Genomic DNA, 72089 nt, shown 5'->3' on the forward strand with positions numbered 1-72089 from the left:
GAAAAGCCTGTATGATAACAAATGTACTAGGTTTTATAATGAAGAGTATATCATATTTATCGTAAGAATTGGAATCAAGACCAATGGTTATTTCTGTCTTCTGCTATTTACTCATGGGTGAAAACTTTATGAGAAAGATAATTGTGGTCAGATAAAGTAGTTAAGGATAGAAAGCTCTTCCCCAAACCAGTTGATAATTACCATAAGACTAGACCCAAAGGTGCTTTTCCAAAAGGCAACTGGACTTTATTGGTTTCTTTCAGTTTTGAAGAAAAGAACTGAAGAAGCTTCTTGAACAAGAAACGAAAGGTTTTCAAGATGAAAAAAACACCAAGAAAGTTCAGTTGCCTTTGGAAAAGCACCTTTGGGACAACCACCACCTGGGTGACTGAGAATCTCTATAGATATTTGCCATAATGCTACAGTACAGTTAGTCTCAAAAGGCTGAAAGCACTGAAATTTCCTTTCTGACCCAGGAAAGAAGTCCAAACTTCAAGGAAATGTCTATGTCGGGGCGGTTGGAAGGGGGAAAGAAACTGGCAAGACTGCTTCTCTATTCTTTTGGTGCAGTTCAAGATCCACAGATCCGCCTCACCACGCGGGGCTACACGTGAGAACAGCTTGTTCTTTCTAACTTGCCCCTCCCCTCGGTCTCCCGAGAAAGAAGGAACTGTGTCACTAGGTGAGATACGCCCAAGGGACAACGCAGAGCGAATGAGGCGCAGGTAGGGGACGGAAAGGAAGGATGGCAGTGCAGCCACGTGGGTCAGCGCCGTACTCCCGCTGACTCTTCTTGCCCTGTTGTCAGGGGGAGGAGGAAACAGCCGCAGCAGCCCTGACAAGGAGCAAACTCAGCAAGAAACTTCCTCAGGAAGGCTCGGCGGCGGCTTCTGCGCCCCTCTTTCATCTCCTCCCGCCCAACAACGCACGAGGCAGTTCCACGCATTGGGCAGGCGGGTGCACCTCCCATGAGCACAGCTGCCGCAGTGGTTCCTTTTGCATCCGCACACAGGTGGGAGGCAGAGGAAAGGGACCCAGAAAGAGGCGCCCTCCTGCACCGTGCGACCCGGCAGCCCTTCGAAGCTGTCACCAGAGACACACCGGGGTGGGCTTCTTAAGTCGGTAGGTCAGGAGGCTCTTCCTCAAGGGCCAGCCGCAGTCCGTCCTGCTTCCTTTTCTTTTGAAAAAATCACAGCCCTCGGCAGCAAGTTCTTGGTAGAGAAGAAAAGGCAGGCATGGAGTTGAGTGTCGGTAAGTGGATTCTTAATTGGGATAGAACTCCGCAACCATAAGTGCCCAGAAAAGGGGGGGGGGCATAGCGTTTGGCCAAGGGGATAATTAGAGCAAGAAAGTTTGGACAGATGGAGTTTTATACTTTAAGCAGCTGCTTTTACTAAGGATGGTAGTTTCGGCCACTGTTCTGATCCTAAATGATTCGAAGGTCGCCTTATTAGTTTATTCTCGCGTTTCTGTTCCAAAAGCAAAGGGACACAGAGTAAGACCTGTGGCTTCTACACCTCTGGAGCGGAGATGGCTGAATGAGATTTGAAAGCGGCTGGTGTTTGTGCTGACTGAGAGGGAAGACTCCGGCTTTGGAATGAGAGGTTACAAACTAGTGGAGTTGGGAAAGAAGGAGTGGGAGAAAAAACGGCTATCAGTCCATTCATTTACCAAAAAACGCGCTATGGGAAAGTGGGCTGGCGAGGAAAAAAAAACCTTTCTTAGAGCTTGATCCGAATCCAACTCTTTCCTTGGGATCGCAAGGCTATGATACTTTAAAGAGATCAATCTGGCCATTTGGTTTTGCAGACAGGTTTGGGCTTGCCGCCGGTCCCTCTTCCCCACAGTTGCTGCCACTATTTCCTATCGGTTGTTTCCTTTCCACCGTCTCACATGGACTGGCCGGCTGAGCCATGTGCGCCCTTTTGTTTATGTTCGGTGCCAGGCGCGCCCTCATTGGCTCTGGTTTGCTGAGATGCCCAGATTGCATAATTGCGCTGGGCGGTCTTGGTGGGAGACCGTGTGGATTGACACGTGTAAGCAGCTGGAGGCCGTTGTTTTGGTGACCTACATCTAGAAGCGGCAAGCAAGGGACACGTGGAGGCAGAGGCAGTGAACAGGATTCATTCAGACACGCCCGTTGTCTCTTCTCACTACGCCGCAAAGTGATGATTCGTACTTGGTGAATAGAAGGAGTCGCCCTGCAGACAAAGGATCCGAAGACGGCCGTTTCCGCTTGAAATTAGGAGGGATCGTGCCTGGAACCGCGGAATGCTTGACCGGACATCCTCAATTGCTGGGCAAAGTTTGACCACTTGGTCTTGAAGTGATGGAGGATTAAGTAGCTTTAGCTTGATTAACCGCACATTCCCTAAGTAGATTTCATCAGGCGCTTGATCATCTAGTAAAACATTACCAGGGATATGGTTGGAGGTAAATACATGATCAGCACTGATGATGTTACCAAGTGCGGTAAAGAAAGATCTGTGAGCAAACAACCAAGGTCAGGGAGCACCAAGGAGTCCAGTGGTGTATTTTGGCATTATTTTCTGTTTTCTTTCTTCTAAAGGAGCCTGTGGTATCCTATGTACTTGTTTATATGTAGAATTTGACAGTATATTAATTAGATAGGTTTGTGGCCACATTGGTCTACAACTCCTGTAATCTGTAGACAACAATGACAGAAGTTTAAAAAGAGGTTTAAAGATCGCCTGAATCTGTAACTTCTTGATTGTATATTGAATTGCTACAACTTTAAATACAGTGGTATATAAAGCAGTAGCAATTCTATGTATAACCAAAAAGCTACAGAATAGCAAAATTTGAAGGGACTTTGGAGATCTTTTTGTCCAATCCCCTACTTAAGCAAGTGACCATATACCATTCCAGATAAATGACTGAGCAGTCTCTTAAAAACTTTCAGTGTTAGAGCATTCACAACTTCTGGAGGCAAGCTGTTCCACTGATTAATTGTTCTGAACTGTCAGGAAATTTCTCCTTATTTCTAGGTTGCTTCTTTCTTTGTTGATCTTCCATTCCTTGTCTTGTTCTTAGGTCATTTGGAGAATAGATCGACCACTCCCTCTTCTCAGTGAGCGACCCTCATATGTAAAAGATTGTTATGTTAAGTTCAGTGGCCTGTTTTCAGAGAAAAAAATGTAGATAAATACTACTAAATATCTTCCTGTTTCTTAAAAATAAGGTGGGAGATGAAGTGAACTGTTTTATTTGAAAAACAAGAAGAGTTATCAGAAATTTAAAGGAGAAGGAACATATGGGAAGCTTGATGTTACTGTCACTAACTATATGATGTTGCTGTATTTTCCTGAAAAACTAATGCAGTTATTTCCCAGCTTGCTTTCTTTCCTTCCTTCCTTCCTTCCTTCCTTCCTTCCTTCCTTCCTTCCTTCCTTCCTTCCTTCCTTCCTTCCTTCCTTCCTTCCTTCCTTCACTAACTTACAGGACTTATATGGGCCTCCTGTCTTATAATGACTCCAGAAAGCTCACAACTATCTATGAGACATGGTTGAAAACAAAAGTACCCAATCCCCTGAGATGCCAGACCAAACATCTTCCCAGCTCAACCCCCTACCTTAGTCTAATCCTTGTGGGAAGAACCAGGTCCTCATAGCCCTTCAGAAGGCCAAAAGGAAGCAATAAGTCATTTAGTTTACTCTTACTATAGATCTGTTTGAGCAGACATGTACAGTTACTTTTTATTGAAATGCAGTTGATACTAAAAATACTGTCTTGAAATTTACTTGGATGGTATTCATGGTTTCTACTCACATTTATTCTCATGTAAATGTGTTCACCATTTTTGTATATTTATAGCCATCCACTAGTATGAGATTTATGTGAAAGCATTTTCAGTAGTTTTGGAATATCATAATTTTGCTTATATATCCTGCTCGGAAGGAAAGCATTTTCCAGTTATTTGTAGTTTTTTTCCTATGTGTGTATGCCCATGTGATAGGAATCCAATAATCACTGAAATCTCACTCTCACATGGACTATGAACTGTGGCATTTGTAATGTAACAGGTTGGAGGAAGGCTGCGGAACAATTTTCTCTTATGACTGAGCTTACGCAATAGATGAAGTCAGGTGGTATAACATGTATAGACTCCAGAGGGTTGCATAACTGAATTGGGCAGTTTACCTAAGACTGTGAGAATTTGAATGCTTGCTTTATTTATTTATTTGTTTGTTTGTTTGTTTGTTTATTTATTTATTTATGAAAGACTGAATAGTGGAAGGAGTGGTTCTCTCCCTCCCAATTCAGTAACTGTAGAAAGTATTGGTGTGTAGAGGTTGTGTGTAATTGCCCCAAATGCCCCAAGTTGACAAAACCGCAAACATAATGGAATTTTAACAGAAAAAATTATATAACAGGATGTACATCTTGGAGAGATAAAATACTTTTGAACTGAAAGATGATATTTTGATGTTTGAAAAAAGGTCCATTGAAAAATAAAAAGATAAATAGAATGGCAATAACAATTGCTTTCTTTACGGTCTGTTTAATATGTAGTGACAAAAATGTAATAGAAAGGTATCAGAAAAATAACAAAAAAAATTGCTGGATCAGATGAATTCTGTTTGCTTCTCGTAAGGTAAATTTTGGTTAGGAAGGAATGTAGTGCTGAGAAGCTTACTCTCATTCTGGTAGTTTTAAAAGCAATTTATAACTCAGAATAATCCTGAATATAGCTGCTTTGTTTATTAGTTGGCGAGGTTTTTCTTTATAAATTTGACTACCCATCTTATTATTTATGTATTAGTCTGGGTGGCATATAACATGAAACAATTTAGAACACAATAATACAGAAACTACAGCTGGTGCTCAACTTATGACCAGAATTGGGACCATAATTTCCATTGCTAAACAAAGCAAGTGAGCTGCACCTGATTTTATTACCTTTATTTACTATGATTGTTAAGCAAATCACTACAATTGTTAAATGAATCATGTGGTTATTAAGCAAATCCAGCTTCCAAAGTATTGACTTTGCTTATGAGAAGCTGGCTGGGAATGGTTGCAAATGGCAATCATTTTGATAGATGCTACCACCATCATAAATACTTTTTGTTTCCAAGCACCCCAAATTTGATCATTGTGGGTGTGCTGCAAATGCTCATAAATATGATGACTGATTCTAAGTCACTATTTTCAGTGCCATTGTAACTTCAAATGGTCATCAAATGAATGAATGCAAGTTGAAGATTACTATATGGCAAACAAACATCTGGAGGAAAATCATCAACACCACAAAAACAAATGCCCCTTTGCTCAAGATGGGGGGGGACGGAACCAGGTTTAAATAATGGCATGGAGGGGGCATACAAGTTTCTGAGATTATATCATTTGAGTAGGCCAGCACTGTGAAAGAAAAGCCTGTTTCTTGAAAATCAGATAAAGTTGTTTAATTGATGGCATTCAAAGTATGCTGTTTCTGATTGATTATACAGGATGAGGAAGCTATGGAAGACAGAGAATCCCATCAAATAATCATGTGCTATGTCAAAAGGACCATATAAGCCACTAGCCTTTTTCACATTTTATGGCAAACAAATCTTTATGTCATTTACTGAACACATTGTTTAAAGTACTGTACTTCTAAAAGTTTTGGCCTGTCTTCATTTTACTACCATGTAAAATCTTGAATTACGTTCTATGAAAAAGATACATTTTATTTGTCTTGCCTTTTTCCTGCATTAATTATATGTTTCTCCTTGTAAGAAAAGGCTATTTAATCACTTTAGTTTTCTGAGCATCACTGTGATAATAGTTTAAAAAGAATTGCATCATATGGAGGAATGCAAAGACTCAGTGGTTAAAAGATACTGAGCTTGTCAGCTGGAAAGCTGACAGCCTGGGTTCTAGAGTAGAGCTGTGCAATGGCATGAGCACTTGTTACTTGCTCCATTCCTTTCCATCTAGCAGGTCAAAATTATGTAAACGCAAGTAGATAAATAGGTACCATTTCAGTGGGAAGGTACCAGGTTTCCGTGTACTATGAACACATAGAAATGTCTTCAGACAATGCTAGCTCCCTTGGCTAAGAAACAGTAATAGATGCAGCACTAATGTGCCCTATTACCATTGCCTGGTTTTGTAATTCCATTCTCAAAACCTGTTATTCAGATGTAATTTTTATTGTATTTATCTGATTCTCTTGCATTTACTGCAAATAATGGAATTACGTATGAAATCAACACACACCTGGGTAAGCACACATTAGAACTGTTCTGCAGATTTAGAAATCATTCTTTATTAATAACATTAATTATTATTTGAAATGATTCTTCCTCTATCTTTTGTGAAAGGTACTTGAAATATCAGAGTTTCAATGGGAAACTTACTGAGGCTTATTCATGGTTCTCTCTTACTAAGCCTTTCCAAGTGCTCTGAGATTTTTATTTTGTTTTTAACTTTTATACATAAATAACTGTGTAAGGCTAAAAATGGAAAAGCATTTATAGTGTCACTTATATGTAATTCTTGATTCTTCTAGTTAAACTATATTTAATGTTTTGTGGGAGAGATTTTTGGATTCTTATTGTTTTAAGATGGCACTACCTGACACATTGCATTATCCCATTATACAGTTCCATTTCTCTATTTTATTTGTAATGCAATAAAATTAGCCCATTTTATATACATGGTATTTATTTATTTTTCTTCCTAATGCTTCATATTAATGCCATTGTTTGGTGCTATTAAAGTCTGAGCTCAGTAATTTCATAAAGAGTATAAAAAACATCATAGATCACCAGAGACATCAAGTCAAGTTAACCTGTTACATGGAAGCTCAATTAGACCCAATCTGCACAATAAGTTACAGTTTAATGATAATCACTATGTGATGATTGTAGCATTATGGGTGCTTTTAAAAAAAACTATCCACAATTTTGTCTAAGATGCTTAAATGCATGTCTTCCTTATCTCCTATTTTATGCTGACTACCAGAAAGCACATAAATCATATCATTGAAAGTTATTTAATATGGGTCACATTTAAGAGAGAATACTAATCTGTATTTTTCCTTCAAATAATGTAAGTTCTTAGATTGCACTTTCCCACTTCTTCTCATTGTGGGCTATGATAACTGTTTCAATCAGAATTAGACCCACATACAGGGGATTCTAAAAGTAATTATCCTATAGTTTTTGTATGCCACACTAAATCCTTTTTTTAAAAAAATAGGGAACTAGTAATATCATACACCAATCATGTATAGATGCACTTAATGCTAAGGATAGGCTTCAAAAATATCAGCCCAGTTCTCTGCCTAGTTGCTGGACAGGCATGGCCATGGTGGGTGTGGCCTAGTTGGCTCCCTGCACCACAGCAGGGGGTGCTTTTCACCTCCCCAGGCTCCAGAGACTTTCCTCTAGCCTTTGGGAGGGTGAAAACCTTTCCCAGGGTCCAGAGGTCCTCCGGAGGTCGGAAATAGGCCCATTTCTAGCCTACCGGAACTTCCTGGTGGCCCATTTTTCACCCTTCCCAGGCTCCAGAGGCTTTCCTCGAGCCTCTGGAAGGGCAAAAACGACCTCCTCTGGGCTCTGGAGGCCCTCTGGAGGCTGGAAACAGACTCATTTCTTGCCTTCCAGAGGCTGTTTTTCACCCTCCCTGAGCCTCCGCGTGGGCCCTGAACTTACCTCACACCCAAACGGGCCATGTGGGGACTCCCGGCAGGGTAGATGGGGCCAGCCAGATGGGGCTAGCTAAGGGTTTGCCCAAACCGGGAAGAACCAGGAGCAGCCCACCCCTGCTTAATGCCCATGTTAATTAGGTTGCATTGGTGACTTACATTTCTTTTTTTTTTCTTGAACATAACAGCATTTGTTTCAATACCACACTTAGACATGTCACTGTCTTTTCCATATAAATATCTAAAATATTCCTTTTAGCATTCCTTAATTCAATTTTATCTCACATCATTTTAATCATTTTTGTTTTTAATTTCGTTCACTCTGCTGGAAGATCCTTGTTTTGCCTTTTTCCCCTCCTTCCAAAGTAATTTTTATTTTTACCAAGATCATGTGCAATATTTGGACTGTTGTAAATTTGTATCACTCAGCATATATAAAAAGTTTTAATACATTCTAAGAGTTACCCTTCCGGAGGTCCTTTAATCATTGTATGACTTGAAAATCTTGTAAACTGATTCTCCAAGCTCTAGGCTATTTTTTAAATGTTCATTGCTGCTGAAAGCTATACTGTTATTTTATACATTTATAAAGTTTATTGACTTTGTGTCTTATGTCTTGCCATACCTGCTATCTAATAGATATGAACATCAAATTGCCCTATTTTGGATTCACCACTTACTATTTTCTTGTATCTTCAAAAACAAAAGCAAAGTTTTTCATTTGTTTTTCTCTAAGTACATTCTCTTGGTTAGGGCGATGTAATTAAATTTGAACTTTAAGCTTCAGATGATGAAGTAAATGCTGTTTCCTAAAAATCAAAAGGCATATTGTTGAATAACGTTGTAAGAATAGGAGAGGGGAAGGGGAAGCTGACCTCTGACTACAGATAATGGTTTATTCTTATGTTCTTTTTCAGGAAGTGTAATTGCTTATATCAGCTCTTCAAGCTCTGCATCTAGCCCTGCTTCCTGTCACAGTGAAGGCTCAGACAACAGTTTTCAGTCCTCTTCTTCCCCTGTACCACCATCACCAAACAGTTCCTCCTCTGAGGGGAGCTACAGTAACAAGAGTAAGGAACACTCTGATGGAAGTCCAACCATTGACCAGTTTGAGAATCACACTAAGACAAATCAATTGAGTGATGCCTCAGCAGCAAAAAGTCATAAAGGGTTTGCAAGTAAGTGCTATTAGTCTTTTACAAAGCACTCATTTCTGACATCATGTTTCTCAGCACCTTTCATTTTTCATATTTTCTTTTTAATTCCTATGGTTAGCTGTTCTGATTAAAGTAGTACTCAGTTGTTGGATAATTGAAACTGTACAAATGCTATCTAGATCCTTGCTTCCAGGTGCTCTCTGGATGAACCCTTGTTAGAAATACCCATTGACCCATATAACATTGTAATAGTAAATGAGAGACTAACAAGACGAGGAACTTGCGACATCTGAATTGATCCTTATATTATACACTTTAGGTACAAGATACATTTATCTCAAGCTTGGCAGCAGTGGGATGTAGTATTAAATCTTCATCACTTAATCTCTGACTTCCATTCTTCTAGTTAAACTGGAGTTCTGATGCTCAAACTGCCATATTCTTGTGGAATACTGGCATATTCCTGTTTCATGGTCAAATTTGGGCCAACAGACTATGTTGCCTTGTAATCCACAATTAAATTTGAAAAAAAAATGAGAAATTGAGAAATGTTTACCAAGAAACCCCAGTCTGGAAATCTCCCTATTTAAAATGCATAAGGCACAGCATTTTAGAATTGAGATTTTGAAATCCTCCAGCTTTGATACTGAAAGAATATACAAGTTCAAATTGTGAAAAGGGGCATTTTCATTTCTGAATTAAAGTAAATTAAATACGTTTATCCATGTAACATGATCATGCATACTTTGAAGATAATTTAGAAGTGATTGTGATGTCATATAAGCACAAAAGGTTATACAGGTTTATATTACCATAAAAAGCATTTATTATGGTTAATGTTACCTTTAAAACTAATAGCATTGTACAGAAGCTTGAAAAAAAAAGGAACGGATTTAAAACATTGCAGAAACCACTGCGCTTGCACAAAATCCAAAGCATTTCTTCTGAATCATTTACTGAGTGTGCATAAAATATGAGACTTATTTTAGAGTAAAGTTTTGAAAATACATTTTAAATAACTCAAAGTTCTACTGATCACAACGGGGTGGGTATTTTTGCTGGTGTGACTTAACAAGTTAGGAACAAAAAATATGTTTTCTAATAGACCTGATTATATTTTGTTAATATCTTATTTGCTTGTCTGCAGTTTTTTAAACTTTGGTAACTGGTAACTCATACACTTAATTTCTGTACTTAATTTGGAGACATCAGCCTTTGAATCTGAAGCTTCTTAAGAATGCAGCACATTCGTTCTGAAATTGCACATTTGCTTCCACACTAATAAAGCTATTATTAGTCAGTTATTTCTCACTTACTGATTGCCTTGTATGGTGATCATTTGAAATTAAGAGTTGTAAAAAAGCTTTGCAACAAATCCTCAAATTTATGCCATCATATCTGTCTGTGGTCACATGATCACCATTCATACACTTTTCATCTGCCACACATTTATGCCCATTGTATTTCTTGCAGTCATGTGATTGCCATTTGCAAGCTTCACAATCAGTTTCCAATTAGCAGAATTAATGGAGAATTTTCTAGAGTGACACAACATCAAATTTAAAAACTATACTGCTTAATCTTTTGCTGACTCCTTTACTAAAACATTTTTAACATTCTTTGAGACATGTATGACAATGATCTGAGAAGGCAGGTATACAGAATTATATTCCTTTACATTACATTACATAACAAAGCAAATCTATCCGTGCTTTATTTCTCATGTTACTACTGAGCTTTCATACTGTTGCATTTTTAGAATTTAATGGCATGATCTTGCTGTGTAAAGTCTGTGGAGATGTTGCTTCAGGATTTCACTATGGGGTCCATGCCTGTGAAGGCTGCAAGGTAATTTTTCTAATATAAATGGCTTAAGGTAGCAATGAATAGATATAAATTTAGAAATGAGTATAATTATTGCTGACTGTCTGAAATATACTGTTACGTTTTATTTGCCAAATTGCCAAATTTAAAATATTTTCATTTTGTACTAAATAAGTACCATCAGCAAAACTGAGGGCAACATTCTTTAAAGTTTAAGAAGAATACTTTGCATGTGTTTTATTCCATCATTTTTAATCATAACAAAATTTCACAAGTCTTATTTTCAAGATTAAACATGCAAGATTTTATTTGTATGATTTAATTGAAAACTTGTTCACACACAAAAAAACACTAACCCCTAAAACTGTTGCTTATTTTTTCAGGGTTTCTTTAGAAGAAGCATTCAGCAAAATATCCAATATAAGAAGTGCCTGAAAAATAACAACTGCTCTATAATGAGAATGAATAGAAACAGGTGTCAGCAATGCCGATTCAAAAAATGCTTGTCTGTAGGAATGTCAAGAGATGGTATGTTTCTATATTGAGCAGTGACCTTCAGAAGGTGAATTGTTGTACGTTTTGTGTTTAATTCAAATGGAAGTTTTATAAAAATGGTGATAAAGTAGAGATTAACATTGTGCTCTGCTTCCAATCAGAGTCCATAAAGTCAGAATTATGTAACCATAAAGTCATAACTATGGAAATGATACTAGTACATGAAATATGTTCCTACAAGAGCTTGTAATCCCTGTGAGAATTTATGAATACAGATAGTCCTGTACTTGTAACTTTCAACAACACTAAAAAAGTGACTTATAACTATTTTTCCACACTTATGACCATTGTAATGTCCATATGGTCATATGATCAAAATTCAGATACTTGGCAACTGATTCAGATTTACGATGGTTACAGCATCCCAGGATCATATGATCACTTTTTGTGAACTTCTGACAAGCAAAATCCATGGGGAAACCAGATTCACTACAACCATGTGACTTAACTGCTATGATTCACTTAGCAAGTGTGGCAAGAAAAATTAGTAAAATGAGGCAAAAACTCAATTAACTGTCTTGCTTAGTAACAAAAATTTGGGAATCAGTTATGGTCATAAGTCAAGGACTACCTGTACAAGGGTGAGCTTCTATTCATGATATAAGCTATATCCACGATGGAGGGATTAAGCAGCAAGTCCCTACACAAAGTACTCTAAACCATGATTGTAAGGGGGATGTTTATATCTGCAACCATACAAGGATGGACTGTCAGGAACCTTTGTATGTTTATATGTTAGATATGCAGCCATCCACTTGTATGATTTTAATCTGTCCAACTCATAAATCTCAGCTTTTTAATATATTCTTTAATGTGGTGTGGTGTATAATAAAGCCACTTCCAATGCTATGTAAAAAGGCTAAGAAATTTCAATATGATACATTAATTAGAGAAAAAAGCAAATAAAAGTTACTAATATTTACAGTTTTTATATAGTTGATTTATCAGAAAACATATAAGGGATCTTAATCATTGAGGAAAAATATAGGAGATTCTTTTATACTTATCACAGGGTCATGATTTTATTATTTATCAATCACTGGAAACAATGCAAATTTCCAAACAGGGTTTTCTAAGAGGATAGTTTTCAAGGAAGAACATTCAAACTGACTAGTACTTTGGCTAACTTTATTAGATGTTATTCCTGAAACATATATACTTCCAATTTAGGCTGAGCCATAAGAAAATTAGGCAGGGATCCCATAAATTAGTTTAGCTATGCTAGATCTGTCTTTTTTTTTTAAGAGCATTGCTGCTCAAATATGATTACTTTAAGATATGTGAATTTCAACTCCCAAAATTCGCTAGCTACTAATTTGAGGACTTAAAGGCTATACATCATAAAGTTGCCAAGTTTGTGGAGTACTGATTTAGAGCAGTGGTTCTCAAACTTTTTCAGTCCACCGCCCCCTTGGTGCTACAAACTCATCCTCAGTGCCCTCCACCCAGGGGTGGGATTTAAATTTCTGTGGGCATGGCCTAATTTGAGGGTCTGGCTTGCTGGTCATGTGACTAGGTAGGTGTGGCTTGCTGGTCATGTGACTGGGTGGGCGTTGCTTGCTGGCTAGGCATGGCTTGCTGGTCACATGACCGGGTAGGTGTGGTTTGCTGGTCATGTGACTGGGTGGGCATGGCCAGGTGACTGGCAAACAAGTGGTCCTCACTTAATGGCCGGTTGTTTAGCAAGTGTTCTAATTTATGACTGGTCTCCTCAGAGATACTTGACCTGTTTTTGGAGTTTTGTCAGCCATGCACACACATACACACACACTCCCTTATAACTCTTATAACCCTTCTAACCCTGCTGGAGCAGGACATTGGACTAGAATCGGCAAAACATCTCTGATTAGATTCTAGTAGTGAATAAAATCTAATCAGAGATGCTTTGCCAATTCTTGTTGATTTGTTTTATTTGTATCTCTTTATTTTGTGTTGCTGAATTGCATTGACATGTGTGTTCCTTCTTGTGCACAACCCAGAAGCTTTTGTGATTCTTTGCAGCAAAAATTACTGACCTCTGGCTTTGCTCTACTTTTCAAACATGCCGCCACTGCTGTATTCTGGGTGTCAGCCCTGCAGGTCCACCCCACTGAGCCCACTGCACTGGTGGGACCTGCCCAAGCAAGTCAAGTCAATGGGGTGAGCCTGAGAGAGGGAAAGAGGGAGAGAGAAAGAGAGAAGGAAGAAAAGAAAGAGAAAAGGGAAAGAAAGAAAAAGGGACAAAGAAAGAGGGAGAATGGAAGGAAGGGACAGAAAGAAAAAGAAATAAAGAAGGAGGGAGGGAGGAGAAAGATAATGAGATATCTATTCTAGTCCAATCACCTGCTCCAACAGGGTTAGAAAGGGGTGTGTCTGTTCTCCTTGTAATTTACCAGTACATTTTGGATTTGCCTTCTTCAGAATTGGCACTGTAATACTTTGGGGAAAAGTAATTTTTAGGGTGGAGATCTGGTCCAGTGGATCCTGTTTAAAGCCTCAACAAAATGTGAGAGCTTCCTGATAGTCTTGACCATGTTTCGTCCACAATAACTTTAATAGAAGCCAAAGATGTTTCAATGGGCTGGCAAAGATGTTTCAATGTGGAAAAGGGCCTCAGTCTAAACTAGGCTTCATTTCAATCTGATGCATCAGGTCTCTCTCTTTCTTTCCCCCTCCCTCCCTTCTTCCCTCCCAGGCTTTGCTCTACTTTCCTGATTTTGCCTGCAGGGCTGGCGCTTCAAACATGGATGGAGGGGGGCGGGGTAGGCAGGCAGGCGGGCAGGCAGATAGATCTTTGGATGAATGTATGGATAGGTAGGTAGGTAGAAAGATTGGTAGATAAGTAGGTAGGTAGATGGATAGATAGATCTATATTGGTAGGTAGGTAGACAGAAAGACAGGCAGGCAGGAAGACAGACAGACCTTTTGGATGGATGGATGGATGGATGGATGGATAGACAGATAGATAGACAGACAGACAGACAGAGTGCGACAGTGGCGGCACTTTGAGAAAGTAGAGCAAAGCCAGAGTAGGAATTGAAGTCCACACAAGTTGCCAAGGTTGAGAAACACGGGCTGAACATATCAACCCAGCCATTCTGGTTAGAGTTTAGCATGCTATTTGATTCTGGCTTAGTCAATAAACCATGGCTAAGATCTTCCTGCTCCTTAATGCAGCTGCCCCTCTGCCCCTTCTCCAGCCCCCTGCCCCAGTTCTTTCTTCGGCATCCAATTTTGCAATGCTCCGCTGGGGATGAGGAGGGCGTGCGGAAACAGCCCAGACCAGTGGAGATGGAGGGAACGATCACTTGGAAAGCAAGCAAGCAAGCAAGCACAGGACTCAGTCGGAAGAACTAGGCTGCAGAGGGAGGCTAGGTTCTAGGTCTGGGCCAGCCATGTAGAGCTGAACCAAACTGAGCCACGTGCCTTGGAGAGCTGCAGCTGCATCTACCCGTATCCTGCGCGCAAGCCCGGCTGGCTGGAGAGGCGGAGGCCAGGCAGGCGCTGCATGCTCCCTTGTTCTCTGGGGAAGAGGGCCTTAATGCCGGACCACCCACCCCTTCCACTGCGCGCCTTGGGAGGATTTTGCTTTCGGGCCTTCTGGCATGCCTCTGCTGCTTCCACCTGAGAGGGCAGCCTGCAAGCTAAGGCGCCCCCTTTCCGCCACCTCCCACCTTTCTCTCTCCCCCCAGGCTTGGCAAGGCTCGCCGTGCACGGGTTCTGCATTCGAGGTGCCGGCTACGGAGCAATGAAACAGTCAATGGGCTGTGGGGCCGGCAGTCAATGAGCCTGTGGGGCCGGCACCTCGAATGCCCCCCTGCTGCCTCTTAGCACCCTCCTGAGGTATCCCACCACCACCCCAGGGGGCGGTACTGCCCACTTTGGGAACCACTGATTTAGAGGAATGATCTAGTAAATTGGAAGTTTCATACCATGATTAATTAATCTGATAACTTGATTAATTAAATTTGCAAAGAACATACCACTTTAAATAAGCCACAAATATATTGTGGAATTAAGGAAGTAAAAAATAAAAATAAAGGTCAAGTGTATTTACAATCTTATAGTTGGTCTGATGATGCTTCTAATCTGTCTGCCCATGTCTGCCTTTTTTGGATATCATCATTGCAGACAAACTGGTTTTCATTTTTCTCAAGCCAAAGTATCTCCAGTACAACCAGTCTGCCACTTTTGGATACATTTTGGTTATTCTTAGAACTTTAGTTAATATAACCACAATACTTTCCAAATTGTGGGTTGTCCTAGTTACTAAGTTTTCGCTATTTTCATTCCAAGTTGTGTATTCCAAGTTGTGTCTCTCCGCTCTTTTTTCCTTGGTCATAAAAATAATGCTTGCATTCCTGCCTGCATTGTTGAGAAGAAAAATTGTGTATTATATAAGTTATTTGAATGCTTTTTTTTAATAACACAGCTTTCTGGACAATTCTAAGCTATATTAAGAAAAGGAAATAACATGACAATAAAGTACAAAAAAATAATATAGGAAAAGGAAAGAGACAATACTTATAAAAGTCAGCATCCTTTCCAATAGCCTTTTCTGTCTAGAAGCAGCATACATGTGCAACTTGCTTTTTGAGGGAAAAAGAACTTTAAAAACTTACCTCATTCTCTTCATTACAATTGAAAATACTGCTTGGACTGTGTATGAATTCTCTTCTATTCCATGTGTATCTCACATTTGAGAAAAATGTATCTTTAGAATTTCAGGTCCCAGAACCAGTAGGGTAGTCTTTTGATCCTTGATCACAATTTTACTGTCAAATAGATTCTGTGTTTAATCAATAGTGTGATTTCTTAAGAAAAAAATGAAATTGCATTCTTATTAAAATTTGATATAATCTAAAACTAAAGACTTTCTCTGTCTTCCTTATAGCTGTTCGATTTGGCCGAATTCCTAAACGAGAGAAGCAGAGGATGATAATTGAAATGCAAAGTGCCATGAAAACTATGATGAATACGCAGTTCAGTGATCACTTGGCCAGTGAAGCATTAAAAGATAGCCAGGAAGCATTGCTCTTAGTGCCTCAGGAACAGCTGAACTCCAAACTAAAGCAAGAAGAAACTGCCAAAAAGCCCACTTCTCCTTCTCCTCTTCCTCCTCCATTATGTCCTGCTCTTTCTTTGCCCTCTGACATTGCCAAAGAAGAAGTGATTGGCATGGTGACCAGTGCCCACAAAGATACATTTATGTACAATCAGGAACAACCAGAAGATCGTACCACTTCAAATGGGGAGAAAAATCTTAAATACTTGGAGCAATACAATTCTGGTGGTGAAGCCGATGATGGTAGCATAAGCAATGTGCTTCAAAATGGGAATATTAAACATTTCAATGGACAGTTTAAAGGGCAAAACAATATGCGCTATCCAAGTGGGTATAATCTTTGCTTCCATTCTATGAACTTCACCAATGGCTTTACCACAAAAGGGTATAATAAAATGCTCGAAAATGGCTTTTCTTCCATTGAATCTCTGAATGTGTATTCCTGCAGCACTGAAGACAGAATGCACCTGGTATTACAACTATTAAATACTTCAGTTGTCATAAGCTTAAATTAGTCATATAATCCTGGGAACAATAATGCAGTAGAGTATACAGGTAATCTTATAGATACGACCAGTCACTTAGCAACTATTTGAAGTTACATCATCTCCCATAATAATTTGCTTTTAAGACCAGCCACAGGGACACTGCAGTGTCCACTCTTCCCATCAGGCCTTGTGCCTACTTCCCACCCACATCTGCCATTGATTGTTCAACTCCATTCCACTTGGTATCCTTAAACTAAACCTTACTTGGCTTCACAATAGAAACAGATACCATTTTACAAGCAGCTGTAATGAAACAGTCCCCTAATCATCTCTGCAAGTGGCTTCCCTTCCACTGGTGTCTTTCCCTACTGTGGCAGCAGTTGCCATAGACTTCACCTTTCCTCCCAAAATGCCTGCACCACTCAGGGTCCAGATCCTAATTATCTACAGTATACAGGAACTTCACCTCACTATCCAAGGGGCTACCAGTTCAAAAGAAAGATAACAATCTGCCAAGAGTCTACACACACACACACACACACACACACACACACACACACGTCAAATACTACTTGCAATCCCCAAAGGAAGACACATGTCTCTCTGTGTGTGTGTGTGTGTCCACTCACCCCCTCAAAGAAGTTTTCGTCATCTTCCATTGTTTAAAGAAGGGGACGAGAGTTTGGAAGTTTTCTTCCAAAGAAAGGAAAAGAAAGCTCTAAATTTAGCCTGGAAGACTCTAAGGATGTAAAGCAGCCACTTTCTTCACAAAGTCCTGAACAACTGGAAAATTTCAGCCTAGCACTCTTGACTTGCTTTGCCTTGCCCCATGTCAACCAACCTTTGCCATTTCCTTTTTCCTACAAGGTTATCCAGACTAGCCCTTTAAGAAGGAGAAGACAGAGAAAATAGCTAAAATCAGGTGTCAGCTCTAGCATCTTAAAATGCCTTTTCCCCATGCTCTTGGACAGGATTGAGGCATTGCTGCTGGCTTCACAGAGAATAAAAGAACTGCACTCACTTTTCTAAAATTCTTCTCTAAAGTTATAGTTATACGATATTTCAGCTTGACTTTCATGGGATAAAACCCTCAAACACAATTCACAATTCTTGGAGGACATTGGCTTCAATGGAAGAAGCCATTTCTATTGAAAAGGAAGCAACCATGCCAAGAGAAGTTTTGCAGAAAAGAAAAGAAAAAGTTAAACTTGTTTTTTTTAATCGGGACTTTGGGAGACTATTCTTTTTGCAGAACCTTAAAAAGGGAAGGCAGCTCTTTTTCTCTCTCCCTCTATGAAGTCAACTCCAGTGGTTATTATGTGAACCCCATAATTGTTAAGCAAATCCACTTCAGCCAATCCATTTTTTTGCTGGAAACGAAGTAAATACCCATTTCTGGCACACAAAAAAGTGACTGTGGGATGATGCAAATATCCATAAGTGCAGGCTAGTTGTCCAAAACATAATCATGTAAATGGAGGGGGACATGTCATTGGAATGTCACTCCTTTTTCTGGATTCCTTGTAAATCCAAACAGTTGCTAAGTGATCGGTTATAGTTTGAGGATTCCCTGTAGTTGGAATAATAACACAGTTGAAGAAAATTTCCACCTGTGAAGTTACTTTAGGGTGAACAAATTCCTTCCCTTGTATGTGTTTTTTTAAAACAAATACTTGTACGAATTCAATTGGAAGGTGGGATAAGTATGAACTAGTTACTAATTATAGTGTGACTTTCTGTATAAATGTGTGACAGTTAAACCAATTGAATAATGACCACTCCTATAACATTTTCATTTGAAGCTGAAAGTACATTCTCTGTGATTCTTTCACACTATTTATGCTATATTTTTCAAATGGCATAGCAATTAAGAGAAGAAATGTACATGTAAGCAATTCAAACATTTTAAGCCTTAGCAGTTTTTAAAGCCTTAAAGTGAAGTAAAAAAAAAAAATTACAGTAAAGAACTTACAGTCAAGGTCATATAATTTTTTCTGGATAGTCAGTGTAATTGCCTACCAATTGCACTAGATGGAAATAAAATTATCACAGCTATTCCAAAATTGTAACGCAAGGATGCTCTGCGAATGTAAGTTTGCAAGTATAAAATATTGTGGAAAATGGACTTTAAAGTAGATGCTCATACTCAGGTTTCTTTTCTAAGAAAGGTTTTATTATGTTGTTGACAAGAGGAAACTCTTAATTTTAATTAGATTCTAACATTTTTGGAACATTCTAGCATTTTTAATTATGAATGTTTTAATTATGAATAATTATGTTATATTTGAAGATATTGCTGGTTTTTGAAAAGAAGAAAGTGTTCAGAGTAGCATTTTGATTCCATGTGTATGTAAATATCCAGGTTTGCCCAATGAACAAGACTCCTTTTGTGGATCCAAATAAGTCTGGTCAGGAAGTCTGGGAAGAATTTTCCATGAGCTTTACCCCTGCAGTAAAGGAAGTAGTGGAATTTGCCAAGCGTGTTCCAGGTTTCCGAGATCTTTCCCAACATGACCAAGTAAACCTTCTGAAGGCTGGAACCTTTGAGGTGAATATTTCTTTTTTATTTCTTCTTCTTTCTATCAATTAAAATTGATAAAATGAGTGCAGTTATTTTGGTACATTTGGCATGTATCTGCTGTAGTTGTTGGGGAAATGTGGTAAAAATTGCCTCTTTATGTAATTATAGATTGTATAGTTTACTTGGAAATTTCATCCTGTCTTGTCACTCATTTTGAAAAGTAGGATCCTCAGTTTTGCACTCACCTTTTTTGCTGTATCCAAATTGGTATCTCAGTGTGGCATTTTCTTGTATCTATTGCCATGCTGGCTCAGGAATTCTGGAAGTTGTGGTCCACAAGTCATCAAGGGGAATAGTTCCCCACCTCTGGCCTAAAAGGGCCCCATACCTTTGTCCACAATTGAAATCCTGACTATATTCAGTCTTGCCTTTTGGAAAGAGCCACAGTGAACATGAGAAAATTTATATTTAAGAAATGCCAATTATTCTCTTGTCTTGCCTCATCTTTCCTTCTCTGAGGGAAGGTATTACTTTTGAGCTCTGTTGCTTAAAAAAGTTTTAAATATTGGTGCTAAGTTCTCCATCTCCTTCAAGGCTGTATGCTGTGGAGGTCAGTCTGCTTACATCAATGTTTTTGACTGCTCCCTGCAGAATACCTCTCACTTCAACAATAATAAAATACATTTTAGAAGATATTGCATTTTTATTTCAAACCATTTTATATCCTCAGTTTAAGAATCACTTTTTGTGAGATGGATAGCCATATAAGTTTAATAAATAAATAAATAAATTACCAACAAAATATCAAAGCCAAGTGAGGATGTCTCTTTAACTCCAAACTCTAATTTTTTTTTACATATAACCTGGCCTGTTTCTAAATTATATAAATAGTTGCTGAGATTCTTTTTAAAGCTGGGATTAATCATACCTTTAGTGAACTGTTAGAAAGCGTTTTTAAACAAACAAATGGAGGGTATAAATTATATAGGATAGTAATCATTTTGTATGTGGACTATTTTAGAATTCAGGATATATCTCACTTATGTCATTGCTTTTAGGCTCAAACAGAGAACACATTTTTAAGCAGGATAATAGTTGGATGGAAGACATTGAAAGTCTGGGAAATAAAATCCCATAAGGCAGTAGATTTGATCACTTCCCTTTAATTTCAAGACTAGTCACCAAGAATTGACCTTGGCTCATAGAAGACTTTTATCTTCAATTTTATGAGCTCTCAAAGTTTAAAGATTTTATATGAACTGAGTATAGATTTATATCGAGCTTTTCTCCCTAAATTTTCTTTTGACCAGGTACTAATGGTACGGTTTGCATCTCTATTTGATGCAAAAGATCGTACTGTCACTTTTCTTAGTGGAAAGAAGTACAGTTTGGATGATCTACGTACCATGGGAGCTGGTGATCTGCTGAACTCCATGTTTGAGTTTAGTGAGAAGCTAAATGCACTCAACCTTAGTGATGAAGAAATGAGTTTGTTTACAGCGGTGGTCCTTGTATCTGCTGGTAAGAAACCAAAATAAACCTTTATATATAGCAAAAACTAAAATATCCTTTATCTTTTCAGAATACATAAAATCTGGTTTGGAGGTTGGTCTCCCATTTTCCCTCTCCTCTAGGTTTCTTCATATTATTTAACAAATAAGAATATATTTTAAATTTATCTTACAGTATTTTATCTCTTCTGAAAGTGCTTCACTAAAGATTCTGTTTCTCTTCCTTTTATATGGTTGGTTTGCATAAAAAGGGATAAGAGTCCGATTCATTTTTCAGGAGTAACCACATTTGGGACTGTTTTGGAACTTCGCCAAAGGCACCCATACTGCCGTTTTTTCAGTAGTGATGCAATGTTTCCTACTTTATTAAGAATTATTGTTATTTTTTAGATATTTTTGCATAAATAAGATTTTGGGGGGATTATTTGCAGTTCACTTTTATTTCAATATTCTTTCTCTTGTGAGAAAGAGATATTTGTTTCAGAAATTGTGTAGGGTCTCCTGCTTAGGGAGGTGGGGTTTGGACTAGATGATCTACAAGGTCTTTTCCAATTCTGTTATCTGTTAACTTCTAGAGACAATATACTATTGAATTTTAAAATAAAATATACCCATAAATCCTCTGGGAGTGGGGAGATTACAATGTTGCATGTTCTGATCCATATTGGAATAGAAATATTGCAATAGGAAATGTAATTTTGAATTGTCATGCAGTCTGATCTGTGATAATTAATTTTAGTTACTGAAGTGAACAAGTAAAATGAATAATGTCGTTGGTAGGGGCAAAAAAGTATTTTCTCTCTCCACTTACTAGGAATTATGCAAACTTTATCATGCAAACTAACAGAATTTTTCATTGCGAATTAAATCATTAGATAATATAGGAGTGGAGGAGACAGCCAAGCATATGCTCTCTTACTCTTCTGGGAAGGGGAATGTATTCTGAAGTCACACTCACTCAAATAAACACTCTAGAAAATCTTAATTCGTTAAGATGTTCATCTTACATTCCTGATTATGTTAGGATCCTTGCCTCGTACCCCAAACATTCCTGTTAGCTGTACACTTTAGACACCCCAAAACTTTCTTTTCCACAATACAATGTTTTAATATTGTGTACTTGTTACTCTGCTCAAAAAGAGAAGTAAAGATTCCTCTATATATCCAAGCTATTGGATCACTATGCAGAATGTATTTGCCTACCTCAGTCAGGATGCGCCTCCATCCTACATTATAAATTAAGGATAGCTTGTCAAATTGATACTTAACATGAGCATGTTAATTTATATTGGCCTTGATCTGCAGTGGTTATGACTTACCTAGTTTGAATATCATTTACTCAGGGGTAGGACCTCCCACGGCCAGCTCCAGGGCTCCCCAGGCCTTGCCCAGCCCACCTACCTACATCCCCCCATCCCTGGGCTTGTCTGGCTCGCTTCTCCACTGGTGCAGCCCCCATCACGCCAGCGGTGCTGGCTGGGACCTACCTACCTGCCCCCCGTCCTTGGGCTCAGCTGGATGGCTAAGCCACCACGCAGCGCTCTTCCAGCTCTCCCTACCACATGGCAGCTGCACCACAGTGAACTGTGGGGCCTTGAGCAGCCCCCCCCCAGTTCTTCAAAGTGCCTCCACATGCAGAGGCGGTGGACCTGGCTGCCTCCCATAAGCAGGGCCATTGCCGCAGTGCCTCCACCACCTCTGCCCGCTTCTTCTAGGGGCAAAACAAAAGGAAGGGGGCAGAGGTGCTGCAGTGATGGTGCTGCTTACGGGAGGCAGCCAGGGTCCCCGTCGCTGCTGCACATGGAGATACTTTGGCTTAGGAAGCAAGCAAGCACGGGGAAGGGCTCTGGTGCCACGATCTCCCATCATTTCCCTCACAGGCCAGGATGGCTTGGAAAGCAAGTGGGAAATCTTGGCATTGACCAGAGCCATTCCCCCTGCTTGCTTGCTTCCCTCGCAGGCCAGGGCAGCTTACGGGAGACAGCCAGAGCGAGGTCCGCCACCTCTGCCACCTGTGGAGGTGTTTGGGGAGGGCTGCAGTCTGGGAGGATGCTCAAGGCCCCGCTGCTGCTGCCACCATCACACACAGAGGTGCTTTGCCTTTGGGAGGACCGGGGCAGGTGGGTGTTCAAGGCCCCGCTGCCATCACTACAATCACCGCTGCACGCGGAGGTGCTTTGCCTAAGGGAGGATTGCGCCTGCATGCCACCACCACCCTTTCTTCCTTTTCCCTCCACCTACTGCTGACTGGAGCTCGCCAGATCATTCAGTTTGTCCCAGACCAGGTGTGTGTGTGTGCGTGTGTGTGTGAGAGAGAGAGAAAGAGAAAGAGAAAAGAAAAAAGAAAGAGCAAGAAAGAAAGAGGAAGGGAAAAAGAGAAAAAAACAGGAAGGGAAAGGAAGGAAGGAAGGAAGGAAGGAAGGAAGGAAAGAAAGAAAGAAAGAAAGAAAGAAAGAAAGAAAGAAAGAAAGAAAGAAAGAAAGAAAGAAAGAAAGAAAGAAGAAGAAAAGACGGGAGAGAAAGAAAGAGAGAGAGAAAGAAACAGCAAGAAAGAAAGAGGAAGGAGAGAGAAAGAAGGAGGGAAAGAAAGAAAGAAAGAAAGAAGAGAGAGAGAGAGAGAGAGAAAGAGCAAGAAAGAAAAAGGAAGGGAGAGAAAGAAAGAGAAAGAAAGAGAAAGAAAGAAAGGAAGGAAGGAAGAAAAGGACAAAAAGAAAGAGAAAGAAAGAAAGAGGAAGAGAGAGAGAAAGAGCAAGCAAGGCAGAGAAAGAAAGAACAAGAAAGAGAAAGAAAGAAAGGGAGTGAGAGAAAGAATGAATAAAATAGGAAAGAAAGAAAAGAAGAAGGAAGGTGGGGGAGAGAAACCTTAGTGCTATTATTTTTAATTGTTCCCATTATTTGTCATATATTAATATTTTATACTGTCCCTAAACCTAGAGTAATTTTACTGCCTTTTGCCCAGGTATTTTTCAGGATTTACAATATATGCATTCAATGTCTATAGTCCAGAGCATAAATACAGGTGTGTTTAACAGAGTTGAAAGTGATTTTGGAAGTCTTCCAGTCCAACCCCCTTCTCAGGCAGGAAAACTGAGGATGCCAGACTCTGAGTAGAGGTCCTGGAAAAGGTGTCAGAATAACAGAATAATACTTACTATTTCAGAGAAATGGCTGTCCAGTCTTTTCTTGAAAACCTACAGTGTTAGAGCACCCAGAACTTCTGGTGGCAGGCAGTTCCATTGGCTAATTGTTCTCACTGTCAGGAAGTTTCTCCTTAGTCTTAGTTTGCTTCTCTCTTTGTTTAATTTCCATCCATTGCTTCTTGTTTGCCTTTTGGTGCTTTGGAAAATACATTGCCCTCCCTCTTTCTGGCAGCCCCTTAAAAGCCTGTTGCCTATCATACTTTTGAGCAAAGCATGTGAGCCATTTCCCTGTTTCAGTAGTCCATGAAAGTACCTCTATACAGGGGTGGAATTCAATTTTTTTAACAACCAGTTCTGTGGGTGTGGCTTAGGTGGTGGGTGTGGCTTGATGGTCATGTGACTGGCTGGGTGTGGCCAACTCAATATCACTAATATCGAGGCACGCATGTCCTCGCCTGGCCTCTCATGACTGTGGGGATGCTGCAACAGTCTTAAGTGTGAAAAATGGTCATGTCACTTTTTTCAGTGCCATTGAACTCTGAACGATCACTCCACACAAGCAAAGTACTAGCAAAGGAGGGGGAAAAATACTCCAGAGAAGTTCCTGAGACAGGAAGTCTAGTCCTGCTAAGAATGTAATAAGGGTTAACAGAGAGGCAGTTTCTGTAAACAACATCAGAATGTTTCCTTTCTTCCTTACAGGATTAGGCCAGTAATTTCTTCTAACAACCAGTTCTCCAAACTGCTTAGAATGTTAACAACCTGTTCTAGAGAATAGGTGCGAACTGGTAGAATCTCACCCCTTCCTCTATAGTACGTAGATAATAAAGTCAAAAAAGGGTGAACAACATTTTTAAAGAACTATAGATAAGTTGAGGCTGGATGTGACAAGGAATGGCTGGGAGGGAAGGGGCCAGGCAAGGCACCCCTTGACATGAGTGACATTGAGTTGGTCACGCCCACAGTCACATGACCACCAAGCCACACCCAGCCAGTCATGTGATCAAGCCACGCCCAGCCAGGAAGCCACACCTAGCCAGTCACATGACCACCAAGCCACCCCCACAAATTAAGCCATACCCACAGAACCGGTTGTTAAGAAATTTGAATCCCACCCTATATTTACTAACTTAAATGCTTTGATGAATATCTGGGTACTTTGCAGAACTTTATATACTGTGTTTAACAATATAAGTTGCAAACGATAACTGTCTCCCTCCCATTGTTTTTCTTTCATTTAGAACGATCAGGAATAGAGAATGTCAATTCTGTGGAAGCACTGCAAGAAACATTGATCCGTGCACTCAGGACTTTGATCACAAAAAATCATCGAAATGAAGCCTCTAAATTTACAAAACTACTTTTGAAACTGCCTGACCTGCGTTCCTTAAATAACATGCACTCTGAAGAACTTCTAGCCTTTAAAGTTCATCCATAGGCTTTTATCTCCTGCTTATATACTTGATCTATCTAAAATTAATTGTTTTTATTTTGTGCTAAAAATTTTTTGTTTATATTTGTACATGCTTCTGTGAAGGATTTGTATAATAGTGAAATGATGCAGTAAATGCATCAGGTTGACCCTTATTTCACCATTCACAAAATGGCTGCAGATTTCTTTTTGATTTTCCAAAACAGTCCCACTTGCACAAAAGCTGAAGAAATTACACTAAATATTATAGGTGCTGACTTCTTTGTCTTTACAGAAAAGATCATTTAATTATCCTAAAGAAGAATACCCAGTAGCTACAAATGGAAAGCTGTACTTCGAATAAATGAAAAAAGACTATTGGTCCATCTCATGCTTAAGTAGATACCTTGCTATATAAAGAATTTTTTCAAATTTTTTTGTTTCTGATTACACTATGAATGAAGTTTATGAAAGAATCAGTTTATATTAATTTGTTCACTTTAATATAAAATTGCATATTCATCTCTGTACATGTTTATGTGTGCAAATGCACATACATACACACATATAATGTGAACAGAGATGGGTGTATTATTACTTTATAAACTTCATGTATGTACATAATTATATAAGTATATAAATATAAATAAACTTCACAATATTTTCAGCTGTGAACAAGTTAAAGGAGGATTATCCATATGAATGCATTTGGTTCAGTACAGTTGGAAGTAAAAAGTTTAGAGACTCCCAAATTAGTATGTTGATATGTTGAATTTGTTAATTTTGGTCACTTAAAACAATATAAGTGAAGAGATAAATAGGTCAAATTTAAACATTATTGAGAATGTGGGGCTTTTTCCTAAAAAAAATGTCTTTAATATTATATGTACCTAAAGTAGTAGGCATTTAAAATTAGTGCTCAGCCTTGCGAGTTTTCCTGTAAAGTTTCCATGGAGAATCATGGAAGAAAACCATGTTACGCCTTTGTTCCATATTGGGTGTTCTGTGAATCATTTATGCTACATACATATGCAAATTGAATGCTACATAAATCAGTCTTGTAACATGAGTGGGACTTTTAAAATCAGTTTTGTTATATCTCCAAAGGTTTTTCAAAACTGATCTAGGTTGTCCGATACCTGTGAAGTTCTGTTAATTTCATGACTTTTTAAATGCCAGTGACAAATTCCTAAGCAAGGATTTGCTGTATTTTCTGTTGCATTTTTCAAATTAATGTATTAATTGTTTCATGCTGTTCTTAGTGTGAAAATATTTTAGTTGGATCAAAGTACGACTATGTCAGTATCAAACCTTTGAGATTTTCCAAAATATGACTTTTGAAAATACATTGATATTTCATGTAGTTATTTAGTACTTAACTCCTCTCAAACTTTCCATAACTTTATGTGAAAAATTACAATATCATAGTTGATACATAATTTTTAGGCCAATGCATCACTACATGTAAAAATATTTGTTTTCAATCTTATTATATAGCATTATTATTTGATTTAAATTAATTTCTGTGATCTTTCTAGACATCAAACCCCTATTTTGTTTATTTCAAGCAACTATTGGGATGTGTTTTTACCATAATTTGTTCACATTAAAAAAATGCTCAACTGCAAGTTACAGTTTTTTTGGGGGGGGATAATTATTTTTAAAAATAGTTACCAAATATCAAAAATCCAAAGATAAGTTAGTCATTTCCCATCAATTTTTTTTAAAAATTGGAGGCAATTACTTGATTCTAGATTTCTCACATGTTTTTGTCTGGAAGGAAAATGTTGCTTGAACTTTATGAACAATTGCTTATGTTTCAAAGAATCAATACACCAAATACATACACTGAATGTAGGTTAGAAAAATACCCTATAAAATAAACTTGCATAATTTCAACTTAAGCTTGAGTTTATTCACTGAAGGAAAAAAAATATTCAGTTTCTTTAGAAACAAGATGTAGATTTGAATTCACCTTCTGTCTGAAATCTGGAACCTTGAGCACATACTTACATTATGCCCTCACTCTTTCTTTGTCTTAACAGAATAATGGAAACAAGCGTCTGGAGGTTCTCAATCATCCAGGTCATGTCCCAAAGATGTTTTGCCAAAAGGCAACTGGACTTTCTTGCTTCCCCCCCAACTCCCCGAAAACATTTCATTTCTCATCCAAGAAGCTAAAGAATTGAAGAAGCTTCTTGGATGAGAAGTGAATCATTTTCAAGGAAATAACAAAAAGGTCACTGCATAGCTGTTCCCACAAAAGCCACTGTATAGCTGTTCCCATTGTCCCAAAGGTGGCAACTGGCCTTTTGGAAAAGCACCTTTGGGACAATGGGAACAGCTATGCAGTGGCTTTTACCAATAGTCATACAATAATGAAAACGAATATGGTGATAATAAACCATTGCATAATTACCCCTGACTTTTGCCAAATACTATGTGCAGGTGGAGGAACAGTCCTTATGTCACAGTCAAATGTGACCTAAGATTTAAGTTTCTGAATTTTAACTAAAGAAGCTGTGTGATGTGAACTCTGCTTTACTGTGGTCATAGGTTATGTGCTATTTAAAATACTGAGAAATATGTCAAAATCTTTGAATACTGTTGATGGACATTGCAGAGGGAATATAAAAATGTACTGTATGAAATGATTTTTTAATGGCTTTACTTGTTCAAAAAAATTAAATATGGGCATTATGATGGCAAAGCAGTTTTCTTATGATTGTGTGTCCTCATTTTCAAAATTAAAACTGAAACCTGAAGAAGGGAGATCCCATCTCTTGTGAGTTTTTTTTAGAATATTTATTTATTTAATATACATCTATAACATAGTGTTTCCCATACAGTTCCTTCCTAAAGCATTTTACCTTAAAGCAATATTAATATTAATTAAAGGAGAGACAATAAAAACATAACACTCAAATAGGAAAGGCCTGAGCCAACAGTACTTCAACAGGTTTCATTCTCTATTGTTAATATCCCATCTCAAATCTGACTGAATCTGGGCAGACAGATAAAAAAAATTAAATGTAAAAAAGGAAGCATGCAGTAAAAGCACACAAATGAGGCATTTAAGAACAACTAAGTGCTAGCATGTCCAAACAGAAACAGTTTTTAATTACTTTGGCAATTTATAAACAGTTTGGGCTATTTGTACTGCAGGGGGGAAAGTGTTCTGAAAAGTGGAAGCACAACTCAGGTTTAATATTTAAATACATGACAGATTGCTAGAAAAAGCATTCTAAAGTACAGTATAGAAATCACTAGAATAAAGGTTCATCAAGTACATGAAAGTTAGTTGCTGTGTGTGCAGATTTCCAAAGCATAGTGGAGCATCTTGTGGGGGAGAGGGGAGAATGCTGGCATGTTCCATACCCAATGCTTCCAGTTAAATATTTGAGTCAAGCATAATGCCCCAAGTACTTCATTGCAGGTTTTGCAGGTTTATACCATTGGTTTGTGGTGGCTTCTACTGTAATGCAGCCTGTGCTGGTGTGATTTTCTGAAATTCCTGATAATAAGAGGTTTTGCAAACGCTTATGCAGAACTGTCTACTCCAGTGGTGCCTAACCTTTTTGGCATTGAATGCCGAAATGGGAGCATGTGCGTGCGTGCCAGACCAGCTGGCTGGCGCATGCATACGCTCTGGGGAGCTGCTTTTCCAGTTTCCAGCGCTCTTGCATGCCAAAGACCAGCTGGCTGGTGTGCATGCATGCACTAGAATCCAGAAGAGCAACGGGAGACGGCTGGCACCAGAGGGATGGCTCTGCATGCCACTTCTGGCACACGTGGCATAGGTTCGCTATCACGTGTCTACTCATTCTTATTGAATAAGGAAAATTGGGGTTACTGCCTAGCATGCCCTGGAGGCCTTATTATTATTAGAAATAATTGATTTAAAACTTCTCAGACAATGCTTCGAGTCAGTCAGATTTCTTGGCAAGTTTTTTCAGAAATGGTTTATCATTGCCAAATTCCTAGGACTGAGAAAACAACTGACCCAAGATCACCAGCTAGTTTTGTGAACAAGGTGAGATTAGAACTCTTGGTTTCTAGCTGATGCCTTAACCACTGCACCAAATTAGCTCTTTAAAACATTTAGTTCCATTCAATAATACATTGTAACTAAAACTAAAAAACTTGAGTCTAAAGTGGCAATAATATATAATAATATATAATCGGTTACAGTATACATTCATGTTTTTTAAAGACATGATTTTATTAAAGATTACAATATAACAGTAAAAACTAATGCAAACAACAGGAAAAAAGAAATATACATGCAGAAAAAAAATAGAAATAGGAAAAATATTGTTAAAGAAAAATATATAAAAGAATGACTTATGTCTTCATCACAACAGTATTAACAATTTTAGCAACATCAACTTTCCTTAAAGTACTCAAAACTTCAAAACTTCAACAAGCCTCTTTTGTAAATCCAACATGGGAAAATTATCCAGATGTCTTGGTTTGCTATTTGTATTTGTATATCCATTTTAATAATTAAGACATCATCCAGTTTCTTTTACATGTCCAGTGTAATATTTTTCTCTATATCATTCTTATCAACTGTCATTTTTAAATCCAACTTCAAATCTTTGTTGATCTTGTCAGGAAAAATTTGTTCCTCTTGCATAAATATATTTTAAGCACAGTCTATCTATAGAGACAAACACTCTTAAAATTAACTTTTTGGTGCACTATTGAAAAAATATCCAGTATATACAATATTATAATATTTCACTTTATTAATAAGTAAATTTAAGTGTTTTTCTCTTTTAACTATAACTTTGTTCCTTTTAGTTCCCTCTAGAGTACAATCTTCAAAGTCCCATTTTATCTTTTTTTTAAAAAAAAAGAATTTAAAACAAAAGCATTTTCCCATTTTATGATTAATTCAAAAATCTTATTTCAAATTTATGCAAATCCTTAGTTCTTTTGTAACTTTCTAAATTTTAATCAGCTTTTTTTATTCCAAACCCTCACCCCCAGCCATTTACCTTACATTTAAAAATTATTTCACTGACTGAAAAACACCCAGTGTTGTAAAACCTGTTGATCCAAAGTTTTCTAAGAACTAAAAGTAATTAACAAGCAATTTCTGAAAGTTATTAGTAAGGGAAATAGTGTTGTTTCCAAGATGCTGACAACAGTTGTTACTATTTCCTTGTCTTCAAGAGGTTCAAAGCTGCTGGAGACCACTTTCTTGAAATCTTATACAAAACAGCTCTCTGGAGTATTTTGGAATAATCCCAAGTTCTTTCCTTATCCAGAGAGGAATTACTAAGAGCTGATCTATTTGGCGACTTTTTATTCTGCTTTGGTCATCAGCACCATAAACCCCTGGAAGTCATAAACATATAACTTTTGAATGGAAAATTTAATTACCGGTATAAATTTATAATATATAATTTATAAATTGGACTTCTTGCTATCTAGTTATTTCAAGTTTAGCCACCATTTTCAAAGGTATGCGATTCCCTTTCTTCATTGGTGTCCTGCTGAGATATGAAAGTCTTGAATGAAAAAGGTCTGATTTCCAACCTATTATTAGATATACATACTCTTTAATTGGATATTCTTGCGTTTGTGTCTGAGTTTTTTTTTCTATGTGTCTATTTTACTTCTCTCATTTTGAGTGCCTAGTCTAGTGTATAAATGCAAGAAGAAGAAAAAGGAAGAAGAACAGGAGGAGGAGGAGGAGGAAGGGAATGAGAAGAGGAAGGAGGAAGAGGAGGAGAAAGGTTAAGGTAGGGAAGGAGGGAGAGGGAAAGAAGGAAGGAGGAAGAAAGAAGAAAGAAAGAGAAAGAAAAAGAAAGGAAAGAAAAAGGAAAAAGAAAATAAAAGGAAGGAAGGATAAATTTGTATGCCACCTAAGAATTATATTAACCTTAAGATACACTCTAGGATTGTATCACATCAGGCTGTGGGAGGGAGTAGGCCTCAGAAAAGGTAAGATGGTAGTCATAGCAGGATGGCTGAAATCCCTACTCCTTTTGTACATACATTGATGCCATAGGCATATACTATAATAAACTATATGATGCCCATATCATATATATATCTCTTGAATGGATAGCAATAAAGCAGAATAAAAATACAACCAAAATTATATAAATAACATAACAGTTGATATAACCAAGAAATGGAGTCACCCACATATCAGGCCTCTAATCTTGCTAACAAAACCAAGTTTCACTACCTTTAGAAAAGAATGCACTGGTAAGATGCTGGTTAAAAGTTAAAGGATTGTTGTCTCAGATAATTTTCTCCTGTATGTTGTTAAATTATTCTGTGTCAATTTAGGTGGTAAAAAGGCACCACCCAACACATTTTTACTTTTTCCAGATTCTATGAACTAAGTGAACTTATCTGGAGGCATAGTGGTATGGCTAGATTCTAACAAATTGAGCCAGATATGAAAAAGGTGTTTTATAACAGCTGGAAAGCCAAACAAGAAATTCAATCCATAGTTTAAAAAATTTCCATAGCCATCTAATACACTTTTAATATTATTTAAAATTACTAATGAATTCCTATTCCATTGCCAGGCACATCACTTCTAATAATTCAATAATTACTAATTTAATAGTTAGCAATTTTACATTTTGGTAACTAGTCACAAAGGAAAATGCATTTTGCATAGTTGTTCTTTATTTTATTTCTATCAAGATTATTAAAAATCATGTGCTGAATGTGGTGTCATCTTTTTCGCTTTTTAAAAAATGATCAGTCTAGTTGCAATCATAAGTAGGCTTTTTAAATTTAATGACAATGTCAATGCACTCATATGCAGACATATCTTTTGATTCAGTCCTTATTACTTTTATTAAAAATGGATACTAAAAAGATGAACCATAAGCACACACCAATGCTTCTATGGTTGTCCAAATAAGCTATGAATCATTCAGAAGCGATTCTATTAATCGCTTTCTGCTCTCACAGCTCTTGGGAACAATCTGTGTTAATGGAAGACACAGGAATCAGCAGGAGGCCATTGAAATATAAATTCTCCATATACCACATTATCAGTGGCACAGTTGGTGAAGGTTTAAAAGACCATGGCAGTTGTTGCTTATGTCTGTTCTGGGCTTGAAATTGCAGAGAAGATAGAAATAGCAATAGCACTTAAACTTAAATACATCTTTGTAATGCTTTACAGCACTTTCTAAGTGGTTTACACAGTCAGCATATTACCCCCAACAATCTGGGTCCTCATTTTACTGACCTTGGAAGGATGGAAGGCTGAGTCAAACTCAAGTCCATCAGGATTGAACTCCTGCTGTGGGCAGAGTTAGCCTGCAATGACTGCATTCTAACCACTGCACCACCATGGATCTATTCTGTAAATCAAGTATATATCCTATTACAGTCCAATTCCTTCTGTTATGATTACATGAATAGAAGATGTGAAGAAGAACTGGCCACAACTTCCAACCTGTTTTAGGTGAAACAAGTGCAGTCATTTCTTTTGAACCTTATGAAAATTTTCTATCAAGGATATTAACAATAAAAGCAATTTATATAAACCTCATTAAAAAAACCCAGAAGAACCTTTTCCTTGGTAATGTGTTGCCATTGTTGTTTCTATTCTCATCAGCCGAAATCTATAAATCGATAAAATTATTTTCATTGAAGGTTATGTACCATAATCTTTCAAGCAAGTTGGTAGATAGATGTTCTTCAATTTCCCAGTCCAAGAAAGAGTAACTTGCCCAAAGTCAACATATGGCAGGACTATATCAACTTCACTTCTGGATCCAGTTTTGTTCCTGGATGAGTTATAGTCTGGAAGATTTACACCTGATCTTTTCTCTTCTTCACTAGCTATCTTGCTTCATCAGTATTTCCACAATCGGTCCATTGTTCTCTGTTATGCTGCTGACTTTTCTCTTTTGCCTCCCCACTTTGCCATCATTACTTCCTCCTTTCCCCCACATTATCTTCATTTCCCAACCCTCTTCCTTCATTCCTACAGCCACATTGTCATCATTGCCACCCTTATAGGTCTATCTTATTTGGGCTGCAGAAATCCAGACCATCATTAAATGGAAGCAACCTCAAATCAGATTGACATGCAACTTAGAATAGTTGTCTTCAGTTATTTCAGAACCACTTTAACCTCATTGCATTGCAATATAGGATTAGAGGCTTGTTTTTAATTAAATACATCAAATGCAAAGTTTCAGACGTCAGGATATATCTGAAACTCTGTTGTATATAGTTATGATAAAGTGCAGAAACTCTGCGGTATTTTTGATATTTCATCTAAATGTTCATTTTTCTTTTCAATGACATGGAATTCCTATGCCTTTTATTATTATATCTTCAACTATTTGCCTCCTATTTGTCCTTTCTCTTTTCCTTTCTTTTTAACCAAAGGTGTATTTACTACTTGCAAATACAGATAGAGGAAAGTTGTTCTATGCAACAAATATTCTGCTGTAACTATTAATTCCAAACAATGTGTTTCCTTTTCTCTTTTCCATTTGGGATCTTTCTTTCTCTTTTTCTTTCATATTTCATAAAACTTAATTTTCCGCTTCTTAGGCACTAAGTACAACATCTTTGTGGAATGTCACCCCTTGCTGATTGATTGTGCTAGCTGTTAACAAAACTGTTAACAAAGAAAAGTGATTGCTTATATTTCATTTAAGATGGTTTACAAGAGGACTTCACAGAATCATACTGATTCTATAACCCCGCTCCCCTGAGTCCATCTTAAAAGAAACACAAGCAATCTTTTCTTTGTTAGCAGCTACTGCAAACAATCAGCAGGGGGTGATATAATGTAAAGAATATAATTGTCATAATTAATGCAGACTGTTCTGCTGCCCTGTGTGTTCTGTTGTATAGTTGGTGTAAGGATCTATTCATGTGGCTCAGTACTCAAATGCAAGACGTGTTCTCTACTGTAGCAGTATGGAAGCTAGTGTCAACAAGCTGATCTTTCCCGATGTCAAATGCTCATCCTTGGATAAGAATGACTATGTCATACTAGAATTCAACATAATGCAAACACAAGCAATAGAACACAATGATGCCAGAGTCTTAGATTTTTAAAAGAGCTGATTTTTAACAAACTCAGACAGAACTTGAGAAAGATTCCTTGGATGAAAAACCTAAAGAGGAAAACAACTGAAGAAGCTTGGGGAACTCTGAAAAATATGATCATAAAAGTCCAGTTATTCACTCCAGCTCCTCCTGACCCAGCAGTTCAAAAATGTATAATCACAAGTAAATAGATGGTTACCACTTCAGTGGGCACATTATCAGGAACAGCCAGTATGTGTCAATAATATTGCTTGTTCCTTGGCTTTAAAAAAAAAACCAGCTTGAATATCTGGCATTTCCCTTTCTATAAAGGACTCCTAAGCATTACTTTGTTAGCATGTGGAATTAAGGTTACTATAGGATTATTGGTATAAAAGTGTACAAATTGTATTTTGTTAGCTCCGATATTAGATATTGATGGACTAACCTCTTCCAGTTATTGTGTTACTATTACTCTCAATTCCTGGATCCCTCCAAACTGCTAATGATCTAGCTTCATCTTGACTTGTTCTTTTGTACCTATTTTCATTTTTCATATCTTTGCAGATATCATTGCAATGGTCCTTATCTCTCCTAACAATTCTCTGTATTGTTTTGGTTATTTGAACTAGCGATGAAGAAATAATTGGATTGGGAGAAAGTATTAAATTGTTATCTCATTTAATTTCTACTTCTTAGTCAATATAGTTGTTTTCTTCTCTATTGCTTCTAACTTTGACTTCCCAGTCCCCAATCATAAGCAGCACATCTTGCTTGAATATTCTGTTGACTTGACCATAAATCAAACTTTCCGAATTCTTCTTCTGTAACAGTAGTTGGAACTACTTGGATGGTCATTATATTAAAGGTCTGATAATAAAGTCTAATTACTAATGTTTGATCACTTAATTCATTGTACCCAAGTACTGTCTGTTCCTTCTTTGCTTTGTATGTTCTTATTAATAAAGAATTTTATCTCTTGACAGTATCTAATTATAATTAATTTCAGGTCATTTTATACTTATGATGTTGATGCATTTCACATTTCACTGTGTTGAGCTTTCCATGTTCATGCTTATATATTCCATTTAATCAGTATAATTCTGTCTTTGCAACTTTGAATGTTCTTTTCCTACATCAAAACAATAGCAACTAGATGTCTCAAATATCTTAATCTACTAAACATCATTAATAGTCTAAAAGATTCTCAACTTTTTCTCAATAGAGTATTAAGTACTATGAAAGCATCTTCTTCTGCAAACATCACATCCTGTTAGGGCAGGAGTATATCTAATATACTTCAGAGAAAAGTCCCTTAGTTCATAATTAAAGTCTATTATTACTATAAGTACTGCATGTTAGGCTGATGAAATAAATTTTAACTCTGCTCCAAGCAACTCGCCTATGTGTTCAATGGGGAACCTGGATAGTCAAACCCAGGATTTTCTTCCGAAACTTGTATTAATCAGAAAAGTGGCCCATCCTAGACTGAGGCAATGTAATATTATTTAAAGGCAATGAACATGCTAGAACATACAGAAGTATTGGGCTCTGTAAGTAATGATCTTTTAGGAAAGAAGAAACGTAGCACAAAAATCCATTAAATCATATAATTTAATTTAATTTGATTGCCTGTGATTATTTATTTATTTATTAAAATTACATGCTGCCCATGTCACTTAGAAGCAACTCTGAGTGGCTTACAACTAATAAAAGCAAGGTAAAAATTTAAACAATAAATATTAACACTAAAATTGATTTAAAATTGATAAAGATAGGGAGGAGATGAGCAAGATATCTTACGACCATATCTGATTATCACTACCACCTGGATCAGGTGGGCCGCAGAATTTTGCAAAGTACTTTTATCAGGTACTCTCCAAAGACATAACCTATATCTTTTGTAAATAACTCAAAGAACAGCTTTGACATCTGATTCATTCCTTCTTCATTTGACAATTTTGAAATAGAGTACCTGAATGAAAAAGGGATTTGAACTGATGTCAAGCAAAGAAAAACTGTTAAATTAAATTTAAACAAAAACAAAATTGTCCAAACTATACCCTTCTCCCAATTGCTACTGTTAAATTCTTATTATAGTTCTTCACATAGTCAGATGTTTGTTTAGACCATATCTGGCATTTTTGTGTACTTATTGAGTCCTTTCCAAGGAACTGGCAGAAGTTGTTTGATGGTGTAAAAGAATGCAAGCTGCTCTACGTAAAGTTTATTATTATTATTACTTTGGTGCCTGTAAGTACCAAAACTGGTGTCTCCTGGTGGCTGTGACTTCCTGGACTCTTGCATAACTGGACAAATCCTTGAAGTTTCCTACATGGTTTCCTTGTTTCTATCCTGATGGTATAACCCAGTGATGATGAACCTTTTAGGCACTGAGTGCCCAAAGTGCATGCATGCATACTGTTATGTATATGTAAATAACGTAGTTGGGTTGACAATATATAAACAAATATATTAAACATATATATATAAACATATATATTTACAAATATATATGTTTGTAGCTTTAAGGAAAAATACTGTAATGTATTATGCTGTGTTCTGATTGGTTAATTATGCTACAAGTTGCCATAAGAGGGAGCTATATATCATGGTTTAATTCTTTTTCTCTTTTTCACTGATGATCTATCTTGATACTGATACTGACTGACTACGGACCAATACTAACCCTGTTTATTTTGATATTCTGTTGATATCGAAGGTTATTTGTTGTATTATGGTTTGATATTTGTCTGCTGTAAAAGACAGGGAACAGGTAAGAAGACTTTATAACTGGATATTTCTGGACTGTTAAAAATGGGTATGGCATGGACTGTTTATTGGACTGTGCTATTTCTTCAAGTAAACGTTAATACAACTTGGTCCACTCTGTGTGGCTGTATATTTCTTCATAGCTGTTCTCATAAACTGTTTTCCATTTGTATATCCTTTTTATACAAGGGTTACTCTGCACATATCCTAACATTGGTTATGGGCCCAGTGAGATATTGAGAACCAGTGTGAATATACAGTTTCATATTTAGACAGCAAATTGTGGTTTATTGTTATAATGGCACAAGAATGGCACAAGAACAATCAACCAACCAACTGACAACTCGGTTAGATGGAAAAAACTATGTTTCCTGGTCTATGAAGTGCAGCCTACTTCTGTGTAAAGAAGAATGATGGACTGTAGTGAATAATCCACTGGATGTAACAACTTTGGATCCATCGAATGATGAAGTAAAAGGAAAATAGCTGAATTTAACCGGGATAATGAAAAGGCTTAGTCTAATTGGACTGACAATGAGTGATCCACAGCTAGTCCTTATTCGTGGTCAAGAATCTGCTGCTAGATATTGGGACATTCTGAAGAAGATTTATGTTTGAGATAGTGTGGGTGCACACATATACCTTACATGTAAACTATTTCGAGCTTGTCTTACAAAAGGTGGCGATATGTTAGCTCATTTGGAGTTTATGGAAAGGACTTTACAGGAGCTACAAGAAAAAGAACTGATTTTTTTTCTGAATTGCAACAGGTTTACATTATTCTTTCTTCTTTGGATGAAACTTATGATGATTATGTGTCTTCACTGGAAGTTTTAAACAGAGATGAACTTACATTGACTGGCATAACTGGAAGACTGTTAGAAGAGTCAAGAAGAAGCAAGATAGAATTCAACTGAGAGAAAGACAACCATAGGAAGAAAAACTGTCTTCAACTGCCTATATTGTTAGGAAATGTTTTTCTTGTGGGACTAAAGGACTTATAGCCAGATACTGTAAAAAGGGTAAGAAACAGAATAACATACAGAGAGCTCATAAGAATGTTAGTTTAGCAATATCAAATATAACTATAAATGTAAACCATGATATATGGGTAGTTGGTAATGGAGCATCTCAGTGTATAACTAAAAGCAAAGAGAGATTTGTTAAAATGAGAAAGAGTGAACAGCATATATCATTAGCTAATGGATGGAAAATGAAAGCATATGGAGAAGGTACTGTATATTGTTCATGTATAAATAAAAGTTTACTGATGTTATATGTATCTGGAATGAAGTTTAATTTGCTATCTGTAAGAGAAATGGAAAAAGCAGAATTTGTAGTAACATTTAAGGGAGATACATATTTAATAGACAAACAAGGTAGAAGTATTACTGCAAGATTGGAAAATGGTTTGTTTATTATAAATGATGATCCATCAAGTAATGTTAACTCAGCTTATGAGAATAAGAAGCCTCATGATGAATGTATTCATCTATTCCATAGACATATGGGACATAGAAATTTCAAAATGATCAAGAAAACTGTTAAGTTGTCTACTGGTATAGATTTAAAACCTTGTATAAAGTATGTAGATTGCAATATGTATAATAAAAAAGAAAACAAGGTAATTTCTGAAACTATGGTAAATGGACTGAAAACCTGTAAACCATTAAAGGCTGTGTTTGCTGATATCATTGCACCTAGAAAACCTAGTATAGGTGGAGCCAGTTATATATTGGGTATTATGGATCATTTTTCCAGATATGGTTTCTGTTACCTAATGAAAACAAGAAGCAAGAAACATACCAGTATTTTGTAAACTGGCTAAAATTTACTGAAAGAAAACAGAAACAGAAAATTATTAGATTAATTACAAATAATGATACTGAATTTACCAACAAATTTGAAACCATGTTACGAAAAGCTGGAATTGAACATGAGCATTCTGATTCTTATAGACTACAACATCACTCATATATTGAATGTAGAAGACAAACATTACAGGTTATGGCTAGGAATATGATGTCTGATTCTGGTATATCAGAGCAATTGTGGGATAAGGCAATATTGTGTGCTAACCATGTTTTGAATAATGTAATAAATTTAACAACTGGTGAATTACCATTTACTCGTTGGCCTAGAAGAAAACCAGCTCTTATTTACATACATTTGGAACCCCAGCATGGGTTCATATTTCCATGCAAGTAAGGCAAAAGGGACAATATAGAGCTAAGAAATTGTATTTTGTAGGTTATGGAGCTAATCATAGATTATTTAAATTTTGGGAGCCAGGTACTACTAATATATATTGGAGTACAAGTGCTAAATTTCTGGAGCATGTTGGCTGACGAAAGTTTAAACAATATAATAATAATAATAAATTATGTATTTATTAATATATATATGTTTTCTGAGGTTCTCGCGGGTATTTGTATGTGGATCTTTGGTTGTTCGGGTTTTCTCCCGCATAAGATTCGAAGTATCTAGGCAACGTTTCGATGAAGTCTCATTCATCATCTTCAGGCTTCTGTCTCTCCGGCTCTGTGTTTCTCAGAGTAATGTGAGATTGCAGCTGCTTCCTCCTTTTAACTGCCAGTGGGGTGGGACTTGATTGGGTGGGGGCTTGGCTGTGTTCTGATTGGGTGGGGTGTGTTCTCATTGGTAGGGGTTTGGCTGTGTTCTGATTGGTTGGGGGTTAGCCGTGTTCTGATTGGTTGGAGGCGTGTTCTGTTCAGGTGGGGGCTTGGTTGTGCTCAGGTTAGTCTTAGTTGCTGGGGATTTGAGCTGGTGAGTTGTGATCTTGCTGTTTGGCTTCGAGTTCGTGGTCCTTCTGCATCTTCATAGTGGGTGTCGGTTTGCTTCATGTATGGCTCGGAGGGGTTTGAAGTGGGTAGTGATGCAGCTGCCGTGCAGTTTCTTGTCCATGGTCGTGTCTCATCTTCTGAGTGGGTGTGAGTCTGTTTTCTACATGGAAGTGTGGTGGTGGCATCTTGTGTGGCTCTCATGGGTGTGGGTCTGGTGTCCTTCTTCATGTTAGGTACTCGTCTGTTCATGAGGGTGGGTTTCCAAATGGCTGGAAGGCGGGAGGTGTCATCTCGTTTGTTCATGCTGTGTGGGCGTTTTTCTATCTCTATGGCTTCTCTGATTATTCTGCTGTTGAAGTGTTCGGTTTTGGCAATAGTTCTGGTATTTTTAAAATCAATTTCATGTCCTGTGGCTTTGAGGTGTTGGACCAGGGAAGAGGTCGTTTCTTCTTTTTGATTGAGTTCTTATGTTCTTCAATGCGTGCACTTATTCTTCTGTTAGTTTGTCCAATGTATGTGGTAGGGCAGGCAGTGCAGGGGATTTCATATACTCCTTGGTTTTCTAATTCGATTTTGTCTTTGGGGTTTCTTAGGATGGTGGATATTTTTCTGTTTGTGCAGAATGCTGTTTTTGATGTTGTGTTTTGGAGGATCTTGCTAATTTTGTCTGTAGTGCCTTTTATATATGGGAGGAGGGCTTTGCCGTTTTCTTGTTCTCTGTCTTGGATTTTGGTTGGGGTTTCTTTTTGGATTAGGTGGGTAATCTTCTTTCTTTGGAATCCATTGGCTGCAAGTACGTTGGTGAGAGTGTGTAGTTCGGTTTTTGGTGTTGTTCATCGGCTAAGCATTTTGTTCTGGAGATGAGTGTCTTGGCTACGGAATTGATCTGTGCTGGGTGGTGGTGTGAGAGTGCATGTAGATAGCGGTTAGTATGTGTTTTCTTCTGGTAGATGGTGTGTCCTAGGGAGCCATTGGATCTTTTGTATACCAAGACATCTAGGAAGGAAGTTGGTTGTTGGCTTCTGTTTCCATGGTGAATTGTATTTTGGGGTGTAGGCTGTTGAGGTGTGTGAGGAAGTTGTTCAGTTTTTCTTTCCCATGTGGCCAGATTATGAAGGTGTCATCTACGTATCTGAGCCAGAGTTTGGGTTTGTGGTCGTATTTTTCTAGAGCTTGTGTTTCAAAGTGTTCCATGTAGAGGTTTGCGATGACAGGTGAGAGGGGTGATCCCATGGGTGCTCCTTCTATTTGTTTGTATTTTTGTCCATTGTAGGTGAAGTATGTATTGGATAGGCAGTGGTTGGTTAGATCTAGGATGTATATAATTATATTATAATATAATAATAAAAAACATAGTATTATTTTAAAAACTCCATTGTTCACTGATCATAAAAATGATAGGAATATTGATGAATCAGTAAAAGATGAACCATCTATAACTGCAAAAGATTCGATAGGGGAGGCAGAGGGAGAAAATAAACAAACAACATGTACTGAGTTTTCTAGAAGGTCAATTAGAGAGAGATATAAATATAACAGAGTTCAAACAAGCATTGTATGTAGAGTTAGATAAAGAATCTTCTAATCTCTATGAAATTGTATGAGTTATGAATTGTGAAAAAATTATGAATTAAAGAAGTAATGCATTATATATTGACCAACCCAAAGGGGAGAATGTTATGGATATGTAAATAGTGTAGTTGGGTTGACAATATATAAACTACAAATATATATCTTTGTAGCTTTACTGTAATGTATTATGCTGTGTTCTGGTTGGTTAATTATGCTACAGATTGCCACAAGAGGGAGCTATAGATCATGGTTTAATTCTCTTTCTCTTTTTCACTGATGATCTATCTTGATACTGATACTGACTGACTATGGACCGATACTGACTAACCCTGTTTATTTTGATATTCTGTTGATATTGAAGGTTATTTGTTATATTATGGTTTGATATTTGTCTTCTGTAAAAGACATGGAACAGGTAAGAAGACTTTATAACTGGATATTTCTGGACTGTTAAAAACATGTATGACATGGACTGTTCATTGGACTGTGCTATTTCTTCAAGTAAACATTAATACAACTTGGTCAACTCTGTGTGGCTGTATATTTCTTCATAACTGTTCTCATAAACCATTTTCCATGTGCATATCCTTTTTATACAAGGGTTACTCTGCACATATCCTAACTCATACCCAAAATGCAGTGCCCCCCCTCCATGCATGAGCCCTGCCCCTGTGCATGTGCCCCACCCCCCACTCATGCATGGCAGAGACTCAAAGACCAGCTGGCTGATGGGAGGTGTGCACGCATGTGCAATGGAGCCGAGCTGGGGCGACAGCATTCATGCCCACAGAGAGGGCTCTGTGTGCCACCAATGGCACGTGTGCCATAGGTTTGCCACAACGGGTATAACACAGGTGGTATTCAGAAGGATCTGATCAGTTCTAGAGAACTGGTAGTGGAAATTTTGAGTAGTTCAGAGAACTGGCAAATACCACCTCTGATTGGAGATTTTACAGTATCCTTCCCCTGCGATGCCCACCAAGCCACACCCACAGAACTGCCAGTAAAAAAATTTGAATCCCACCACTGGGGTATAACCACTTCACCAAACTAGCTCCCTGAAGTTGAATTATTTTGAATAGAATTACACTTGAATTACTTACATTAAAAAAGCAGATGTTATACTGAATAGTTGACTCTTCTAAAAATATTCTTTATGGCTCTTATTATAACAACAATTTTAGATATTTCAAACTTTTTACTTACTTTACTTTTCTTGAAAATTATTAAAGATGTTAGTCTGACACAGAAGCAGAACATGTTTTCTAGTTATGCATTATTAAGGAAGTATTTTGGTGCTTTCAGATATAATTAGTGGTGGGGCTGATTAATAAGAACAATGAGTCTGCTTATATAAAGGAAGTACAAGGGCTGACACTGTGGTGTAAAAAATAATAATCTTACACAACACCCAAAAAACTAAACAACTTATAATTGACTTCAGGAGGAAGAAAGATATACATTTACCATTGTAGATAAATGGCGAGGAGGTGGACGAGGTTGGTAGTGTTAAATTTCTGGGCACTTATATCTCAGAGGACCTCTCATGGACTATAAATGCTAACATGCTTGTGAAAAAGGCACAGAAGAGAATGCTCAGGAAGATAAATCTATTTTAGCATCTACTTCTGTCCTACTACTTCAGTACCATTGAGAGTGTCCTGACATATGGCATTCTTGCATGGTATGGGAGCAGCTCTGTAGCAGACAAAAAAACTTTATGGAGAATCATTAAAACTGCCCAGAATATCATTGGGCTCCAGCTACCAGCCCTGGATGACATCTTCGCATCTCGCTGTTTGAGGAAGTCACGCAACATTCTCAGAAACTCTTCCCATCCTGCTTACAATTTTTGTGAACTGTTGCCTTCTGGCAGAAGATACAGAACAATTAAAACTTGGACCACGCATTTTCTGAGCAGTTTTTATCCCAGAGCTATAATTGCACTTAATAAACTTAAGGACCACCATCAGTGAGCTGCTGGACTGTATTTCTTGGTCTGTTGTGTGGATGCTTGCATGTTTTAAGGGGTGGGGAATTTTGGTGGGTGGGTGGACATTTGGGGATTGTTGTGTGTGTACGTGTTGGGTCTAGTCTCTGGGTTTATGCGAATTTCATTGTATGTGTATACTGTGTATATACATACAATGACAATAAAATATTATATTATTGTTGTTATTGTTGTTATTGTTATTGTTGTTATTGTTATTGTTGTTATTGTTGTTATTGTTTAGAAATCAATTTGCTCAGACATGGGTGCAAGAGCTATAATTTAGGATTCCTCAGGCTTGTTTTAATCAAATTGTATTTCCTTCTTAATGCTAAGTTGTTTGCTAGCCACTTCCAATGACCTAGCATGCATTAACAAAGCAGCAAGGTCAAGCTGCAATCAGAGAGATTTTCTTTCCCAGTAAAGTTGATGCACCGTATTTTTTTTATTCAATTACTATAACCAGTTCTCTGCAGGAAGCTTTTAATAAAGTATAATTAAGGAAAAATCAATAGCAATAGTAATAGTAAATTATTACAGTAAAATAGAAAATTAGTAAAATAATAAATTATTACAATAATGAACTCAGACATTTTCTATAATAAAAGTTATGACCTTTAAAAACCAAATGGAAAGCATTTGCTTTTACCAAGTAGACAGTTATATTTCAAACTGGGATCTCCCATAGCACCAATTCCATCAAGATCTAAACATTTAGGTTATTAAATTGGTTCAAACAAATGAAGTTATAATTAATAATTAAAAATATAATTTATTTAATAATACTTGGTGTTATTTAGTGGTGTGCAAGATATAATATTCATGGTGCATAAGGAAAACAAATGACCATCAAGATTCATCTTGGACTGTTGGTGGCTTCCTGTTTGCCTGGCTTCGGTGACAGCAGGGATTCGCGTTTCTCCGCGATCCCTGCTGTGCTAGCCGTCTTGGTGCCTCCGATCCTGATGGATTTGGAGGATAAGGCTGCCCTGTTGGGGTAGCTGAAGATAGGGGGGATCCAGATAGGGGTTGAGGGGTATCGCAGACCCCCTCCCCAGCCAGCAATAACCCCCTTTTCTCAAGGCGGTGGAGCGGCGGTCTCAATGGCCGCCACGAAGAAGCCGGCAACTGGATTAAGAATGTGCAGGAGGAAGAAGAAGGAAGTTTTAAAATGAAAGTCTTCTTGGCTGAACTGGGACCTTAAGGATATATTTAATGCCTGGAAAATTATTATCTTTTTGGATGCTACAATGTCTCTAATGGAGGTTTTCAGCGGCAAAGGGAAATTCCCTTATGGAATTAACAAATGGACATGGAAAATCTGCTCTCTAACAGAAGGTAAAAATTTAAAGCCCTTTGTTACAAGTGGGAAGGGAGAAGCTTGGGAAAAAATCTTTTCAAGACTTTGTTGGAGGAGATGCTTTGAAAATAAAAAGATTAGAAGCAAATTGCAAAAAAGATTTAAAATACAGATTGGGTCTTTTTCCCTAATTGACTTTACCCCAGAAAGAGAAACTGTAAAAGGAAGAAATTTGTTCTTTGGCTAGACTGTTTGATGACTTTGGTACTTGGGGATTTCGGGAAATTGTTTCAAGTTTGGAAATATTTAACTGGCTTAATAACAAGAAGAGGATACAGAAAAAGAAGAAGAAAAAGTTTATAATGGCTCTACCTCTCGATGAACTAAAAAACAATATCTAAAAATAAGGAAAGAAGGCAAGGACGCTATGGGAGAAGCCCTTTGTTTTCTAGATATGGCGCTTGCTATGTGTCAGCAAATTAAACAACAGCTGGAAGAAGCGGAAGAAGAAGAAGCTATTTTTAATGAATTAAATAGTGTGATTAAGAAAGAAAGGAGAAAGAGAGGAGGGAAAAAGAAGGACTTAAGACATAAAAAAATATTTATGAAAGAGAAAAATAAGATGCAAAAACAATATAATGCCAGAAAGCAAAAGGAAAGAAGAATGCAACAGAAAGGGGAAGCTAAGAAGGCAGAGGTTTGGACAGGAGTGGGTAAAAAGAGAAAGAAGAAAGGAAAAAGGGGGGGAAAAGTTATAAAGGTATAAAACAAGATGGGAAAAAGAAAAAAAAATTTAGGGACAAAGGGTAACGTATGATTTTTTTTTTTTAAAGGGGATTCTGCATAGTACACATGATAGTATTGTAGTAGCTGTATTTGTATCAAAAATAGAAAATTAGAACTTTATAAGATTTAATAAAAGATTTAAATATTAAGGCACAATGTTAAAATGTTTAATAATGAATGATTTTAAGTTTTAATAAAACATTAAAGGAAATGTTTAAAATATTAGTTTAATTATAGAGTTTAACGGGCTAATGTGTTGATTATTATAGATTTATTACTGTAGTATTTGTTTTTGAAATAGTAGAATGTACTAAGCAGAATCAGATTGGGACTTAGGTGTTATTTCAAATTTCAGTTTAGGGGAATGATAGAAAGGCATCATACTCTGATTAGTGATTTCAGGAGAAATTATTCTTTTTTATATTGGGAATGAGATAGATGTAAATGGGAAAATGGACAAAAGATATAAAAATATTGCTTTAAAGCAAGATGCAATATATAAGTGGGGAGGAGTTATATAAAAGATATAGAATGATAAATAAGATAGGTAATGGTATATAAGAAGAGCATGTATTTAATTGAAGTCCATACAAAAAGAGGTAATCTGGGGCCAAGTTACTTTCTACAAGGAAGTTTTATGTTTTTTGTGTTTTATATGTGTGTGTTTAATTGAGAATTATTAAAATCTCGGAGGAAGGCCAGATGAGAATAACTATAAACAAGCCAGAGGAAAATATAAATGTGATGATTGAATAGCAGATAAATTAGAAAAGAAAGGTTATTGAATAAGAGTAAAGAGAAATAATGTGAAATTTGTTAAAGGGAATTTACGTGTTTATATGGAAATGGGATAAATTAGGAGAATGTGATATAAAATAATGTGTTACCTGCCTTGTAAAGATTTATAATGGAAAGAGGTTTTATGTTTTTAATGTTTAATGATGTTTTGTTTTGTGTCTTTGTTGTTAAAATCAATAAAATTTGCTTAAAAAAAAGATTCATCTTGGACTGTTGATGTCAGAAACATATAATCTATAAATCTTAAATGGACTTTGCACACTTTATAGAAAAAAAGAATTCTCATTATTTCTGTCCATGAACTATATCCCCTAAAATATTACATGCCATGCAAAAGTTACCCAAGCAAACCCAAAAGTACTTTTTTATAGTTGATATGGCCAGGATATTGGAATTAACTTCTCAGGAAAAGAAACAGAATAATAATAAAAATGCTAGGTAGAAAAAGAAATATGGAATCCTCTTTATTGGGTATTTTCAAAGGTAAACCAAGCAGACAACTTATGATGCTGAATTTGAATTCAAGAACTAATTAGATAGTTGGATTTAATAGATCCAATGACTCTATAATTCTGCCTAGAATCTGAAAATAGCAATCCTGATTCATAACTATTAGATGTACACTTCAGGAATCTGTCAAATTCTCTATTAAATCCATATACATGATAAATATTTCATAAATTATTATAAATAAGAGGATAATGTAAACATAGCTTGAAATCAGGGTATATTTACATCTCTTTCAAATGGAGAATAAAACCAAATAAGCTTTGCATGAACTTGGTGTCCTAACCCACCTGACCAAACGTATCAGATTACTGTACCCTACACACTGATCAAGGAGGCAATAGTGGGAACACTTTATGGCAACACAGCTTAGTTCAGAATCAATAAGGGAATTAGAACAGGAATGTATTTTATCACTTTATCATGCAGAAATTAGAACTGTCTGATGTTGGAGCGAAGATTAGGGGAAGAACCAGAAATAATTTAATGTGTGCAGATGACACAATATTACTGACTAAAAATAAGAAAGACCGGGAAAAAATTATCTGGAAAATCAAGGATGAGAGAGGCTTAAGTCTTAACATCAGGAAAACAAAGATAATGACAACAAGTTGCAGATGGATACAAGATGTTTAATATCAACAAGGTGAAAATTGAATCAGTTCAAGAATTTATTTTTCTTGGATCCAAAATCGTTCACAATGGCAGTTCTGGTCCTGAAATCAAATGCAGGATAACATTAGGCCATACTGCAATGGTTAACATGAATAAGATCTGGAAAAGCAGAAATATTGATATACGCGTTTCTCTGAAAATAAGACAGGGGCTTATTTTCAGGGAAACACAATTTCAGAGTGATCTGCCTGGCTGGGCATCCCAACTCTGGCTCACACACAAAAGGCAAAAAGTGCACAGGGACCAATGGTTTCCAGCAGTAGCTACAGTCCACTGGCCTCTTGATCAGCACACTCTGGGACTATGCAGCCCACACAGTGCAGGTGAGTTGATTACCGGTCCAAGCAGCAGATGGTGGCAGTGGTACAGGGGGACATAATCTAGACATGCTGCATGGGCTGCAGGAAAGCTGAAAGATGTGGGCTGTAGTGGGTGGGTGGCTGTGAGAAGATCATCTTCACACAGCAGGACTGGCAGCAGACAGAAGCAGAGGCACAGAATCCAGACATGCCATGCAGGCTGCAAGCTAGCTGAGAGACAGTAGGACAGAGTTGATGGGTGGCCATGGGAGGCCTGTCTTTTCATCTCTTGGCTTGCCTGTGGCTGACATGGTGCATCCAGATCACCTGCCTTCCCTCGCTCCCCCTGTGCCTCTGCCTTCATCTGCTGCTGGTTCCACTGCACAAAGACAAGCCTCCCATGGCCACCTGCCTGCTTCAGCCCATCACCTTTCAGCTTTCCCATGGTTCACACAGCACATCCAGATTGCGTGCCTCCCATCGCCTCTGCTTGCTGCTTGGACTGGTAATCAACTCACCTGCGCTACACAGACTGCATTTGCTGCCAGATACTATCAGCCTCTGTGTGCTCACCACCACCCATCCTGGACAACACACTCCCTTCCCTAGGGATTATTTTTGGGGTATGACTTACTTTCAGGAAACATGGTAAATACAAAAAGCAGACTAGTTAGAGCAATAGCCTTCCCTATAATCATGTACATATGTGAGAGTTGGATACTAAGAATGGCTGATCGATGAAGCCTTTGGACTTTGTTTCTGGCATAAATTATTGTGTTTCCATGAACTGCAAGATAATTAACAGAGGAGTGTTAAATAGCATAAAACTAGACACATCACTAGAAGCTAAAATCATAAGATTACATGTGATTTACTTTGACCATATCATGCATGCAACTTTATTGGAGAAGTCAATGATGCTAGAAATGGTTAGTGGAACAAGAAGGGGCAAGCAAAGAACACACTGGCTTGATAACATCAAATCTAATATAAAGTTGAACATCCAGCAATTGAAAGAAGCTGTGCTTGACAGGATAGCATAGAGAGCACTTGCCTATAAAGTCACCAAGAGTCAGACACAACTGAATCAGTGATGGGATTCAACATCAGAGGTGATATTTGCCAGTTCTCTGAACTACTCAAAATTTCTGCTACCAGTTCTCCAGAACTGGTCAGAACCTGCTGAATACCACCTCTGACCTGAATGGTAAAAACGACAACATTTGGCCAACTACTTAGCATGTTCAATATCAAGGAGTTAGCATATTGAGGCCAGCATTCCAGGATTTCCTGTTGCATCTTTCAAATCAACCTTCCCAGAAGTGGTATTCGGCAGGTTCTGACCAGTTCTGGAGAACTGATAGTGGAAATTTTGAGTAGTTTGGAGAACCAGCAAATACCACCTCTGACTGGAGATTTTACAGTATCCTTCCCCTGCCATACCCACCAAGCCATGCCCACAGAACCGGTAGTAAAAAAATTTGAATCCCACCACTGAACTTCCCCAATCTGAGTCTTTCCATGTACATCCTTTAATTTCTGTCATAGAAAATGTTAGGAAAAAAATAATCTGTCCATGTTTACATATTTTATTCTTGAGCTCAGAATATGAACTTTAGGAATCATAACTTAAGTTTTTTGTTTTGATGTGTCAACAAAGCTTCAATAGCAAACTTCAGCTCTAACTTCTGAGATATAATTTTTCCATCAGAAATCAGCAGGAAAAATATATAATGATATTGAAAAGGATTCCATTGAGAATTCTGCTGATTCAGCATTGATCCAGCTAGCTCTCATTTGTTTCATTTAGAGCTTTTTCTAATGAAATGCAGTAGGCCTCACATGTAAACTAGACTAATTATTTCCTTCCAAAACTAAACATTCTAATCAAGTCATAATCACAGAATTGGAAAGAATCTGCCTGGAAAATGTGGCACTTCTAATGAGTCATAACAGTAGATTGACTTTCCTATAAGAGAGGAACACGTTACAGGAATTGGGCAATTGAAATTTTCCTGGAGTTAAAGAGATCATCAGATTACCCACATGTGTTCCATACAATTGGGTATTTTTGTGAGTGGACAAAAGGTTTTTGCAATTCTTGTGATTGGATGGGAGTCATGGGATTTACAGCTGTGAATGTTGCCCACATGGACTCTGAATTTGACTCGTCCATCTTTTAATCATGTTGGATTTTTTCTATTCTTTAGATTTCTTTAAAGATTAAGAACCTTTGGATTGGCAAGTTTTATTGAAATCACTGGGTGAGGCACCTTCAACCCTTTAAAAATCTCTTGAGAAGACGTCTCTCTTTGTAGATTCCAAATCTTCTCTTCTCATCTGTTAGATACATCATTCCCTTCAGCAATTTTTAAAAATAACACAGACTAGAGAAGGGATCAGCTGGAGTTGCTCTGATCTATGAGGATTGACTGGGAAAGAATGGAAATAACCCACAGTAATTTTCCAACACCTTCTTGCTCATTGGAAAACAGCATACGTAAAGAGACCTTTTATATCCTAAAAAGCTTTATTTAGCTTGCCTTCAGTCTAGCAGCATGATTTCTAATCTATAATAGACATTGTAGCTATAGTTTAGCCTCTCAATCATTTCAGTAACTGTTATTTACTCATGTACTTAATAATCAACATAGTAGGTTCAATTTTTTTTTCAGGGCTGCTTCTGCTATAGTTATATTAGAATTTTTTGCTGAGATTCCCCACAAAGTACTTATTTGCATACAAAGATCATGTGAATTTTATTGATGATCCTGGAATTCAAAAGCAGTGTCTAATTTGCTGAGTAAATTTATTAACATACACTTCTTTCAAGGTCAGTCTGGACATGGTAGAGTATGAGTTCAATTACATGTTTGAAAAATAAATGTTCTAACATACCAGCCAACCAGCCCAGGATAAGTAGTGATAATAGTTGTAGATTAAAATGAATTAGAAGTACCCAGATCTTTATTATCCATATGCTACAGTATTCAAATGTTGCATAATTTCCTACACTGAAACATTTGGATCAGCTGACAACCCATACTTTTTGAACAATGGGCTGGAAATAAATCAATCCACTTACTATTGATACAGGTATAAAGGATTTCATAATTTTCACCTAATATATTAAAATAATCCTTATGTAATACTGCTAATTCGAGATGCATTACCATCCATTCCAATAGATAATCCCCAATCCTGCTTTACTTACCACTGATTTGCCTCCATAAATGCATGTGTTAGCAGAAGCACTTCTACTGTTTCTGCTTATATTCAAAAGTGTATGGAAGATATCAGTGTACTTAGGACTATTGTCATGAGAGCAAATGAGAAACCTTGAATGTCTCAAGAGGTCTGTGCAATGTTGAAGGTGAGAAAGGTCTTCAAATCAGGTGATGTGGCAGCACTTAGAATAGCAAGAGCTGATTTGAAATGTGCTATAAAAACAGCAAAGCAGACCTAAATTTCTTTCAAGATCTGATGGACCCAAGACATATATGGCAAGGTATTCGGGTCATTACTGACTATTAAGGCAGCTTCCCTGACATTTAAGGGTAATACGGATTGTCTAAACAAGCTAAATACATTTTTGGGGATGGCTTGAGGCCACAAACAACATTCCAGCAAGGAAGATTGTTCCCCTTCCTGATGAGCAGGGGCTTTAGTTTGATACAACAGCTGTTTGGAAGGTCCTGCAGAAAATCAATACTTGGAAAGCTGCTGGTTTTGATAAATTCCCTGAGCAGGTACCTGAGGATTGTGTTGACTAACTGGCCACTGTTCTCACAGTCATCTTCAATTTCTTGTTGCATCAGGCTGCGGTTCCATCATGTTTTAAGACTGCAATCATACCAGTGCCCCCAAAACCTATCATCACATGCCTTAATAATTACTGTCTAGTTGCATGCACTTCCATGATGATGAAGTGTTTTGAGAGACTGGTAAAGGACTATATGATTTCATGCCTTCCCCCTACATTTGACACATTACAGTTTGCCTATCAGAAAAACAGCTCTGTAGATAATGTACTTTCCTTTGTCCTTCATTTTAGTTTAGTACATCTAGAGGAAAAGAATATTCATGTGCGAGTACTGTTTGTTGATTTTATGTAATTGGATACTGGATTTCCTTATTGATAGGTCCCAGTTTGTGTGAGTTGGAAGAAAAGTTTCCAACTCTATCTCCTTGAATATGGGTTCCCCACAGGGCTGTCTTGTGTCAGTTACTATTCACCTTGATGACCCATGACTGCTGTGCCAAATCTGCTATGAATCCTATTAATAAAACAAAGGATATTATTGTAGATTTTAGAAAGAGCTGTCAAGGATACAGCTGTAGATGTGATCAGCAATATTAAGTATCTGGGGGTACAGATAAGTAACAATCTAAACTGGTCTCTCCACACATCATCCTTAGTGAAGCATGCAAACCAGCATCTTCATTTCCTGTGTCGGATGAAGAGAGCACATTTTTCTCCTTCTGCCCTGGCCACAATTGAGAGCATTTTAACACACTGCATCACTGTTTGATTTGGTGGCAGCAGTGCCTCAGATAGAAAGTCCATTCAGAGCATAGAAAGGATAACCGAGAAGATTTTAGGAAGCTCCCTTCCTGTTAATCATGATATAGCTTATAGCGCTATGTACATAGAGCTCAAAGCATCATTAGAGAGCCCGCCCACCCATCCACACACTATATGGTGTCAGATCTGTGTATCTGTCATTTCTTCAGTGGAAGAAGTGGGGGGAAGCTGATAAAGAAATCCTTTCTTGATGTAACCTGAATATACTTAATCTTATATCAAATTTGTATAACCCACACATGATACAATGGAGGGAGAAAAGCCAGATGGCCAGAGCTATCACCTCTGAGAGGCACAACTAGGAGATGAGAAGATCATAAAAATTCCACAGTGAGATGTGTCTTGGAAATCTCTTGAATAGTTTGTTCTAAAAAGGGGGTGGTGGTGGTGGTGGTGGGAAATTAGGTATGCCCTGGGAAACTGTGAAAAAGATACTTCCTTACAAAAGGGGTGGGGAGGAATTAACATACTGGCTTTTGTTTCACTAAATACACATCGAGATAAGGGGAGGGGTTCTAAACTCCCTTATGTATCCCTGTATGCCTGAGAGACCTCAGACGCTGCTTTGAACTCCTACAGGAATTGTCTCATCTCAATAAAGGATTCTTTTGTGATACGTTTTGATACATTTTCAGAAGTTCATTCTAGTTGAGTGAATGGGAAAAGTTCTATAGCCTGACATACGGTCTGTTTCTGTTGCTCCTGTCTGGGAGGAGATTTTGAAGTATTTCTAGCAGGACTACCAGATTATGTAACAGCTTTGTTCCTTATGCCATCCATCTGGCAAATTCATTTTTCTCACCATGTACATGTATACATCTGAACTATACTGTGTTGTTTCTCTGTGTTATATAATATATGTGAGTATATACATAATTTTGTATTTATTTATTTAGTCATGTTTATGTTGTAGAATAGATGGTGACCCTTTGAGATCTGTATGCAACAAAATTTCATTTTATGTATGCCAATTAGTGTACACTCAAAGTGACAAAAAAGTTATTATTCTATTCTATTCTGTTCTGTTCCATTCTGTTCAATTCCACTCCATTCTATTCTGAGGTGGGGGATGCAACCATTAATTACCTGTATCCGCAGTTACCCTCTGCAGATTACTAATCATATTCAATAGGTCATAAGTGTTGGATTTGTCTGAAGTTAGTCTGAGATTAAAATTAAAGGCATCTTCTTGAAGTAGAGAGGGATTGCAATAAATACACAGTTTGATCACATTCCAAGAAGATAGCCTGCTGTTTCACAACAATGTAATTGAATTGATATTATCTCAGAAATAAAGTCAGCCGCTAGGAGTAAAAATATTTGGGACTGTTCTATTTTACCACTAGAAGTGTATGTTGTGGCATTAATTTTAAATAATTTCAGCTTATTCAATTGTGAGGAGCAATAATTATTTAAAACATCTTCCTTGGACAGCTTTAATGGCTTTTATTGTTTATAAGACTTTTAACCTCATTACAATGCAGATTCTATGTCTCTAAGCCTCCATCAGGTAGAGTAAGAGAATCAGTTAAACTCCAAAATATGTCCTAATATTACAGGAATGAGCCTGAATGAGTTACTATATTGTATGTTGCATTTCCTTTTCTATACGACTTTACTTTGGAAAGCAAAATATTAGCAGCACTATTGGACAGTAAGACTATCAGTTCTCGGCTGCACAATCTGAATGGCCTTTAAGTGGCACCAACGATAAACTTTGAGTGTATTGGACTCCTAAAGAAAAGGGAAAATTGCAGTCCTATCTTCAAGGTAGGTATATTCCTAAGCATTGGTCTGTCGTAATATTAAAATGCAACAGGTAGAAAAGAAATTCAGTGACAAGAAATAAAGAGATACCAACACATGTCAGTTATAAGATGTTCGTTTTTAGAATTCAAGCTTACATAATAATCTATGCTCACTATAGTCATAATTGCATATTAATATCTGCATACAAAAGCTATGTAAAAATTATATTCTTTCCCCAAATATACAAATTTTTCTTCAGGTAGTTTAAACATTTTTATGATCACAGATTTAATATAGTTTTTAGGCTGAAAAAATATTACCCATCTAGCATATATTTAACACTGTTTGAAGGAGGGGCGGGGGAGAAAACAAACAAAACACTTAAATTTTATCCCAGAATCTTTAGCCTTTCTAATAAATCTGTATACTTCCAAACTTAGTCTGAAGACATCCAAACCATAACAAGCCTAATCCAAAGCTCAGCAGCATCCATCTTAATAAAATGAAAAGAAATAAAACATTATTTGTGGAATTCTAAAATAATTGACATAAGGAAAAATAATTTAAAGAATTACATGGTTTTTTTTTAAATCCATGGTATGATCTTATTTTTCACTTTCATAATTTCAGTTGCAAAATAAAAATGTATTTTTAATGTTTTACATTGTGCTCAATAATTTACATCAATTCCATCTACATGGATGTAGAGTTACATTTGATTGTCTTGTGCATAAATAACAATTAGCTTTATAAAGTTAAACTGTGCAAAACAGATAGTCACACATAGCTTTTTACCTGCACAAAACTGCTTCTGAAGGCAATATAGTTGAAGAAAGATTAATACACAGAAGCAAGGCAGACTCTGCATTTGATAGCACTTATACAACACAGTAAAAACTTAGTGAAAGGCCAAATCTTTTTAAAATTATAGTAATCTCTATTTATGTTTATGTCTTTTAAAAAGAAAGCCTATTTTATTTTAAATTAGTTTTCTTTGTTTTTTGACGTAAATAAATCCCTCCTACTTAAGATATCATGTCTCTATAAAATTTTATATAAGGGTCATATAAACCTAATATAACAAGGAAATTTCTGATAAATTAAATATTAGCAGAAATTACAAGAGAACATAGCTAAATGCCTCCTGTATGTCTTGCTATTTCAAAGCTGCAAAAAGGCAAGCAAAGAAATATTTCTTAATAGATCATGAATGAGTACACAACTTTATCAACGTTTTTCTTAACTATCAAAATGAGGCAGAAACTTGTTCTGGCACCAATGGCTGATAGTGACTTGCCTAATTTATTCATCTTTTTAAAAAATCATATGGACTGTATTTGTTTTCTAATAAAGCAAGAACGAGTCTCACAGATTTTGATTCTAATTTCCAGCAGAGGATAGAGGTTATAAAAACCTAATCCTTCAAAAAATATTGGCTCCATCTGAAAAGCCTTAAGATTTAAAAACCCTAAGAATGATGTTACTGACAATTTATGTGGTATATCAATATGATATCTACATTTTTAAGATTACATAGCACAAAATATATCCCTAACAACAATGTGGTCATCCTGTGATCTATAGAGCTGCATGGTCAGGTTTCCTTCCATCAATCAACCATTTTCCTTTTGACTTTGTATTGCCTTTTTAATATCACTTCAGTACATTAACACAAAGATAAATCACAAGTGTTCAGCGTCTGATTCTGACACCTATATTTTGGCACAGTGCTGTTGTTTTTAAAATGGCTAAGTCATGTAGAGTCCATCACTATTCTCTCTCTCAATTTAAAAACACTATGGAACTCAATTGCAACATCAAATCCACTGCAGCTTAAATATCTATCATTTAGAGCAGGACACATTAAGCTAACAATTATTTTTAAAAAGAGAAAACATATTTTGTAGAATGCTCCACTTGATACTATACCTACAGCAGAAAACAAACCGGAACAGCATGGGACATCTTAAACAATTAAAGCTGCATAGTCAAAAATTCAGACTTTTATAGTCAAATCACCTCTCAACAGAGAATGGGTGTAGAATTTACCACTCCCAATAATCATTTGAAGCTATAGCTGAGGATGCTGCCAGATATATCTTAAAATCTTATACCAGTGCTTGCAGGATTGGCACCACTTTATTTGTCAAAAAGAAACCTGAGGTATCAGATTCTAATAATTTAAAATAGTATGTTTCTCTGGTGTGACTAAAAATAGAAACCATTATAACATGAACCCAGTTACACAGGACAAAAGAAGAGCAACTGGAATCTTGGGGTTGGGATAGCCATTGATGTTGAGAGATTAAGCTTCTACAAATCAAAATGCAGCTTGTGAGTTTTGATGAATGATCACTGAGATTGTCATGCCAATGGATTGTTACAGTCTGAATAGCACAAAGCACATTGAAAACCAAATGAGCCAATTTCATGTATTTTTGTTTAAATGTGGGCTAAGCTTTAGAATACTACATCATAAAGAGCTAATGCAAATCAAAACATATCATTCATTAGATTGTGATCTTAGCTGGTTATATGTTTTATACATAGCATATTACAGTTTTCTAGACTGGAACTGTTCCAAAGTAATAGGGAGATTCCTTACTGATCAAGATAAATGGTTGGGAGTAGATATTCTCTTCTTATAGTAATACATTATTGAAAAGCTTTGAAGTATCAGGTTGGATCCAAGATTCTTTCCTTATCCCCTTCAACAAAGGAAAACATTGGAGTTCTTCTGAAAAATAACCCTAGATTCCATATTGATTACTTTACTTTGAAGAAAATCTCAACATTTCCCCAGGGGACTTAAGGTCAAAGGTTAAGTGAGGTACTCTAGTCATTATTGGATGCCCCTTTTCTTTTAGTCATGAACTTTGACATGTATACATGGAAGTAAACATTAATATAAATATTTATATTTGGGACAGGGAAGATCAATAGCAAGACTTAGATTTTAGAAATACTATGTTTGCAGCTAAAATATAATCTTATCTATAAAGTTAATAACAGATATGCACAGCATACTTTTTCTATAGCACAGTAAAAAAGAGATGGAGATTTAAAAATAAAAATGGCATAGGAAAATGAGAAAATGATAAATCCTCTCTCTAGGGCCTCTCTATACTTCTGCAACTTGGTGATATTCTGGCATGTTGACTAGTAACTTTGAGAATTGAACTCACAATGCGTCTAAAAGGAACTAGGTTGCAACAAAAACTTCTGTGAAGGCGGTTATGTGATAAAAGCAGTATTCCACCATAAGCTCCACCTCTTATGTTCACATACTATGACAAAGCACACGCGTGAAAAGAACTAAAATTTGCAATGCAATAGTACAATGCTATCATTATTTTTATGAAAACATCCAGTCTTCTGGACACCTCCAAATTCTGAGAAGGCAGAATTGAACATATAATATAGTACATTTTCATTTGTTTTCTTACCAAATGGGCTGATTGCCACCAAAATTCTTGACAGATATTTTGGCTAGAAAGATATGATCATATTGGGAAAAACAATTCAAGTCAATTCAACTATGTTTTTGGACAATCATTTTTAGAGATCTCAAGCTAGTAGACAATTCTGACATTATGTAAATGTTTAGATTATCAGAAAATTGTATAAGATAAGAAACTGCATAGTCTATAAAAATCTCTCCAATGACAATATCCTTATATGCCAAATCTGTATGCATACCTAGTTTATCAAAGGAACATGATTCAACCCTTAACCATGAAGCCCCATAGAACAGCATTCCCCAACCTTTCCAGGTTGGCAGCTCAGCATGGGGAGGGGCAGGTGCAAGCATGCACATACACACAGCTTCATTTGTGTGGAACTCATGCACGTAGAGCTGCAAGTGCTGGTGTCCACCACTGACGTGAGTGGGACTGTGAGTGCTTATACAACTCATTCATGTGAGTGGGGCTGCACACATGCGCTGGCTCACTGTTCATACAGCCTGGTTGTGAATAGACCATGGTAAAGGGTCATAGCCCACAGACTGGGGACCCCTACCATAGAAGATATCATCTAGAAGAAAAACAATCCTTGTTAAGGCAAATTCACTGACATCTTGATTTAGGTTGTTATAGAACCAAAACTGTTTTACAGAAACCAATCTGGAATGTTGATATTTGTTTTGTAAAAACTAAAACACTGAAGTCAGCCTGCCATTAAGAAGAATTTCTTCTCTGTAATTCATATAGACTGAAAGTTTTACTGCATGGTTTGGCATTTACTGACAAGGACTACCATTTGTAGATTGTAAATCAAGTGTATTTAAACCATTAAAAATAACTTAAATGCAATACACCTAACCCTGCACTGAACTGTGGTCATGAATGGGAGACTATTGGGTGCATATACATTGAAAAGACTTCTGTTGTCAATGGAATGAAGATGTCTGAAAACAATATTATAATTCAAATGTTGTCCATAGTGACAGTCTACCTGAGTGCAACACCACTAAAGAGGATAAAATGATTTGGAATCTAGAATTTTAGCTATTCATTTGGAATAAGATCCAAAAGCTTGACCGTACCATAACAATTTACATTCTGTCAAATCTTTTTTCTTGAAACGGATTTCCATGTCATAGCATGTGACACTTTGTTCACAAAAAGTTAAAGGCCCATATCTCTTGGCTATATAAAATGAGATTCACAAATCCTCGGATTCAGGTTACTGATTTACAGTCACTGAAAGGGTGAGGGTATACAGGTAGAAAAAAGATATATGACTATACAAAACAGGTTTATTACAGATAACTGGAATTAATTTTTGTTGAGTTGGGGGAAAAGACAGAGAAAACCTTTCTGTATTAAATTGGAAATAATTCATTGCACATGTTTTATGGTTTAGGAATTGCAGGCACTAGTAGAGACAAAATGGATGAACCAGGGGGAATCCTTAAAGCCATTATCATGTGAATATTTAAAAACATATAAAAGGCAAGGGCACAAAATAACTAAGAATAGTAGTAGTATGTCTTGCTACTAACTCAAAATAATTTTGGGCAAGTGGCAGAAATATAGTTAACTATGTCTCTAATGTATCCAAATTACCATAAAGAAGAAAAGAGATCAAGGGCCTTGGCTCTGTGGAAATTTTAAATGTACTTATTTCTTCCTGTATTGTTTTTAGTTTTGGACTGAATAAGAGGAAATGAGAAGCTATGTTCACCTGGGGGAAAAATAGGACTGGCTGCATTCTGGAGCTTTTTACAAAGGTAGTCCTCACTAAACAACCACAATTTGGATCAGGTGATTAAGCAAAGCATCACATAACTGCTGGATTTAAGGTGTCACTCACGCTGCTAAGCAAATCACCCATGGTCATTAAAGCAAGATATCACACAACTGCGACTTGTGATTTTACTGGTGGCTTTTTCATTAACTCTGCTTAATAGAAGCTGACACAAATAGCAACCATGTGATTGTGGGCTGCTGTGTTCATTGTAAAGAACTCAAATATCAATTACATAACCGTGGGGATGCTGCAATGGTCATAAGTGCAAGGACCAATCATAGTTACTTTTTCAGTGTCTCTATAATTGAACACTTGCTAAACAGGGCAGCTATTAACTGAGGATTACCTGGAATTGAATGTCTAAAATACTCATAACAACCTGAAAATGATGATGAAATTATGATTATGGTGGGAAGTTTTACTTGGATAAAACTATCTATTTTTAAGCATGGCAAGGTGAAATTAGACATAGCTAAAGTTGCAATCCTCTACATGGTTATCTGGGAGAACACTGCAATGAACTCAATATATCTGAATTATAGTTCAAGTTGTATATAACTGCAAACTGATTGCATTTGATCTTCAGCAAGATTAACACTTGCTAGATTGTTCTGAATTCCTCAGCAGAAGTCTCATGTCTAGAAGTAAGTTAATACTGTATAAAATATGGCAGGATTTATCTATCCTTTTCTTGCTTCCTCAATTTATTTATATTTTACCCATATCACTCCAAACAATCAATATAAACATGGGTCGCCTGAGTGCTGGTGAATAAACTTAAAATTCTTGAGGTTAAACTCTTGAAGGATTCACATCGAAAGGAGTAATGGACACACAAAAAATGCAATTGTGACAAGTACCCGCATTGAAGGGATATCTTCATTCATTCATGCCTATTAAAAATTATCCTCCAAAGAAGGTGGTACAAAATGGGAATGGACCAAAAGTAAGAAGAAAAAACTAGGCAATGGAATGAAATTACACCCAGTAGTGCTATAGAATCTCTGAGAATCTTTCCAGTCTTTTTAATCCTCAAATACTTCCAGGAACAAAGGAGGAAAGAGTTCTGTGGGGCATTCCACCTTCATGTGCAGGAAGCGGCTAGCATGGCAGGCTCCGATCATTCGTAGGTCCGTCACTTTCATCAGCAGTTTTGGCCAAAAGTGTGCAATATGGTGCTTTCTGTAATTAATATAGTGTTCAAATGCCAAGAGGAAGCTTTCTTGACACTTTTCTATTCTTTCAATGCTGACAAGACCTGGGCGATCTGTAAATATAAGATTTAGATTTTAAAAAATTAAAAACTTTTATTCACCTTAAAAAGTATATTTTGCAAAGTGCAAATAGAACCAAAATGATTTCCATTACATTTCCCCAGGCTGCATAACTTGAATCTTTGCATGATCCTTGTGAGCTAGTAACTTGGGAAAAGGTACTATTGATGGGAAAAGCAAGTCTGGTTGTTTGGGGTATTACAGATGAATTGTGGCTGGTGTTTGTGTGTGTGTGTGTGTGTGTGTGTGTGTGTGTGTGTAATGCACACAATCAGGTGATCAAAGCCTTCCTTTTAAAATTTGCATTATATGCTTAAAAATGTCTGAGGTTTGAGTTACCTGGTTGTGGCAGCTATTTTCACAAAATTAAATTGTATCCCTGTGGATAGTTGATTTTTGGACATTGTTAAAGTGGACATAAGTTGGGACCTGTTGCATTCACTGGAAAACTCAATGATCTATCAACTTGGATGATATAATGCAACAGTTCACTCTGTTGAATCTGAAATTGCAAACTCTGTTGCAATATTTCAATTGCATAAAATCAATTTGTCAGCTATATTGTATCCAGAATGCTTTTTCATGACTTTTGGATTATACTGTCCCACACACTCATGCTCAATACTGCTGAAATTTGGTAGCAAATATAAATGCCAAAATTTATCCTAATTTTTAAACAAAAAATAAAAGTAAAAGCTAGTGCAGTAAGCTTCCACTAGAGGGAGACAGTCTATCAGAGACAGAGAAGTAAACAGGCTGAAAGTTGTTTCTTTAAAGAATTGATTAGATCATTACTTCCAATTTTTCGAGAGCTGCCCACTCTCAGAACATTCCTTTTTCCTTATGTATTCTTTCTTTTGTTTAGTATTCATTGCAAAAAAACAACAACTGGCTATAACAGTTGGATGACAACCAAATAAAGTTTCTTGCAAGACTAGTTCTTTTCTTCTTTACTCAATGGTAAGTACATTTTTGGAACAGCAATTTTGCTAAAGGAGTTAACTTTTGTTCCTAGCCTCTCAAGTCATGAGCAGGATTTCATTTTTCCCATTAAAGTTGATCTGTGAGCTACATCTATTTCTTGACTCTTCTAATTTTATTCTCAGAGCTCAGAGCAATGTGAATTGTTCATCTCAGAGGTCTATGAATAAAAGGATAAAAATGAGGCTGAGACATAGCAACTGACTCCAGATCAAATGAAAGTTTCAGGGTTGAGAAGATTCTGATGATCTAGCCACAAAACCACACTGATCTCTGGACTAACAACAGATATTAAGACCTAAATAACATGTAAGGTCCTTGAAAGTCCACTAATAAAAACCTATACAAAATTAAAAGGGAAGGGGGAGCAAAAGCAAATGTTTTATTTTTAATTCCTTGGTGATTACATTATAAAATTCACAACATCATTTTGAAATAAATTCTTAACAACTATTTGATCTGCTATAGATAAGACAGCAACCATGTTAAGCTTTGCCTAGGATTCTTTTATGTGCTAGACCATATGGCAAAAAATTACACCATAATGTTTGTCCATATTCATATATAATCACAAGCAGACAAGAACTTGGGCTCTGCTAAGGAGCAAGCATAGGATACACAAAACATAGCAAAGTGGTGGATATCCTTACCACAAGTAATCTCACATATCTTCACATACAACTACCGGTAATCCTATGTGCTTAATGTCACTAAAGATCTTAAGCATCTCAAAATACATTCAGCAAAAGACAAAAAACAATAAATCTAAAACAAAGCTTGCTCATAGTAAGAATGGTATAGACTGTCAATTATATCTATATTATTATAAAAGCACGTATAATATATTTTTTAAAAAAAGTTGTGGATTTAACAAATTGGTTTTTTTATGTTCTAAAGAAGTGCAGGTGTGGAATGATTGTCTCTCTTCTTGCCTCATTACCAATTGAGGGGAAATCAAATAAACCAGAGCTCACAGAGCTCACAGCTCATATGTGGAAAAATTGGCCCTTTCTTTTTTAGTGGAATACTTGAAATAGCGAAGGTTTTTATGGAGACATCTATCTCAAAAGGAGGAAAAACTGCTGAATTATAGTTCCTGAATGCCACGAAATCAGCACTGTATAATACATGATTTTTTTTGACACTGTCATCTAATTTTTATTATGTATGTTTGAAAGGGTGTGAATCTTTCTAGAAGATTACAGATCCTTAACAGGTAAGGATATTGATTTATAATATTTAAAAAATGTTCACCCTCACCTGAAGACATCAGCAGTACAGCCTGAAGAAGAGCAACTTCTGTGTCATCAAGGTTGAATGATGATAGCGACATACCCAAGTCAAAAATGGCATCTGATACTACACCAAGACCCCCATTTTTCAACTGGCCTCTTGTTACTGCCATTTCTCCATTTAGTGTTAATGTCTCACTTTCTGGGTCGTAACGCACTGCTGCTCTGAGGGACATGATCTCCATGCAACAACCTTTCAGAAGTATAATTTGATCTTCACATGGCAGCTGCAAATAATTGCAAGTGTTATAAATTTTCCCACGGGAAAAATAATTTTCTGTATAATAAAAACAAACATAAAAACAAATCTTCCCCATTATGGGGTACTTCTAGGTAAGTCTTTTACTAGAGACTATCCCTGCCATATTCACAGAACATTAGGACCCTTTAAATAATTGTTAATAATATTTTCTTTTTTCACCTTAGTTTCCATAGAAAATTCTCAAAAAGGAGAAACAGCTATACAATATATTTTCCCTGAAACCATCCACTTAAAAGCCCTGTTAATTTTTAATTTCAGACTTTTAAAATAGTTAAAATCTGTTTAGAGCAATATCAGTTGTATACACAGTATACCTAGACTTTCTCCTGTATTGCTGACCAAAAACCAATCTGCATGTTATTTCTAAGTTTGATCTTTTTAGGATTCATGATGGTGGTGATTAGAGAGTGAATAAAGTTGGCAACTTCATATTCAAAACATTTTTTCAGTGAGTATTATTATTAAACCAGTTTATAAACCGCTAATTCTATAGAAATAGAAATCAACAAAATATTCAGAAAAGAATACCATCCTGCTTTTGTGTGTCATATGGTTATTAATTATGCTAATAAAAGTCTCATTTCATGTGAAATGAGAAGACATTTATTTTTTAACTATGAATGCTTTCTTCCTCTGTCTGTAGGGTGAGAAAGGGGAGATTTTTCTTACAGATGTGGTGATTACATTTAGCATTGCCAAAACCATTCTGAGAAGCAACAAAAGTTTGCCTTCATAAATTGAAAGCCATACCTTAATGACAGAAGAATTGTTGGCAAGTAGGTGGGCTTAGAAAAATGACAAAATAAGTAAAATAAAAAAGAATTTTAAACAAGAGTTCATATGGAAAAACAAATATTATATTTCCCTCATTGCTTCCTTCTCTTCTTCTTTCTCCTCTTCCTCCTCCTTTTCTTTTCTTCATTTGTCAGGCTTGAGGAGTGCAGTGATTGGTTTACTGTTAGCTTAATTGAGCTATACATTGATTTTCCTGAACAGCAAGCAAAATAATCTATACTGGAAAGGGAGTCATTGTGAAAGATACAACAACCACATTCATTTTCAAAGAAAGTAATGCTTTTTTATATATAGGAGAGGCAAAATAGAAATAAAGAAAAAAAGGAAAATAGAGGGATAAATTATCAATATTTATTTTGAGATCATTTTAAAATTAAAACAATTTCTTCAATATTATTGCTATCAGCCTTGTACCATATGCTTCTGCAAAGGAGGAGAATTTTACAAAACAGGTGAAAAACTACAGAATAGGTAAAATGGTTATAAAATTATTGAATACTTCCCTGGATTGTAAGAGAGCCAGTTTGTTGCAAATTGTTATATTTCTTTTTATTGTTCTGTAATGAACAATAAAAACGGTTACTTAAAACTGAAATGGCAGTATTTTATACTGTATGTATCTGAGATATATTTCAGTGCTTTTGTCACAAAAGTATGTATTCTGGGCAGTATTTTATATGGACAAAATGTACTTCACTGCTTTTTACTGCAAACTTACATACAAATCATGCATTTTCTCCTATAAGCTAAACAGCACTGAAGTACATTTTGAAACAATAAGAGGGGAGATAGGAAGAGGAAGGAAGGAAGGAAGGAAGGAAGGAAGGAAGGAAGGAAGGAAGGAAGGAAGGAAGGAAGGGGAAAAGAAGGAAAGAAAGAAAGTGAGGTTCAGAAGCATCTTGAGATGGGTATATCTAGTGTAAGAAACAATAGCTAAAGTTGTTATGTTGAAACTGTAATTCTCACTGCTCTCTAACAATAAGAATGTTATGTTTCCTCTTGCTCTTGTTTGCGTATTGGAATGAATGTTTCTTGTTGGCTATCTTATATCCAGCAAACTGCTGCAATTCCGAGTGAGATCATCTTGGAGAATAAAAGTTGAATTTCAGTTGGATTCAGTGACATAGGGCTCCTAATGGGGAGAATAACATGAACAGCATCTGTGTTGTTTCTTTGCAATCTAGTACTAGATGCTGTGCTTTCAAATGAATGCTTTAAAAATATATCTGTACCATTATAATTCCAGTCATCTTTAATCACAGAGCTTTGTACATTTCCTTGTTGAAATGCTCTAGATACTGTTTTAATTTTTAAGAAACATATCCAAATAATATTGCTACCCAATATGAAGCAAATCTGTTAAATAATAGATCTAATAATGCAGTATCATATAAAGTGATATTGTAAAATATAATGAATACATATCGTCCATATTGCTAAAATTATGACTCTCAGTATCCAGATATCTTGAAGACTATGCTAGTGGCAGTTTATCTGGAGGGTCATAATTTTCCTCCCCACTCCCTGTTTAACAATATTATCTGAAGACTAGATATTTCAAGCATGACATTTAGATTAACATTTTTGTTTTGTTTCATATCAACCCCAATTGCAAAGATCCTCAGTCATGGAGTCTATGAAAGTTTAACATGCTTAGATTAGGATTAGTCCAAGGTGGGTAAAATGAGGACCCAAAATTGTTGGGGGCAATATGCTGATTCTGTAAACTGCTTAGAGAGAGCTGTAAAGCATTATAAAATGGTATATAAGTCAGAAAATGCTTCTGTTATATTATATCAGAAAATGCTTCTGTTCATGTTGAATGAAAAGCTGTTTTATTTCATACATATCCCACTAACAGGCAAATTATATGATATGCTAAATACGTACTATCAATTCCCCCCCTTTTTGAAAAGTTGAAGAATACATGTAGGCTGTCCAGAATTGTTTTGGTTACCGAGATGGGCAACAAGTAAATTGAATAAATAAGCAAACAAAGTGGACATATCTGAACTGACATTACCACAGAATGAAAAACTTAAGCTTAGGTGCCATGAAAACTATCCAAAATTGTATGTGCAGAAATGGGCAAATAGTCTCAATTTGGATTGAACACACTTTACTTATAATAATATGAAAAGAGAAGTCCAACAGCACACTCTATGTTCAATGTATTCCATATTAAGTTGTTCATTTATGGCCCTGTCCTCATCCCTTTCGCCTTCTCCATGGAAAACAGCATCAGTCTGAGTGTAGTCCTTTTCTCCATCTCTATGCTCAAAAAGAATGGTCAAGGCGAGAAAATAGTGCAAAGGAGTACATGATCAAGTTCTTATAGCAGCAACAATATTCTGGACAATGGCCTACTGCCATTGTTCACCAAGAGATTTTCTACTTTGGAATATAATGGGGTTGGAGATCTTAATATGAAGCCACAGTCAGCAAATTAGCCATACTAAGCTATTAAAAGGGAAGTAACAAATTGTTAAGCATGATAAAAATACATAATTTATCCATAAAATGTCCCCTCTTCCAGGGCAGCTCTGATGTACACAAAAAATAAGCTGAAAAAGAAATACTTTCTTAAGTATGCTTTATAGCTTGTTACAAAAATGACTATAGATTGTTCAATTATATAGCACCTACATTTGAATGATGCTTTCTTCAATATTAAATTTTACTTTGATTTGAATCATTATCATTCACTTAGATAAGGAAGAGTTGTACATGTATTTTTGTATTTTTATAGCTTCCTTTTAATTCTAAGGAGATATATGTAGTGGCACAGGGATTTCAGATCCTATCTTGATAAACAGTAAGTGAAGATTCTGAAATCCTAGCATACATAATAAATGCAGTTCTTAGCCCTTTGAATGAATTCATGTTGCTACTTTAAACCAGAGATAGACAATATTTAATGGGTTTAGGTCTGCAAAACTGATGTCTGGCTTTGGAAGGGCTACAAGCCATCTGGCAATACTGTGATGATACTAGAAAAAGAAATGAATTAGACTTTTCAGGGCATTGGTAGAATTTGTTTGGCCCATTTACAGGTACTTTAAGAGTACTTTAAACTATCCAAATTCCCCCCAAAAGGGGCAAGGTTGAATTAAATATTGAATTAAACAGAGGGAAAATACTCCTATTATAACCTGAAAAATCATTGAAAACTCTAAGAAAAGTCTAATTTGTGTTGTCAAAGGATCCTATATTTTAGCCCACTTGTATTGGGTGCCTATATGCACAACATGGACCATAATTTTTCTTTTTTTGTTCTGAACTAAGTTAATACAAAATAAGTTAATACAAAACATCTATCAACAACAATAATAATATTAACAATAAAATTGCTACCAAAAACCAAAACAAATTAAATAGAAAAGGAATTCATACCTCACAGAACATAGGCAACTTTTTGGCAAAATCCACCACTCTTGTGATTGCTGGTGTGATAATTTTTGTAAACTGGCTGAAAGCTTCTAAATCTACTTTCCCACCTTCTGGGGCATTTACTATTGGTGCTTGTCCAATATCCTCTGGCTAACAACAGAAGACAAAAACAATGTAAGAATGTAATTTATTTACCATAAATATGGATTCTTTTTAAAACTTTGTGCAATGTTGGCAACTTCATTTTGCTTGATTTTAAGTCTTGGCTACTGTGTAAGATAAACTTATATCCATGTACATATGTTTTGAGATACCAGTGCTTATTTGTGTAATAATCTGTATATATTGCAAGTGTAATTACTACTTGCTAATTAAAAAAATAAATTGCCACACTGAAAGCAGTGTGGCAATTTATACATAAAAACCTATATCTAAGGATGTACCATAGCCCATCTAAGAATATTCTTTCTTTGAAATCTAAAAAAATAGCCCATATTAACTCTTGCATAAACTGTATTTCTCATGTTTATTATGTATGTTCAGTATATAAATAAGTATGCATGCATTTATATAGTTACTACATTTTTATGTATTGTTATTCCTTTTGTTTTTGGTTCAGAGACACTCCTATCTTTCACTGAAAGTTCTAACAAAGAAAGAGTATTTCTTCAGCTGGAATAGACTGATAAATAGATAGGAAAGGAATCAGTAAGGACTTTTCAACTTTTTATTACCTGCTTTTGGAGATGCAATTAAGTTTAGAGGTTCAACTCAAAGCTATATAAGATTCTATTTCCTGTCTCTTAATCTATAGCTGTATAACTTGTTCATTCCCTACCCTGATATTTAAATTAAGATGCACCACTGGAATATCTGAAAGACTGGGTTGGGGACAGGTCATAATGGAGAAAATCTTTATAGTTGCTAAGAGTCAACACTGGCTTAGTAACACATAATCAACCCATCAATCACTCAATCGATTCTAATTACTTGGAAAAGAAAAGTGGTTGCAATTCTATGGCTATGTCCAAGTTAAAATTAGAAAGAACAAGAAAAATTGACAAAGTCTGTTGACAAGTCAATTCTAATTTCTTCTGATGTCTTCCCAAAAGACTGCAGCAACAAAGCATAAAAATACAAAAGGCTCTTCAGTAATCTGCTGAAGCACAGGAATGATACTATTCTAGAATTTTTAGGTTATATTTAAAATAAATATAATTTATAAAAAAAAATATAATTCATAATACTGGCTATGAATAAGTTGGAAGAGTACCTACAACTTATTGATACTCTTCCAACTTATTCATAGCCAGTATTATGTCCTTAAACAGGATGTTTTGGTTAGATGCTCTAGATCCAATTTCCTATTCCATATGGGATTTCAGGATTGACCAGAAGTGCAACTTCACTTTCTGCCTTAAGGATCCTTCTGAAATTTCAAGTATTTATTAACAAACAATTTCATTGCTTGATTAAGTTTTTGTTTACTAGCAGAGTTCAATTCAAAGGTAATTTCTGCACTTGAATAGCACTAGATGTGTTTTTGCTTAGAATTCATGTACTCGGAATCCAAATTCAAACAATTGTCTAGTTCAAATTAATAAAGAAGCTGATACATAACCATGTGAGATGTAGGTTCAATCAAAAGAAAATAAAAATAGTGTACACTATTGATGAATCTGATAGTTACCTGACACAGAATTTTCTATTTAGAAGTAGTCAACTACCTACTATAGAGCCTACTGTTTATTTTTATCTCAAAAATTTTTCTGCATACTTCATGGATATGTATACTTTCACTATGTTTCAGCACATAAAAAAGCTCCCATAAAGCTTTCTGGTGTTAACATTCAGTATCTATGAATTAAAACTGTAGTACTTAATTTACAAAAATTGGGATTAGCATTTCTGTCACTAAGCAATGCAGTTGTTTAGTAAGTGGTGCCCAATTTTTCCATCCTTTTTGCTGTGGTTGTTAAGCAAATCACATGGTCGTTAAGTAAATCCAGATTCCACAATAAGTTTGCTTGTTGGAAGCCTCCTAGGAAGCTCACAAATGGTGATCATGTGACCCAGATGCCTCAGCTGTCATAAATTAATGTCAACTGCAAAAGCCAAAATTGCCACATTTTGATTACATGACTGTGGAAACAGTGTTGTAGTAAGTAAGACCAATCATAAATATCCTTTTTCAGAGCTGTAATAACTTTGGAAGGTCATTAAATGAAAGATTGAAAGACGAGAACTAACTTTATAGTCATAGAAATTATGTCACCTAATAAAAAATGATTTATCCAGTTTTCTTCTGATATTGCTATTGACAGCTATTAGTACCGATATTAAATTATTATATGTAGTGTATTTGTTTATTTGTGTGATAGATATCTCTCTGTGTTGTATGATTTTACAATTAGATGAAAATAAGAAACTCTTATAAATTATTTAAACAAATACTCTAAATTAACTCTTCTAACCGACATGCACCGGTTATTCCATGGACTACTATTTTTCCTACGTCCTTTTTATACTATTGATGGAATGATTTATTCCTTATTAATATGGGTTGATGGATAAACCACTGGGGGCAGCAAATAGATGTGTGTGTGTTTGTGTGTATCCGTGTGCGGTTTTGGCAGCCATCTAAGTGCTGTAAAATGAAGTTTGAGCAAAGATTTTGCTCTGGTAATTGGTTTAGGAACAGTAAAGTATTTTAAGAATATTATGTGAAAAAATGAAATAAAGGACCAGGGCTTTCTTCGGATCAGGATCCACTAGAAAGAAAATGCCTCATTTCATAGGCCAAAGAAATGCAACAGTCACATATTTTCAATTACAGTTCCAATTAAATTAATTTAGCCAAGGATGGGGTAATAATTTTAGGGCTTCCCATTCTCCATGTCTACCTGATCAGTTACAACAGAAAAAATAGAGTGACAGTGAAAGTTGGAGTTCTGATGTCCCTTACAACCAAACCAGTCCAGTCAATGAGACAGAATTTGAAGCCAAGTAGATAGCTGCTTCGTGCTATAACATGTCCTAGCATTCTTCATGCACTATGATTTTGCAGGTGGAAGATCTTGAATTTAGATAGCAGGGAAAACCCCTTGAAGTAAAAAGGATATTTGTACTGCCTTCACTGTGGGCTGGTGATATATTGTACTGCTTAAGTACATATGCTTCGGAAATAATGGGTTGTCTTCATTCAGGGCAAGGAGCTGCATGGATGGGGCCATTGGAAGTGCAGCATACCAGTGTCTTACTAATTAGTCAACAATCAATTAACTCTCATCATTGGAAAACATTTTGTAACAGTCAACTGGAAACTGTCTTTTCATAATTTAATATAATTAAGATTCTACTTTCTGGAGCAAAATAACCTATTGCTATTGTCCCATTTTAATGTAATTAATGTAGGAAAATCATTGTGAAAATTATTGTAATTTGAACATTTACACTTCATTTCTTACTTTTCAAAGATTTCCTAAAAGTGACTAGAACCATTTATATTGTCTTAGTTTTGTCCATTTAATTTAGAAGATGCACAACCTCAGAGGTATTATTGAATTATAGTTTTTACTATGATAGGAGGAAAAATTGTAAATAAATTGGGAATAATCATAAAAGCATAAACTTCAATTAATGTAATTTTAGTTTTCTTTAATATTGTTTCTAGCCATTTTTTTTATCCTGCTCTAGAATCAAAAGACTGTGGACCTTTGACTGAAAAAAGTTTCCTCAGTTGGTTTAAAATTATCTCCAACATCTAACAGAGGAAACTCTGGAATGCTTGAAAGCTCCTGTAATACAACATGTTTCTTTTTTTTAAAGTAACAAATTGATGATTCCTATATTTTTCTACCATTATTCAAAACTTAACCCTTTTCCTGTAGGAAGAGCTCTTATAATTTGAAAATAACATCAAGTTAAAAATATAAAATGGATAAGGATGATAATTTGTAATATTTAGTCTCTATTAAAATAGAATAGTTGAATACTAGAACTTGGCATAAGAATATAAAAAAATAACAGTCCATATGCTATGATAGTCCCAATGACATCGGTGATTTCCATGGAGTTTTATCAGATGATTACTGTTAAGGATTTTTGTTCACTTATTGCAATAACTATGTGAGGAATAACCATGTGTTCATAATTTATTGTGTTAATTATTGCATGGTACAACAAAACTCTTTTCTCCATATAGTAAGTATGCTGTATTATTAATTTACTACTTGCGCCTTAAAATATGATGCACTAGTACAGGTAGTATTAAAACACAGTTAAACAAATGAACAGAGGGCCAGTATATCAAGGAACATTAAGCAGGATCGTTACATGCTTCATACAGTTCAGACATAGAGGGCAATGGACTCCTACCGTTCAAACCTTTGACAGCTTAAGGTGGCATTTACATCTGGCAGGAGCTCAAGGGTGGCAGTGAATGGGGTGATAAATGCAAGTGGATGAGCTAAAATTTGCTTTCCTCAGTTTGGAGGAAAGATTTTGAGATCTTATTTGTAGCTATGTTCATCCTACAATATAGATGTTAGGTTTTATTCCCATCAAAATGGTAAAAATCCATCCCATGAATGTTCAGCAAGTACATTTACTGTGATGTGTACTTTCACCACGGAGCTCATCTGGACAGGAAAAGGCAGCTT

The 72089-nt window shown here is 36.4% G+C and overlaps 2 protein-coding genes across 22 annotated transcripts in view; one reads left to right on the plus strand and one right to left on the minus strand.

The window, feature by feature from the left end:
• Nucleotides 1-816: 816 nt before the first annotated feature.
• NR1D2 (nuclear receptor subfamily 1 group D member 2) lies at nt 817-28021 on the plus strand. Of its 5 annotated transcripts, none has more exons than XM_026708160.2 (8): nt 817-1251; nt 8575-8835; nt 10574-10662; nt 11022-11166; nt 16067-16707; nt 19088-19273; nt 20557-20767; nt 25139-28021. In XM_026708160.2, the coding sequence occupies exons 1-8, from the start codon at nt 1236-1238 to the stop codon at nt 25333-25335; spliced, it is 1746 nt and encodes a 581-aa protein (XP_026563945.1). In that variant the 5' UTR covers nt 817-1235; the 3' UTR covers nt 25336-28021. The 5 variants fall into 5 exon arrangements, with proteins under 5 accessions (XP_026563945.1, XP_087773054.1, XP_087773056.1 ...); XM_087916930.1 differs by having other exon boundaries at nt 978-1105; XM_087916927.1 differs by lacking the exon at nt 817-1251 and adding an exon at nt 2010-2433.
• Nucleotides 28022-57614: 29593 nt separating this feature from the next.
• THRB (thyroid hormone receptor beta) overlaps nt 57615-72089 on the minus strand; it is a 198248-nt gene continuing 183773 nt past the window's right edge. For 13 of the 17 annotated variants that reach the window (XM_087915600.1, XM_087915598.1, XM_087915603.1 and 10 more), the window contains 3 exons: nt 67432-67578; nt 62950-63208; nt 57615-60701 (listed from right to left, as the gene is read on the minus strand). In XM_087915600.1, the coding sequence (XP_087771726.1) occupies nt 60460-60701; nt 62950-63208; nt 67432-67578 (648 nt within the window). In that variant the 3' untranslated portion in view covers nt 57615-60459. Of the gene's footprint in view, nt 60702-62949; nt 63209-64375; nt 65171-67431; nt 67579-72089 lie in introns of those variants that run through there. The other 4 variants (XM_026708167.2, XM_087915595.1, XM_087915607.1 and 1 more) reach the window with 3 other exon arrangements.

The sequence above is a fragment of the Pseudonaja textilis genome, chromosome Z, assembly GCF_049901715.1.
Source record: "Pseudonaja textilis isolate UNSWEBS1 chromosome Z, rPseTex1.2, whole genome shotgun sequence".
NCBI classification, from domain to species: domain Eukaryota; kingdom Metazoa; phylum Chordata; class Lepidosauria; order Squamata; family Elapidae; genus Pseudonaja; species Pseudonaja textilis.

Excerpts from the sequence above, each read along its gene's own strand:
- NR1D2 (XM_026708160.2), top strand. Across the intron at positions 10,663-11,021 it reads ATGCCTGTGAAGGCTGCAAG|GGTTTCTTTAGAAGAAGCAT; the intron begins GTAATTTTTCTA and ends TTATTTTTTCAG. Across the intron at positions 19,274-20,556 it reads TGAAGGCTGGAACCTTTGAG|GTACTAATGGTACGGTTTGC; the intron begins GTGAATATTTCT and ends TCTTTTGACCAG.